This window comes from Octopus sinensis, linkage group LG23, assembly GCF_006345805.1.
Source record: "Octopus sinensis linkage group LG23, ASM634580v1, whole genome shotgun sequence".
Classification (NCBI taxonomy): domain Eukaryota; kingdom Metazoa; phylum Mollusca; class Cephalopoda; order Octopoda; family Octopodidae; genus Octopus; species Octopus sinensis.
In genome coordinates this window covers 10,130,633-10,202,721 of record NC_043019.1, presented here as the reverse complement: position 1 = coordinate 10,202,721, position 72,089 = coordinate 10,130,633, and the positions used below count along the sequence as shown (strand labels likewise).

The 72,089-nt window shown below is 37.5% G+C and overlaps 2 protein-coding genes across 4 annotated transcripts in view; both read right to left on the bottom strand.

The window, feature by feature from the left end:
* LOC115223469 (phospholipase ABHD3) overlaps positions 1-28,594 on the bottom strand; it is a 94,688-nt gene extending 66,094 nt beyond the window's left edge. For 2 of the 3 annotated variants that reach the window (XR_005003567.1, XM_029794060.2), the window contains exon 1: positions 27,582-28,594. Coding sequence is in view for 2 of the 3 variants with exons in the window: in XM_029794060.2 (XP_029649920.1) it covers positions 27,582-27,791 (210 nt within the window). In the remaining variant the exon portion in view is untranslated. The remainder of the gene's footprint in view (positions 1-27,581) is intronic. The other variant, XM_036512547.1, reaches the window with a different exon arrangement.
* Positions 28,595-41,326: 12,732 nt separating this feature from the next.
* LOC115223458 (transmembrane protein 18) lies at positions 41,327-63,231 on the bottom strand. The gene is made up of 5 exons (XM_029794042.2): positions 62,859-63,231; positions 55,783-55,900; positions 52,025-52,079; positions 44,374-44,467; positions 41,327-41,929 (listed from the first exon to the last, which is right to left on the bottom strand). Exons 1-5 carry the CDS (start codon positions 62,910-62,912, stop codon positions 41,786-41,788), a joined length of 465 nt encoding a protein of 154 aa, XP_029649902.1. The 5' UTR covers positions 62,913-63,231; the 3' UTR covers positions 41,327-41,785.
* Between the last annotated feature and the right edge of the window lie 8,858 nt (positions 63,232-72,089).

The following is a 72,089-nucleotide window of genomic DNA, read 5'->3' as shown; positions in this document are numbered from 1 at the left end:
GCCTTGTGCCTTTAGTAAAAAGGATTATCATTATTATTATTATTATTATTATTTTTATTATCAAAGGCAACAAGCTGGCAGAATCCTTAGCATGCTCTTCATGTTCTGCATTCAGCTTTGCCTTTCATCCTTCCAGGGTTAATAAAATAAAGTACCAATACAGCACTGGGGTCAATGTAATCAACATACCCGCTTTCCCAAAGTTTCTGGCCTTATGCCAAAATCTGAAACCCTTATCGTTATTATTATTATTATTATTTTATGTTTGACTTTTGCTTTACATTTGTACAAGTTGGCTCCAAGTCTAACCCAGAGATCTCAAAAGACAACAAGTTGGAAGTTCATGTTGGTGTTATGCCTAGGGTGCTAAAAAATGGTTTTGTACTTCGTGTTGTACGAGTGAATGTTTAAGAAACCATAAGAAAATTATGTTTGTTTTAAAACTTGAAGTTACATAGAAAGTATTTTGTGTAGGATATGAGCAGTTCCCATGAGCACTATCTTTTGAATTTCTGCCATTTTGGGGTTTCCTGGTATCTGAGTTAGGTAGCAATTAGCCCCTTTTGCTATCATTCCCAGGGCACCTATGACAACAGGTATTGTTTTAGTCTTCAGGTTCCACATTTTGCTGATTTCTTTTTCAAGATCTTTATATTTGCTCAGTTTTTGGTAGGTCTTGACAGATACGTTTATATCGATTGGGACAGTCAAAACCCTTTTTGTAACTTTTGTCCTGTATTTTGTCCTTACATGTTTTATTTGATTTTTGTTAGCCCTTGTGGCCAATAAACAAATTTATTATTATTATTATTGTTATTGTTGTTGTTGTTGTTGTTGTTGTTATTATTATTGTTATTATTACAGGAAGTGAGCTGGCAGAATCGTTAGCACACTGGACAAAATGCTTAGTGGCATTTTGTCCATCTTTACCTTCTGAGTTCAAATTCCATTAAGTTCAACTTCACCTTTCATCCTTTCATGATCAATGAAATAAGCACTAGTTGATCACTGGGAAGGGGGTGGGGGTCAACGAAATTTACTAGCCCCATTCCCTAAAATTTCAGGCCTTATGCCTATAATAGAAAATATTATTAATATTATTATTATTGAGTGAGAGAACAATTCATACCATGAAAGTGACTCAGGGGTACAAATATTTGAAGCCCAATATACCCATCATGACTAACTGTCTTATAAGGGTACACCAGGCACATGCATCACAACTATATGTGCGTGACATGGTGATCCCATATCAAGATAAACAGTGCATGACCTTGCAGGTGGGGCCAGTGAGGATTTTCTTCAGGTCGAGTAGTGCACCTCACTCAAAAGATCCCTGAATAAGGTTTATTTAAGGATGATGAATGAAACATCCATGTTTCCAGAGGTGAATTATTCAAGCCCAACAGAACTCCTCTCAACACATGGCTATGATGCCCCTCCCCAACTGCTCCTGCTTGTAATCAGACATGCACATATTGTCAGCCACCAAGGGACATGCTCAACTGGTTAAGGTCAAGCAACTGATAAGCATATTTGTGGTATTGAGCAGAATATTTGCTGTAGCCCATCTTTTATTCCATTATCATTATTATTACCATCCTCGTTATCCTTATTACTATGAAATCCAGCTGAATTCAACTTTGCCTTTCATATTTCAACAAAATAAAGAACCAGGCAAATTCTAGGTCAATGGTACCAACTAATGGTACCAACTAACTCTTTCCCTTCAAAATCGCTTGCCTTGCAATTAAATCATCATCATCATCATCATCTATCTATTATTCCCACTACAGAATATCATTAAGTTTTTAGTAGGACAAGCCTGAATTTTAAATATGGCCATTTAATTATATCATACATCACATAACAATGTCTATAGCATTTGCAAACCAATACAGTCCTTCACAAATCGCAACAACTTAGGCTGAACCATCATTAACCTAAGATTCTTCCCTATTCACACACTCACACACAAACATACTAGTGTGGAATGGCAGAATACAGCAACACACCAAGAAGTGCCTTGTAGTAGTTTCATGTCTCAGTTGTCTCCTATTACACCCAGTTTTTTTGTTTTTTGTTTTTTTACTTTCTGTCACTTCTTCAACACCAAGGAAATAAATACCAAACAAAGCATTGAGAATGAAGGATGATATAATCAATTAAAATCCAGGATCCACTTCCCTAGCATGGCTGCAGTTGATGTTCTGTAAGTCATAATCTTTTAGGAAAATAAATAAGTGCTCACAAGATAACAAAGTAAATACAGCAGCCAAATGTCTCTCCAATCCCACAGCTTATCATCTTAAAAAAGAAATAACATTTTGGACAATGTAGTCACAAATAAACAAAAAGGGTGGTCACTGTTGGATTGCTTTTGATCATCGGTTTGGTCAATGAAGTCCGACTTGGGACTGGGACTAAACAGCAAGAACAATGATGTGTGGGGGTAAGAAATTCAAGTGGGCTGCTATTCCGAGGAGGAAACATTGAAAAAAATGTTTAAATGTGATGCTAAGACATATAATACAATAAGGAGACACAGAAAACAAGTGGACTGGTATGGAAAGGGTATAGAACTATCTGGTTCGGATTAGTAGAGGGTATTGTAATATCAATAGAAGAGATAGATAGATGAAGAGGACAACAGTAATTTACAGCTTGAAGTGTGTTGCCGATTGATTCTTTGCCAATTAGACAAATGGACGGCCTTCTTTTGGATTTCATCCATGATGTTTGTGTATTTATAGCGTCAGCAGCATTGCACCATCTTTCAGAGCAATGATAACCACCAAAAGAGGTGCTAGAAAGTCATTCAACCTGCAAGAAATAACATACAAATTTCCTTCAAATCATTCCTGCTGTCTGCAGAAAATATAAAAGACACATTAGATAATATAGTCCTGTATACTCCTAGACGAGAAAAACTTTTGATCATAGATCTGCTCAATACTGAGAAATCTGGTGGTCAACCCCAATGACATGGTTTGAGCAGTACTTATAACATGAGGGCTCTTTTTTTTTTTGGTTTTGAAACCTATCAATGAAACTTAAGAAAAGATGTCAGAGACTGCACATTGTTAACAATAATAATCATGTTTAATATGGGTATATTATTGCTGGACAAAATGCTTCATAGTATTTTATCCAGCTTTAACATTCCAAGTTCAAATTCCACTAGGGTAGGCTTTGCTTTTCATCTTTTTGGGGGCGATAAAATAAGTACCAGTTGAGTACTGGGGGTCAGAGAAATTACCTTACTATCTCCCCTGAACTTGGTGGTCTTGTGCCAAAATTTGAAACCAGTACAGGTATATTATCAGTATCAATATTTGACTAGTACTTTATTTTATCAACCCCTGAAGGATGAAAAGCAAGTTTACCTCAATAGGATATGAACACCTTAAATCCATATACCCAGATCCTCTACATATCTTATGAGGCCATGGATTTGCACCTATAAATTTTCCCTCTAAGGAGCATACCAAGGCAAGGTTCTTATGGAAGATCAGTGGCTTCACATGCATGCAACTCTTCCCTCTTTACCACACCAACGTTGTTCAAAGAAGAGACTCATAATTGCTCAGTATCTGAGTTACTGCAGACATTGCCTTCAAAACATAAGAAATCAGAACAGATAACTGCAAGGTGTCACATCCCAATGCTCAGACAATTCTACAAATCTTCTGCCTTGGATTGAGACTTTTTTGAACCAGAAAGAATGAATGACAAAATAACTTCTGTGGGATTTCAGCTCAGAACGCAGAAAGCCAGAACAAATACAGGTTATCTATCTGATACTATAAGGGGTCTATTAATTCACTGCCTTATCACCTTAAATGGATATTATTAAATACATGAAACTATTTTGTCCAGAGCTCTACCAAATTCCACCCTTCACCCCGCTCCATGACTTCTGTCATCAACACAAAATTGTAAATTCTGTTTTTGTAGAATCATCATCACCATCACCAGCAGCAGCAGCATGGGTTTAACATCCTCTTTTCCATGATCACATGGGTCAAATGGAATTTGTTGAGGCAAACTTTCAACAGCTGGACACCCTCACCTGTATCACCAACCCACGCCTGTTTCCAAGTAACGTAATATTGCCCCTTGGCCAGACATGTTTACACAGAAGATTGCAAATGAAGGACACAGTTTACATGGTGACACCAAGGCAAGGAGACAGCAACACACACGGACACACCCACATATGTACATAAATACATACACACACACATACATGCACACATACACATATGTATATAAATGTGTGTGTGTGTGTGTGTACACAATGGACTTCTTTCAGTTTCACTTTACCAAATCTGCTCATAAGGCTTTGACGAATGCAAGGCTATAGAAGAAGAAGACACTTTGGGAGTGAATCTGTGCTTGGGAAGCAAACTTCTTACCACACAGCTACACCTGCACCTACAAAATTTACAGATAAATATTTATGATAATAAATATATTTGATTATATTGACCTTCCTTACCCCACTATACTTAATTGTCTCTACTTATATTTTCTATCCAACAAAAGGATAATTTGTGAATTCTACTCTGTCTACAGAATTTGCTTATTATCTGGAATCCCATTTTACGATGGTTAGGGAATGCTGAGAAAATTTAGACATTTGTATATTGTTGGAAACCATTCTATTCCATTACAGGTGAATGACATTCATGAAACAAAAAACAACATTCGGCTATATTCACCAGAAGCAAGCAAAGTAATGTTTGTATCGCTTAACAGCAGCAGCAGTAGTAGTAGTAGTAGTAGTAGTAGTAGTAGTAGTAGACCAACAATGTAACCTTGGCTATTGTAGTACTTACATCCTTATAATGTTATATTATATCTATGACGAAAGAGAGTTGATTACATACATACATGGCCTGCCTGCCCACCTGTCTATCTACCTATTTATCTATCCATCTCTATACACTGGCATCTTCTGAGTTACCATAATACTGAATTTCATAATGCAAAATTTATCATAACATGAAATCCTGTCTTAGCGTGGAATTCTTTAACATGAAACTTCCTTTTGCATTCACTTCCATGTTATGTAATATGGAAGTCAGTGGGGGAAATTGTTTTCCATGCAATTCCTTCAAAACTAGGGATTGGTTTACATCCATTTTCCCATGTGTGCTTGGTCTGAAAGATTCATTATATGAATTATATGACTCCTGACTAATATTCAATAATGTATATATATATATATATATATATATATATATATATATATATATATAAATTTAGCTAAATCCAATATAAGCGTGTATCATTTTAATTCTCCCTCTAATGAAATCCTAATAGGAGATATCTTATATGTTTTTCTATTTGTATATTTTATGTAATGTCTGTTGGTAAAGCAACAGATGTAATATGGAAAAAAATGAAACCAAAATTCTCCAGTTTTCTGTTTTAATACGTAATTATTCTGCAATGAATATTTTCTGGACTCACTAACATTCTGCAGTGTTTTCAACTCTCATATAATAATAATAATAATAATGAAATTATTGTATACAGTGCTCAGGTGCACCACAACTTGTCAGAAAGTGCATATAATGTATATGCAGTAATGTACAAATGTCTGGAAAGCAAACAATGTATGAGTCAGACACATGCTTGTGTGTGTATGGAGGGGAGGAAATCAGGTGTAGTGTTGGTGAATCTCAGAAAGCATGGAAGTTTTGAAGGATGCAGATATGGATCATAACATGTCAGTGTGCCACCTGATGTATTGCATCAGGTCCAAATTGCTGGTGTTAATTGCTGCAAACATTGTGGGGCCACTTGACGATTATGTGTTTGTAGTGTCGTTGTTTGTATTGTTGTGTGTGGCAGTTCTGTTACTGGGAGTGGCTTTTCTCCCTGCTTTGTTTGACAGGGTGGTTGTTCTCCCCGCCCCCTTTTTTCTTCTCCCCACTGTGGCCATTTGCCATTCTCCTGTGTCACCTTCATCAGCAGACATGTCAGAGGAATCAGAAAATGGGAGAGGAAGGGTACTGAGGTTGATTTGTGTGTAAATGTTGATGTTGTTGCTGTTGTTAGTGCTGGTTGGTGGCTGTTGGGATGTGGTGTATGGGTTATTGGGGTGAGGGGTTAGTGTTTTCCTGGTTTTGGTGCTTCCTCTATAATTGTTGCTGTTGTTATTGTTGGTGATGGTGATGGTGTTGCTTCTGTTGCTGATGGTTGGTTGGTGGAGTTGTTTCATCTGTTGGTAGAGCTGTTTTATTTGTTGTGCTGATGGCAGAGGGAGTAATAATGCTGGTTTGCTGTTGGGTTTTTGGTTTTATTGTTATTGTTGTTCTTGCTCTTGTGCTAATTTGCAGTCTATTTTAAGGTGGTTTTTGCTACCACAAAGGTAACAACGTGGTCTTCTGCCTTCAATGGCCACATGTAGAGTCATGTCATCTGGAAGTTTTATTAAATCGGGGAGAATTTCAGTCGTCTCTTGATTTGCCTGGATTAATAGCTCTAACCCTTGTCCAACCCAGTTTTGCTGCTCCAGGATGGCAATTTCTAATATATTTATTTCATCTTCAAAATCATAATAGATGGCTGACACCAGCCATCTTATTTCTATCTCAGGGGGAACATCTTTCATTCTTATCTTCGTCACCAGACAACCAAGGTAAGTGGGAATCATTAGAAATTCCTCACATTCCAAACGTTTTATTGAGAGTTCTTTTGTGTACTCTTCTGTGTCAACTCTTCGATTGTGGCAAATCATTTGCCCTTGCAATATATTTTTTTGTAAGCCCATATGGGCAGTAGACACTTCTCAACTGTTTGTTGAATGGCCTGTTCTAGTCTTTTAGTTTTTATGTTCAGGGTTTTATAAATTATGATTTTTTTTTTAATGACCTGCAAAATGTTTCGTGGGGTGTTTTTAGTTTTATTGTTCTGTTTCTTTGTTTAATAACTGTTTGCATTGCAGTAGTTCTTCTGTTGAGGAGGAAACTAAATGTCATTTTTGCCTTAAAATGGAAGGAAAGCTACTTGGTTTGTCAATGGCATTGTTGCTGGTGGTAGTAGTCTTCCTAACAGTGGTAGTAGCAAGAGAGGTAATAGTGGCAGTGACAGGAGAGGTGATAGTGGTGGTTGCACCGTTCATTGTTTAATGAATGTATTCATTTGCCACATGGATCCTACCTTTCCTTCCCACTTGTTTGGAAAGCAAGCTTGCATCAGTATGCAGGGATGCTGGCAGTCTTTGAAGGACTGTCCATTTTTCCAGACAGATGAAAATATTTTATCATAAAATAAAATCTGAAAATCTGAAAATTCACCGTTAAAGGGTGAATTTTCAAGTGAAAACCTCGCTCAAGGACAAGCAGATGTTGTTAGGCCCCTTTTTGACAAAGATAAATACAGATACACATAAACTCGAGAAATTATTTGAACTTACAGGAGACAGACAGACAGACAAATATGTAAGTGGATGTATATTGCAGAGACACACATATACCCTTAACATAATTCTCAGGCAAGATCAATGTGACAAGATTGTCACTTGTAATTATAATCCATCTGATGATGAGCTTCCATGCACTTTCAATCCACCTAATTTCATTCACAATGTTTGCACTAAAACTGGAGGCAATGTTAAAGAGCACTTCTTAATCAAAGCAAACTTCTTAACTACTTGGTCATAGCAGCACTATATAAATACTGTATTTACAATATAGAGACACAGATTTCCAAATGCACACGACAGTCAACTTGTCTTCTGACACTGGTTTGATAAAATCCTAGAAGTCCAAACTAGGAAATGGCAGTTGGTATCTGTTTGTAAAAACTATGCTAAATAGAAAGGAAACATTATGGGATGCAGCATCAGTTGTGTCAATAAAGGAGACACCCTGCAAACAACAGTGCTGACAACTTGCCAAAGGGGACAGTAACTACAAAGAGAAGTGGGGAGAGAAGAAGGAGAGAGTGTTCACTAAGTTTCCTCTTTTTACATTAAATGCCATTTAATAGACAGATGGTATGATCAACTGAGACACTGAAAGGTGGAGCCACAGTATGGCCACAGTCCAATGACTGAAACTAATACAAGAATGAAAATGTTTGAGAACAAATTATTGATTTCAAATTTTGGCACAAGGCCAGCAATTTTAGAGAAGGGGATAAGTTGATTACATCAATCCCAGTAATCAACTGGTACTTATTTTACTGACCCAAAAGGATGAAAGACAAAGTTCAACGTCAACAGAATTTGAACTCAGAACATAAAAATAGATGAAATGTTGCTAAACATATTACCTAGCAGGATAACAATTCCGCCAGCTCACTGCCTTTGTCTGAGAACCAACATTACCAGCTGGACATTTTAAAAAGGCTAACAATATAATTCAAAGATAACTAATGGGTTTTTGAAATATTCATAAAATTTATTTGAACAATAAAAGGGACTTTTAGCCTCATTAATGCACTCAAAAGTTCATTGATCTTAGCACTACTGTATCAGCGGTTAATTAATTATTGAGTACAGTTCTCTCTGAATAAAATTAAATACACAGAAAGATAGTCTATACAAATGCCTTTGTACAATGTAGACAATAGCTACATTAGTAAGAAAGAGGCAGAGAATAGGAAATATATGGAAATTTCATACCTCATAAAAGTGTTGCATTCTTGAAAATCTTGCTGCAAAATGAAATTCTGCAATGCAAAACCTATTTTCCCACGGATTTCCAAATGCAAAATTCCTTAATGAGAAACCTATTTTGCTTTGATTTTCATGCTATATTAACAGGAAAGATAATAGGAAAATAGGTTTGTTATGAAATTCCATATTACAACATCAGCAAGATTTTTCAGGAATCCAACACTTTCATGACATGGGAAACGCCTGTATTTCATTTCCATTTTTACCATTCTTGAATCCTAAGAAACAAGCTAACAAAAAGAAATAGAACAAATAAAAACAAAAAAGCCATAAACACTTTAAAAAATCAGAAATCAATATCCTAAAAAGAAACATTGTCCTGAAAACATGATGCTGAGCAAAGGAATGGGAGCTCCAATACTTGCCATGCCTTACTCAACCCCCTAAAATGTGAACTCTTTTCATACTAAGAACAAAACAAACAAATTAATAAGAATAATAATAATAATAATAATAATAATAATAATAATGATGATGATGATGAGTCATTGCTAATCCATACATCACAATTTGTTTCCTTTCAGCCACAAAAATGCATTTCAACAACAAAAGTCTGAAATCAATAAAACATATTTTGGTTATTTGATCTGGTTTTTTTTTTTTAATGATTTCTTCAGCTGAAATTCTTGTTTTCTTATAATATTTCTATTTTGTTTAGTATTTGCTAATATCTGCTAATATCACTTCACTTAAACTTAATTGGTAACTTTTTAACAAACTAAATGACTATTCTTCATAAACATGCAAGTCAAAAGATGTTGGGGAACATTTGTGTTGGTTGAGGAAGATGTCCACCTGCTGATGAATATCCTGTGTGTGATAAATTTAATAAGGATCAGACATGTTGAAGCTGTTTTTTAGCCCCCAGATCAGCTCCATGATCAAAAGCATTTCATTTGTGAACATCCTGTCGTTTTATATGTCAAGAACCACATTATCCAATATTAATTGCTGACAAAGACAGTCTTTCGTTCTGCAACTATAATATATCACCAAGTATATTAAAAGTGTACAAGTCAATATTTTGTCTTATTTTTATGTTAGCAATGCAAATTTCTCACTTTTCAGTTTACCTCTGCAGATTTTCTATAGAATTCAGAGCCAGAAGAGCAAATTATGTTTTGTATATGAAAATGTTCTCTGTGAACAATGCAAAAATATAAAAAATGAGCAATAACTCTAGAAATATGCATATACACCTACCACTTATTTTTTCTCTCTTTGATTACATTGTTTAAATAGGTGTATTCATATACGAAACATCGTAACTTGCAATATTGGCTGTGAATTCTATAGAAAATCTATAGAAATAAACTTTAAAAATTATCTAATATATCTTTTAGTTAAGATGGTAGAATGTGGTTGCCTTTTCTAGCAAGTCAAGCAACTTTATAGCAGTTTCTTCATTGAAATAGGGTTTTTGTATACACAAGGTGTCACATTCAGTCTTTAATTTGAATCCCTTTCTAAATCAAATTGTAAGGTATCAGACCGAAACAACTGATAGAATAAGGTCTGAGACTATACTGCATTCATTTGTTATTTGTTAACAACAAATTTGTAAACTGATTAGTAGACTATAGTCCAAGACTGGCCCAGATTATTCTGTAGGAGATTAAACCAGAATGATTTGGTACTTAAGCAAATGCAGTCTAAGTGTTATGTCCAGAAATCCAATAAAGCACCAACAGTGGATTTGAACTTAAGAATTCAAGAGAAATGTCACTACTTCACTTGATAGAAACATGTTGATGTAAAATAGCAGTCCAAAATGGTTCTGTCCAAAAGTGCATAGTAAAGTTGAGGACTTTATAAGCCAGAGGAAAGCAACCCATCTAGGAGAGCTGTAATGCTGAATAACAGTTAACAGAGTAGAGATCCTTTTATTTTGGAAGACGAGCCTCTGGTGCTCAAAGCATGATAAAATACAGCCAATCTATACTATAAAATCATTGGAAAAAGGAAGAATATCCACTCATAAAAACATACCAAAGACCATGACAGATACAGCAGCAAGGATAGGCAGTTTTTTCTGTTGCATTATGTACCAAATGACAAATGACTGTGACAATTGTTGAGATGCTGCCCAAAAGCAGACTTGTGTAAGTAACCCATGCCAGTATCAAAATATGGACATAAAGTGTTGATGAGGAAAACTACACACACACACACACACGCACACACACACACACACACGCACGTGCACACACACATATATCATCATCCTCATCATTTAACGTTCATCTTCCATGCATAAGTAGGATGGTTTCTGAAGGCACTAAGACAAGTTGAATAGTCCCAGGTGAGATAGCTCAAGAGGTACTTCATAACCCTACATTTTCGCAGCTCATTTAACCAACCATGAAGTGTATGTATGCATGTGCACACATATGTGTGTGCATGAGTATATGTATGTATGTGAGTGTATGTATCTGTGTTTGCGTTTTTTGTGTATGTGTGTGTGTGTGTGACACAAAGGCATACTGACACACTTTCTTATAATTTGGAATATATGATTCGATTCATGAAATTATTGAAACAAAAGCAGAACCGAGAGAAAACAGGACTAAGTGCATGCCTTTGTTGACAGTGAAATAGCTATTATTGTCTCCACTATATTAGGGAAGATCATACGTGTGTGTGTGTGTATATATATATATATATATATATATAGGTTGACTGATAAGTGACCCAACTAAAGAATAAATTCCAGTTCAATAATGCAACAGTTCAATCTCTCTCTCTCTCTCTCTCTCTCTCGCTGAAAAGACTGGTCTGAAAAGGTTAGTCCATTAAACAACCAACAGAGGTGCATGCTAAAAGTAGACAGTTAAATATTGAACAAATAACAACTGTTGTCAATCATTCATAACACTAATAACCTATGATGCTGAATAACTACTCCTATATTTTAGTTTCCATATAAATAATAAACATATTAGATAATAATGGGGTGGCTGTCAGAGTTGTATTGCTGCTCATACGATTCACTTACCATAAATAATTTACTGTTAGTGATGAGGGTGTACATGGTGGCCTATACTTGATCATATTCAACTGCCAGTCCAAAGTGTGCAGTCAACCAACATAAACCTGCTCCATTTTGATCACTTAATCAGGGGAGGGAGAGCACTGCCCTATAATCATTTTTATGGCCTCCAAGTCTGGAGAGAGGAAAAGACAAAGTTATTCTCACTGATCAAACTGCTAAAGGCATCCATCAACCAAACGGGACATTAAACTAGGCGCCAGGCTAAGTCTGCTACTCAGCACTGGAACAGTCCTTCGAACAGGCTGCCAAACAAACCAACAGTATCACACTACACAAAATATTTTTACAACACCTACATGTATATCACACACACATGTGGCCAAGCACACGTAATTCATATATTCTATAATATATAATGTATTTTTTCAACTATTTATTGCTAAAATTGTTTTGATATTGACAGATGTCATTTAATATTTGACCACCATTTGCTTCGATGCCAAAGCTTGTAACATACAATCTACTTTATATAAGTATATATCCATAAACACATGAACACACACACACACACAAACTCATGTGTATACATCATCATCCTTTAAAGTCTGTTTCTCCATGCTGGCATGGATGGCTTGGATGGTTTGAGAGGAGCAGACCAGCCTGGGGACTGTGCCAAGCTCGACAGTCAGCTTCAGCATGGTTTCTATAGCTGGATGCTCTTCCTATCACCAACCAATTTACAGAGGGTACTGGGTACTTTATACATGGCATCAGCACTGGTGAGGTCACCAAGCAGCTAGACAAAGACCCCTCGACTGAGAGTGAGACTGATATTGAGGAAGGTGGCTTTGTGTCAGGTGATGAGCAGTTGAACTATGATAAAGGGGCTGAAACAGATGCCTTTCTGTAGCAGGGGATACATGGTTACCCCAGTTTGAGGGGGAGAGAGAGTGAGAGAGAAGACGGTATTGATATACCAGGGCATACCCTCAAGATACAAGGAGGTCAATATAAATGAAGTGGTAGAGGACTGGACAGAGTGAGTGAGCAGGGAGTTCACAAGAGTGCAAAGGGGGCAAAGTGAGGAGTAGCAGAATGCAGTGAGTGGTGAAACACAAGTGTATAGGGGAATGGCAAGATAGCAACGATGCAGTAAGCAGAGAAGTGGGGGGAGGACAGGAAGGAGAGATGACAAGGCAGCATTAGGCTGCAGGAATGGTGATGGGGAAATAAGAATAGTGCATGAATTAATGTTGTTTGGTTCATTAGGATGGGTATGTAAATTAATGCTATGTTCAGATGAATTATACCACACATCCAGAACTGAGTTTCACTGAGGTGGGTAGGTCTTTCAAGAATCGCATATCACTAGACATTTCAGTCCAGTGCCATCTCCTCTATGAGGCTCAACATCTTGAGATCAGCTCTCACTACTTCATCCCATGTCTTCCTGGGTCTCCCACTTCCAGAGGTGCCATCCACTTTAAGTAATTGGCGCTTCTTTATACAGCTTTCTTTATTCGTGTGCATCACATGTCCAAACTATCAGAGTCTTCTTGCATGGTACATCTGATTCCTGTTATGCCTATCTTTTCTCTTGACACATTTGCATTTTGCCGCACATACACACTGTTGTACATATATCAGAGCTAATTAGCTTAATTCCTCATCAGTCCTCGTACATACTCTGCATTCAAGGCCAACATTTCACTATCATCAAACATAATCATTCATACACAACCATCATACAATCTGCCTTTTACTCTGAAAGAGTGAGGCCCTTTGTTGCCAAAAGAGGAAATAGCTCTCTGGACATTCTCCAGCCTGTTCTTATTCTGAGAATTATACTTTCAGAACACCTTCCTTCACTGCTAAATTGGTCACCTAAGTAAAAAAAAAAACTATCTACAACCTCCAAGGAGCCTCCTGAGCATTTGAGAAAATCTAATTCTTGTCTGTCCTAAGAGATTATTGTTCATGAGTATCTGCCACATACACCTCTTGTGTGCCCTTAGCTTGCACTGGATACAATGAATGAAATTCCTTCCAATACCTTTCCTACATGGTGAGCAGGATAATTTACCTGACAGAAAGAAGGTCTTATTCACTCGCTAACTTTGGTCTTCAATGGTTTAACTTAACGACCCTTTGATTCCAGTTTTTATTAATTGACTTATAGCAAAATTTTTCCAATTTTGCTCTAAGAGTGAAGTCATCAGCATCTAATAGTTACCATGGGCAGCTAGCCTAAAATTCCTCTGTGTTGGCCTGGAGGACTATAATGAATAACAAGGACTGAGAACCAAGTTCTAGTGAATTCCTACTTGTACACTAGTTTCATTTCTATTCATAGCCAACTCTCACCCCACTAAAAACATCCTTATACATACCTTGTATGGCTCTAATAAGCCATTCATCTATTCTTAACTTCCTTAGAGACCACCAGATGACAGAGCAAGCAACTCTGTCAAAGGCTTCCTCCAGGCTGACAAAAGCCTAAGTACAATGGTTTACTTTTAGCTAGATACTTCTTCTTTTGTTGTTGCCTTACTAGGAACCTTGGCATCCATAGTCCTTCTCCCTGGCACAAAATCAAACTGCATCTCACCTAGTCTAATTCTATTCCTTATCAATTGGGTTATAATGCTTTCCAGAATGTTCATGACCAGGTCCAGCAGTTTGATACCTCTGTGAATGTTTCTGTCTAGGGCATCTCCTTTACCCTTGTAGCAACTAACAATAATGCTACTACATCAGTCATTGGCAATGAACTTTTCCTGGGTAACTTGATTTACTAAACAAGTGAACAAGTGACAAGGATGAATCCTAATGCACCAAATATTTTAAGCATCTCGGCAATGACTCCTGAGGGTCCAGGGACTTTCCCTGACTTCATATCCTTAATTAATTTATCTATCATCGTTATCATTGTCAACATTGATGGCTGGTCCCTCTTCGATGCATTCTCCAAATTTAGTACCCTTTAACAACGGCACTTCTATGCATTATTCTTCTCAGAATCACAAAGTGCAAGCATACCATTATCCAGTCACACATATTTCTCACTACAACCTCTCTCACATCTCTGGTGCACTGCTTTGCAATCCAGAACACCTCACACTTCTGATCCTCACACCATAAAATATTGGCAAATCTCCAGCTTTCTACTTCTCCTTTTACTATGTAAAGGTGTGTCACCTAGCTTCCCTTGTAGCTACCTGACATAATTCTCTGTTTTTATATATTTGCTTTTATATTCAACATAACTCTCTCCAATTTCCCTGTCTTCCCAGGCCCATTTCTTTGCTTTTGTAGCACTGTCTACCTCCTTGTTCAACTACCACCTCACCCTCAGCCTAGCCAGGACTTTGAACCAGCCACAGATTTGGTCTGTAGCCCTTGTAGGTATTGGTGTTATTTAGTTTAGGTCAGCATGCAGTGAGTGGACTTATGACCAAAGTCATTCGAATTGTAAGCAACTCATCTTTTATATTCAGAAGTATAACTAGGACTACAGTGTTCACTATATCCTTCTGATTTTAAGATGATAATGTAGGATTTAGGATTTGAGAGAAGTTTAGCTGCTATTTTCAGCTTCCCAGCCATTTTATTTTCCGGACATAGATTAGACACCTCTGTTGGATAATGTGGCCCTATATACACTGAAATTTCTTTTACGATGCTGGAATGTGATTTGCCAGAGACAGGGCTGCTTTTCTTAGTGGTTTGAGCAACTACACATCAGATCCATCATTGGCTTATCTTAACACCTGAGTCACAAGAGTAAACAATGGTGTGGAGATAAAACTGGAATTTTATTATCTTTTAATTAGATAACAGTTACTGTGTAAATTAGCTCTGAATCAAAACATGTGACCATTTCTATGGAAATCCTCTTAGATTAACCTACCAGTAGCTTGCCAGTGCTATGTTGCCAAGTGCCAGAGCAATGTAAGTCAAATGAATTGATAACTCATGCCTTTACTTCCCCAAAGTTATTCATTTTTCCACTCCCTGAAAAGTCATAGACAGCTAGAAATTATGAATAGCAATGAGATGAATCATCAGCTTCCATTGAATAAATACAAGATGTATTGAGTACTTTTGTGAGTGTGTGTGTGTGTATGCAGGAATGAGTGTGTGTATAAAGATGTGAGTATGCATATATGTGTGATGTGATGTGAATTTGTGAGTATGTGTACATCTATGTGTGCACGTGAGTATATGTATGCTCATTTGATAGTGAATGAATTTTGTATTTAGTGTGTGTGTGTGAAAGAGAGAGAGATCTTTGTTTGGCAATACTGGTAACAAATAAACTTCACCAAGGAAGTATGGCTGAAACATGTTTGGGGTTCTCATCACACATCAGACTCACTCCCTACTGCATTGTAACATTTTACTTTTAATTTAGAGGTTGTTTCCCTTGCCCTTCTTGACCAGAATTAATTATGAAGCTAAATGATTTTTATCTCCTCAACAATTTTAATGCTATTACCATTTAGCTTCCATGCTGAACATATCTCTAGATATTTTCTTCATGTCTTTATATATATATATATATATATATATATATATAGATGCTGATTGATACTTCTTGTCAAAAGGGTTCCATCTCTTCTTTGAACTTTTTGAACTTGCACAAAAAAGTTTTGGTTGGCCCGAGGCTACAGAAGAAGACACTTGCCCAAGGGTGCCATGTAGTGGGACTGAATCCAAAACCATGTGGTTTGGAAGCAAGCTTTTTTGAGTTAGCTGTCACTCACATGAGTAGCGTTCGAGATAAACACATTATATATATATATATATATATATATATATATATATATATATATATATATACACACACACACACACATACAATCTGACTGAGAAAAGTCATTTAGGATTCTAACCAACACTGAAGTTCATAAAGTTGTTAGAGATACATGTTCTTTTTCTTTCTCTTGGTGTTAAAAAATGGTTTAACACAAAATCAACTGGTCCAAAAATAAGATGAAGAGGGGAGAGAAAGCATCATTTGTAATGTAAGATTTACAAAATTTCCTTTAAAACACAACCAGTACTAGAAGAAATTGAGACAAATTCTAAAGAGACCAAAAACAGCATTGGGAATCTTAGTGCCAGCTAACAAAACTGGTAGCTTATATATTAGTATTGAATACTACAATAATTTACTTAAGAAATAACTATGCAGTTATTATAAGAATGTCCCTAATTTCATACTTACAAAAATCAATAAAAAGTCTAGACATAGAATCCAAACTAGAGTTAGATGATAGAACCAAGCCATATGCACCTAAAAAGAAACTAGAATTAACCTTAAGGATCACAATCATAATTTTGAATGTGAATCTAAAGTTAGATTCATATGCCCCTCCACATCTGATATAGGTAGGATTAATAAGAATATTATAAACAAAGTATTATCTAATCTGAAATATAAAATCAAACTTACATTATGGTCAGATAGAGTTGAGGCTATCAAATGGTTTCAAAACTTATAGAATAAAGAACATACAAAAATTTATACTGCTTGATATATCAAACTACTACTCTTCTATAAATCCTATACTGCTAAATAAGGTTCTGATATTTGCCATGAAGAAATCTACTTTATCTAAAAGTAATGCTGACATCATTCTAGGTGTACTTAAAACTTGAATAAACTATGAAGAAAATTTCTAGATTCATAAGGACAGAATAGATTATTTTGACATTACAATGGGGTCTAGTGACTCAGTGCAAGTCACAAACCTTGTCAGTATTTATATTCTTTTCCAGAATAGAGTCATGGTTTTCTAAGTTAGTGGAAGGTCTTTATAGAGGTAATGTTCTCTTCACTTTAGATAGGTGTGGTAGAGAAGGACCAGAAAGAAATAGGGAAAAAAGACTATTTAAGTTCTTTAAAACATTTAAACTATCCATAATGATAGAAAATGATTACTTATTAGCTAATTCCCTTGATATATGAATGGACTTGAATACTGGTTTATATGCATCATATCACAAACCCAATGGAAACTTGAGATATTTTAACAGATACTCACATCATCCATGTTCAAACATAGGTGCAATAGTTAGCAGTGTGTTTCATAAGATATCATGACTCTCAATGAATGAAAGCATTTTTAATTCACTTACAGAATACTCTATAATATCACACTAGCTAGAGCTGGATAGAGTGAAATAATTAGATATATGTTGATGAATGAGTGAGAGCATATTGTGAGAGTATGAATATGGAACCATATAAGAAGAAAAAGAATGTTACATAGGATAGTAAGAATGGATAGGAACAATGGAAAAAAACAGGAAATAAATAAGCATAGAAATGTGAAATACACAGATAAGAGGGACACAATGAGTAGGGAAGGTAAGAACAAAGTAATAGGAACTGTATGAATACAGGAAAGAAATCCTCCTTGAGCAATGATATAAATAGTGAAATTTATAAGATTAAAGGAAACATTAATGTAAATAAAGATATAACGCAATTGCATTGTGCAGAAAATTTAAGCAAACCAATACGGAAGAGGAAAAAATGTTAAAAATAATGGAAATTCCACAATATATAAATGTAAATGATGTAATAACAACAGTAAACATTCTAAAGGTAAGTCTGGTACCAGGGGTATTTTGTGGTATAACCCTGTATTTGGAATCCAGATATCATCCAAAATTGTTCAGGCCTTTTTTAACACATTGGATAAATATTTCTCCAAGTCTTGCACAGACACATGTTGAAATTATCGTATGTAGTCACACAACTAAACGTACAGTATTTTTAAACAGAATGATGGGAAACTTAGCCAGGAAATAGTATAAGAAATAACTTTACTAGTAGCAAGAATATAGAATTGGGTCAAACAAAAGTGCATGAGCTGAGTAATAACCATGGTATAAATACTGGTAATAACCTAATAAGTGACGTAAGAATAACCATTCTGACTCTATCTGGTATGAAAAATGTCTATCATAGAAACTGTGCAACAAATAGTACTGATTATGATAATATCTGTAGGAATGATTGAAAAAGTGAAAATCATAACATCAACATTAATAATATTAATTATATTAAGAATAAAAAGGACAATAACAAGGCTTAATATAATACCAAGGTTAATTATAGTAATATGAATTACACAGATAATTGCAACAATGACAATAGAAATGATGACGATGACGACAACAACAACAACAATAATAATAAATGCCCCGATGCAGTACCAGACAGTGGCTCTCATGCTTCAATCTTAACTGACAGGAAGTGTTATCATGTACATTGTTTTGTCTTGGTATAAAAGATGGCCTACAGCAAATATTCTGCTCAATACCACAGATTTGCTTGTCAGTTGTTTGACCTTAACCAGTTGACCATGTCCCTTTGTGGCTGACGATATGTGCATCTCTGATCATGAGCAGAAGCAGTGGGGGAGCATCATAGCCACGTGTTGAGAGGAATTCTTTGGGGTTTGGGTAATTCACCTTTGGAAACATGGGAGGTTCATTCAACATCCTTAAACAATCCTTAAACAGGGACCTTTTGAGCAGGATGGGTTACTCGACCAGAAGAAAATTCTAACTGGGCCCCACGTACAAGGTCAGGCACTGTTTATCTTGATATGAGATCACCATGTTGCACACATATGGTTGTGACGCATGTGCCTAGTGTACCCTTATCAGACGAGTAGTCCTGATGAGTATACTGGGCTTCGTATGTTTTACCCCAGTGTCACTTTGATGGCATGCACTGCTCTCTCACTCAATAACAATAATAAGAATAATAAATGCCCTGATGCAATACCAGGCATTGGCTCTCATGGCTTCTGATCTTAACTGATTGGAAGTGTTATCATGTACAGGCTTTTTCTTGGTGTAAAAGATGAGCTACAGCAAATATTCTGCTGAATATCAGTTTGCTCAATGCCACATATTTGTTTGTCAGTTGATTGACCGTAACCAGTTGAGCATATCCCTTGGTGTCTGACAATAATGCAGTAGGAGAGAATTATAAATCTGTTTTTTGCGTTTATTTTTACTTCTGTATTTCAGAATATTTAACTTGTAATTTTTGGATCATGCATATAATAATACAAGAATTACTATTCAAGTCCATATATATATATATATATAGAAACTCCTTCTACTTTTTTCATCTGCTTCCTCTCCTTAGTAAATAAGGCATGCTGTTTAAAACAACAACTTTATCTTTTTCTGCCTCATCTGTCTGTACATGCATACACATTGGAGAGTGTGACCCCTAGATTTAGCAATGGATGCTATTTATTTAGCCTTTATGTTGACATGCATTTTGGTGGATGCCACTATCTTGCACACACCCACATCACACTGTGATAATAATAGAGAACAAGCTCTACAGCTTCTTCTCTTAATGGCTGAGGGAATAGATTTTTTTTATTCTTTTTTTATTTATCTTTTACACTTGTTTCACTCATTAAACTGCAGCCATGCTGGAGCATTACTATTGTTAGAGCCTGATACTTATTCTATCAAACTCTTTTGCCAAATCACTGAATTACAGGAACATAACTACACCAACACCCAACCCTATTGTCAAGCAATTGTGGGGGATAAGCACAAACACACACACACACACACACACACACACACACACATATCTGAGAGAGTAGCAGCAAGAATAAGAATAGCCAAGGCAAAGTTCAGAGAATTCCTGCCTCTGCTGGTAGTAAAGGGCCTCTAGCTCAGAGTGAAAGGTAGACTGTATGATACATGTGTGCAAACAGCCATGCTACACAGCAGTGAAACATGGGCTGTGATTGCTGAGGACATGTGTAGGCTTGAAAGAAATGAAGCTAGCATGATCCACTGGATGTGTAATGTCAGTGTGCATACACGACAGAGTGTAAGCGCTCTGAGAGAAAAGTTGGTCGTAAGAAGCATCAGATGTGGTGCGCAAGAGAACAGCGCTAGTATGGTTATGTGTTGTGTATGGATGAAGCCAGCTGTTTAAAGAAGTGCCACATTCTAACAGTGGAGGGAACCTGTGGAAGAGGTAGACCTTAGAAGACATGAGATGAGGTGGTGAAGCATGACCTTCGAATGTTGGGCCTTAAAGAGACAGTGACAAGTGACCAAGACCTTCGGAGAATTATGCAGTGCTTGAAAAGACCCAACGAGCCAGGTAAGATTGTAGCTATGGCTGAAGCCAGTGTCGCATAACTGGCCCTTTTAAATGTACCCTTCAATCGTCAGGTAATATGCCATGCTTGTGAAGACTTGTTGAACCAAGTGCAATTGTAGTCATAACTGATGCTAGTACCACCTGACTAGCACCCGTACCAGAGGCATGTAAAATGCACCATTCAAGTGTGGCCAATGCCAGTGCTGCCTGACTGGCACCTGTGCTGGTGGCATGTAAAAACACCATTCAAGCATGATCGATGCCAGTGCTACCTGACTGGCTCCCATGCTGGTAGCACATAAAAAGCACCCACTACACTCTTGGAATGGCTGGCATTAGGAAGGGCATCCAGTTGTAGAAACCTTGCAAAATCGGATTGGAGTTTAGTGCATCCTCCCAGCTTGCCAGTCCTCAGCCAAACCATCCAACCCATGCCAGCATGGAAAGCGGATGTTAAACGACGATGATGATGATATGCATGCACACACACACACACACACACAACAGGTTTCTTTAAGTTTCTCTCCACCAAATCCACTCATGAAGCTTGGTTGGCCCAAGGTTATATCGTAGAAGACACTGGCTCAACCTTCACTCACTCTCCCTGAATCTTCTCTTTCTACACTCTCTTCTGTTCCCCTTCTTTGGTATGTTACTTTGAAAATATACCCTAGCAGTACTTCCTCCACTTTGTCCACTGCTACTCTCTACACCACCACTCCCTTACAACAATCAATCTATTCCTCCAATCATACTGTAGCGTCCCTCAACACTCTTTCTGGCTCTTCCATTTGCGCTATGCATTACAAAACATCCTCACTAATGTTGGTGGTTCAAAAAGTGTCCCTAGTCCATCCTCTAAAGAGATAACGCAGAAACGTTTCAGGGTTTGAGAAGGTTCTTTCGTCTTGTCAAAGGCAAGACAATTTCTCATGGTGCTACAAAAACATATGTCTAGTAAATTCTATAAAGTAGCTGGTGTTAGGGAGGAAATCCAGCCATAGAAACCAGGCTAAACCTTTGACCCATAAGATTCTATCAAACTATCCAGCTCATGCTAGCATTGAAATCAGATACAAAATGATGATGAAGATAACATCATCATCATGGAACATCTGTTTTCCATACTGGCATGGGTTGGATGGTTTGACAAGAGCTAGGAACGTTGCACCAGGCTCCAGCTGTCTATTTTGGCATAGTTTCGACAGCTGGATGCCCTTCCTAATGCCAATCACTTTACAGAGTATACTGGGTGCTTTATACGTGGCTCCATCACCAGTGATTTTAATGTGGCACCAGCACCTTGCATGATAAGAAGCCCTCAACTGGGAAGGAGGCATAGTATTCAGGAGGCATGCCTTGTGCCAGTTGAGGGATTTAAGGTATAGAGGGGACAGATAAAGGTGTCTTTCTATGGAGTAGATACAAAGGAAAGTGAGTTTGAAAGTAAGATAAAGGGAGTTACAGTGAGAGAAATGATGGCAGAGACGTGTTAAGACATGTCCTCAAGGGATATTGGAGAAGGGGTGAGAATAGGTGAAGTGATGTCGAGGCTTAGTCTGGGCAAGTGGGCAGGATAAGGTGACTGTAACAAATGATGAATGGAAATATAGGGAGAGGCTTAGGGGCAGTAGATGTTTGAGATCAATGAGGGAGATAGCAGGAAAGTGCGAAGTTGATGATGGAGAGCAGCACAGGGAGGGAAGAGAAAGTGCAAAAAGGAGGTGATTTATGGAGACAGTAGACAGGGGAAGAAGGTAACTGGGATGGGGTAAAGGTAACTGAGAAAGCCAGTATGGTGTGGTATGTATCTCTTCTGCTCTCAAGTGATAGAAGTGGTAGGTGTTAGGGGGTAAAATGTGGGAGTTGCTAAGCGGATAAATACTAAAGGTAAAAACATTCACAGAAATTCACAAGTGCATAAGAGTATTAGTATGTGACAAGGGAGAACAAGTCTCTGATTTCAGAGAGGATCACTGTGTAGGATCTCTAAGGATGGTGACCGAGAGAGACTAGAAGTGGATGAGGTAGTTGTTTACAATTGTCTCAGGAGAAGGGAAGAGAACCAGTAACAGTTGACAGGATGAGAAATGGTATCATTTCTTTTTTTACTCGAGGTATTTTGTATTTGTTTATCCCCATGTCAGTCCTTGATAAGTAATTCTATGATTAGAGACATTCCAGATATCCATTTTTTTTACTCAGGTATGGTGAAGCTTTGTTCCTTTCTTTTCTTCTTTGTTTCAGTCATTGGACAGAGGCCAGGTGATAATCGATTTGCTTTAAACAAATCAAACCAAGAACAAATTTCTTAAAGACTAATTCTTATCCTATTATCTCTTTTGCCAACCCACAAAGTTACAGGGAAGTAAATAAAACACTGGTTATCAAGTGATGGAGGTGAAAAATGCAAACACACACACAGACTTCCATAGTTTCCAGCTACCAGATTCACTCACAAGGTATTGGTCAGTCCAAGGCCATAGTAAGAAACACTTGCTCAAGGTGCACACAATGGGACTGAAATCAGAACCACATGGTTGCAAAGTGAGTTTTTTTACCCATAGCTTGAATATCTCGAACTATATTACAAAAAGTGACTTCATTTATAGTAGAAGATAATTTTGCAGGATTTAAGAGCTATTTCTAGCAAGTCAAGTGATCATACAGTAGTTCTCTTTATGACTCATTATCGGGAAGATTTTTCACATAGGTGAGATGGATGAAGTGGAGAAGGACCAGCTGGTGGTTGTTTAATCTCAGATCAGCTCTAATTAAACATTGCTATGACATGTGCAGGTAGTCAGACAAACAATGAGGCAAGGCTCCATCTTCCACTCATACCATTTCTCCATCCAAGGAATCAGTAAAATATTGAAGTACTAATAATATACTAAGCTAATATTTAAAGGATTTTACTCATCCCAAGAATTTATGGCCTTGTAACTATGTAAGAAATAAAAAGAGTATTGTTTGAACATCAGAAAAAATGTCTAATGGCATCTGATTTGACTGTCTATGTTCTCAGTTCAAAACCCTTTGAGGTTAATTTGCCATTCACTTCTCCAAGGTCAATAAAATAAAGTATCCATCAAGTACTGGGATCAATATATCAACAGCCCACACCCCACAATATTGCTGGCCTTGTGCCCTAAGTTAAAAACTATTATTATCATTGTTTACTTCTTTATTCTTTTGGGTGTGAGTCTGACATCCTCACCTTGGACACTGGGTTTGGATCAGTCTTAATTTTCTATCTTTCCTTCTGTTGGTCCAGCATGACTGAATATCATTGCAGAGTTTGCCTGGAGAGATAGAGGTATCACTCTCCTAGCAATGGGACTTGGTTGGGGCTCCCACTGAATGACTGCCCAGTGCTGACATCTAACTAGTAAACAGAAGACATATGCAAACAGGCTGAGGTCAGATCACGGCAGAAAGAGAAACTAACCCGCAACAGTGGGATAGCATAAAACCTCCCCATTATATGTTCAGAGACTCCCTACTCCACAGACCTTATGTTGCCACTTCAGTACCAAGTAAATGTCCAACTACTTCAATCCCAAAGGGACAGGAGACATTTCATGAAGCTGTTGAATTTCATTAATTGAATTTCAAGCAAACTGGGAGCAAGAAAGAAATGCCATAGGGAATAATTGTAGTGTATAGGAGTATCAACGAGTTTTGTGCCCTCCCGTGACCTGTTAATTGATGTCAAGAGGAGAGGCCTATCGAAAGCTTACATGAGTGTCATCAAACAATTAAGACCCCATAACCAAATAATCAGAGAATACAAAATGGAGTAATAATGGCTTTAAATTTTGGCACAAGGCAAGTAATTTCAGGGGTGGAGAAAGTTGATTACATCAACCCTAGTACTTGACTGGTATTTAATTTATCGACCCTGAAAGGATGAAAGGCAAAGTCAATCTTGGCAGAATTTGAACTCACAGTGTAGCAACAGGCAAAATACTGCTAAGCATTTCATCCAGTGTACTAACGAGTCTGCCAGCTCACCACCTTAATAATAATAATAATAATAATAATAAGTTTCTAACGTAGAGACATAAGTCCAGCAATTGTCAAGGGAGGAGGTTGGTTGATGCCATCGATCCAACAACTTGACTAATCCTTTTTTTATCAATCCTAGAGAGATGAAAGGCAAACTTGACTTTGGCAAGGTGTGAACTGGAACAAATATTGCAAGGTATTTATTCTCCCCAACACTCTAACATCATCATCATTGTCATCGTCATTTTAACATCCATTTTTCTATACCTCTATCGGCTGGACACAATGAAGTGAGGCTAATTTTCTCTGCTCAGATGCCCTTCTTGTTGCCACAGATTATTTCCAAGCATAATAATATTTCCTCTTGACCAGACATTTTCTTAAAACATCGGAAATGGATGACATTGTTCATATAATGGTGACATTCATTTACAACTGCTGTGTGATATGAAGACAAGGAGATACAGATATATATACACACAAACACACATACATGTACATATATAAGGTTCAGGCATGGTCGTGTGGTAAAGAAGATTGCTTCTCAACCACATGGTTTTGGGTTCAGTCTCCCTGTGCAGCACCTGGGGCAAGTGTCTTCTTGGATAGCCCCAAGTTAACCAATGCCTTGTGAGGGAATTTGGTAGACAGAAACTGTGTGGAATCCTCTGTATATTTGTGTTTGTCTCCCCACCACTACCACCACTTGACAAACAGTGTTGCTTTGTTTACACCCCTGTAACTTAGCCTATTGACAAAAAAGACTGATAGAATAGATGTCAGTGTTTCTAAAATAAATACTGAGATTGCTTTGTTTGGCTAAACCCTGTAAGGTGGAGCCCTAGTGCGACTGAAATGTGATGACCAAAATGAAATTATACATGTGTATGGACATATACATACACACAACAGACTTCTTTCAATTTCTATCTACCATATTCACTGACAAGGTTTTGGTTGAGCAGAGAAGGAGTTGAGGAGAAGAGAGTTGCCCAAAGAGTCACACATTGGGACTGAACCTAAAACCAAGTGGTTGGGAAGCAAACGTTTTAACCACACAGCTATGCCTGTATCTCAAACAATTCCACTAATCCACCACCCTTAGAATAAATATTTCTAATGTAGGTACGATGCCTCAAGTTTGGAGAGAGAAATTAATTAATTAACTCAGTTCTTTGATTGGTTCCTTATTTTATAAACATTAGAAAGATGAAAGACAAAGTTAACTTCAGCAGAATGTAAATTCAGAATGTTAAGGGGTGCAACTTAATACCACAAGGTATTTTATTAACTATTCTGCTGAATCTTTCAATAGCCTGCCTTCATAATAGTCGGTACACCCGCTTAGTTTAGAGAAGAAATGACCATTGCCAAATACTTCATTTTGTATGAACACACAATTTGGCATTAAAACTATTGCCAAACATATACCACAATCACAGACACACATACTTTTCACACACCACATGCATACACACAACACATACATTTATATACATACACACAACACATACACAAAACACACACACAGAAATACATACACACAACACATATACATACATATGTATTCCGTTACATATAACTACACACATTCATATACACATATATGCAAACACACACACACACATATATATATATATATATATATATTCACACACAAAATCATTTATACACGTAAGCATGCATAAGGGTATAAATGATTTTATCACACCAGAACATGACCGGTACTTCCTCAACTGGATTTTTTTTTTTTTTAATGAAAGATTCTGTTGATACAAGTAAAATTTGAAGGAAGAAGTAACAATAGTTTTCCATGAGAGCATTTTGTCCGGTTCGCGACCACTTCTGGCAACCTCCTGCACACAAGGGAAACTTCTAGGTGGTCGCTCAATCTGTCTAAAATTGGTGTTGAATTTCCTTCAAATAATACACTCACTTTTGAATGAAAGGAGAAAATAGATATAAGATAATGTAGTTACTGATATACCAAGACTGGTTGGACAGTCACGGTTGAAACGTCTTTATAATCATAAGGTTTATCTGCTGGATTAGGGATGATCTTAACAAAACAACCACCTTCCGTTAACCTCATCATAATGATTCCTAATGTTAGTATAAAGGAGAGAGCAAAGGTAATTATATCAACTTCAATACTTGATGGATATTTTATTTAAATCAACTCGAAAGGGTAAAAGTTAAAGCTGATCCCGTCAGTATTTGAACCCACAACGTTTGGGCCGTAAACTAAATCCGTCGTACAAATGAGTCGTCTGTCAACCGAGCTGAATGGTGATGAGGATGAGAGAGGAACTCCCGGCACAAGGGCGGCGGCGAATGATGGAGACACCACAAGGACAAATTAGAAAAACGATGACTGAAACAGAATAAAACGAATAAGGATGATAATCTGTAATTTCCGTAAAGGAGACGAGTTGTGGGATGTTTTCTTACAGCCTCGGATTTTGGGAAAACTGGGAACAAATAATTGACAATATCAACTGACAGGTGCTTTATGTTTTCCGAAGCCCCGGCTGGATTCGAACTCAGAAGGTAAAGATATGCAATTAAGATGCCGCAAGGTACTTATTTAGGGCATCGTTCCACTAGATTTTCCAATAATAATAAAGATTTCTTCATCTTACCATAAGGACGATGGATGAGGAGGAAAATCACAAATTATGATAATAATAATAATAATAATAATAGTAGTGACTCACCTTTCCGACATAGAGCAGGTAGTAGGCGAGGTATGTGGCTCCGAATACACAGAGAATAGGCAGAGATGGATACTCCTGGAAATACTCTATTGCCTGCCAAAGATAGTCTGCCAAGGCAGAAATGTCGAGACCGGTTGCGAAGAATTGGGCAGAAATGTTTCCATCGCGACTCCCCATTATTTTCTCTTTCCCTTTTGACGCAAACTTCATACACACACACACACGCGCGCGCGCTTCTCTCCCCTCTCTCTGCCTCTGTCTCTCTCGTCCTCCCCTTTCTCTCTCTCTCGTCCTCCTCTCTTTCTTTCTCTCTCTCTCTTTCTTTCTTTCTCTCTCTCTCTCTCTCTCTTTATAATCTTCTTAATGGAAGACTATAGTAATTGTCGGTCGTCACTTCGGGTGGCTTTCGTAGGATTTTTGATTGAATTTTCGTCAGATTACGATGATTTGCTTTGATTTGGTTTGATTAAATTCCGTTGATTTCTGTCAATGGAAACAATTCTGTTCGTCAAGCTGAATGACTAACCGCAAAACACACACACACACACACACATATATATATATACTGTGTGTGTGTGTGTGTGTATGTATACGCGCGTGTATGTGTGTATAAATATATACACCTGGCTAGTGAGACTGCATAATAGAAATTCCCAATTCACGGCGAAAGTGTTGTTGATTTTCTGGGGTTTTTTGCTCCTGTTTTTCTCTTCTCTTTTCCTTCTTCCCTGGGACCAGCCGGACTTTTATTGAAAGGCTTGACAGGACCTTTTCCAGTGAACACAGCAGCAGACGTACCAGACGAATGTTATTTGCCAGTCCGATCTCTTACTAATAATGTTTACGTCTGTACCTACGCCAAGTATAAATATATATATCTACATTTATCTTTATATAGAGTGAGGAGGTGAGGATTATCCGGCGGCGCCTCTCATCTCTCACCCAATGCGTCGGTTCTGTCGGCAACAGACGACATATCGACCTTTGACAGAGGAAAAGACCGAATGTGGGAGTGGGAGTGGGAGTAACAGTGAGAGTAGGTGATAGTGTTGGAGTGGGAGTAACAGTGAGAGTAACAGTGAGAGTAGGTGATAATGTTGGAGTGGGAGTGAGAGAAGCGGCGAAGTGGGGAATGATAGCGGAAGAGGAAAAGGAGAACGTAGTAAGAGGAGAGAATGAAGTGTGGTAGCAAGAAGGGGAGGAGGGAAGAAAGAGTGTGGACGAGCAGACGGTTTTCCCTTCGATTTCAGTTGGTCTGGTTTGGTGGCCGCTAAAAGCTGTCCTTCTATCGAGCTCTGATCATTTCTGATGGATGGATGTGACCAGCTAGCCATCTGGGTCCTTTGGTTTCTCATGAATGAATGGCTGTTAACGCTGACTGGTGTGGGTAGCCGGCGATCGTTGCAGTTGGGTGTGGCTGGTCGCATGGCTGCTTGGTTGGTTGGTTGGTGGGAGAAGACACAAGTTGGAGTTGTTGGTTGTTCAGGGCCAAACCACCGATTGTATTGTGTGTTTGCGCATGCGTGTGTTGATGTATAGACACAAGGTAAAGCGTACACTGACATACGAACCATTTCCACAAATGGTTGCTAAACTAATTCTTGACTACAGTCACGAGGAAAAGGAGGCCAAACCACCAACAGCCTCAATTATCTTCACCCGGATTGCTTTAATGAAAACCTTTGTCGATTAACTGCTGACACCAGTTTTCATTATAGTTAGTTCAGAGTTGTACACCTGGCAAGGGCACAGACTTGCACTACCTGCCATACACGACCTTCGCCATGACAGTCGATGTGAGTGTCACTACCGCCGAGATGTCGGTAACAGTAGCATCCCAACGAGTGACCTGAGGCAGAACGAAAACATATCTTTTCTAAGAGTTTGCCATCACCACAAACCGGTCCAGTAAGCTCCAAGATCACTCGACAAGGAGAGGAATTGTTTGATCACAACTGCTTATTTTTTATATGTCTAAATCATCTCTCAGCATTGAAACATCAGAACAGATCTTTTGACCACATCTACATCTTAACATTCAACACATGCCTGATCCTATACCAACTCAAAAAGCACTCGTGTCCAACTTTGTAGCAACCCGAGACATCAGGAAGTATTTGGATCAGACACCGCTCCGTGGTTCACATACATCGTGCAATGCCTTGATTTCTCGTGTGTCTTCACTCAACATATCTCTAAACTTGTGTCTTATCTTTATTTCATAGCTTCTTTTTCGACGTTGAAATAGTTTCAACACACAAACCAATCGTCAGTACCTCCAAAACAGACGGCATACAGTCCACATGAGGAGGATCCTGTGAGACTGAAAATGATCCCAGATTGTAGGAGGGTTAGACGGCCATGCGCTTCTTGCAGTCTTTCGATCTTTCATGTTATCTCTATTTCTTTTTCAGAAAAATGACAACTCATGCCACTGACCGGGATAAGAAACCGACGATTTCAAGGTCATCGTCTGATGTTATGTGGATATTTAGCAGTAACTCATTGAGATGACTTTTGATTTCATTTCTCTGTTATGCTTGGTACGAAGCCTAGCTCAGATTTGTGTGGATTTCTTAGTCCTACTTCTGACATGGTTTCTAATTCCCATATCTATGGTATATTAACAACTGAGAGACGAATATCACAACTTTGGACAGAATGCCAGTCCATCACAGAGTAAAAACTCTAGCAGTTGCTAGTACACTCTTTTCAGCTGAGTGGACTGGATCAATGTAAAATGAAATGTTTTGCTGAAAACTCAGTGCACCACCTGGTCTGAGAATCAAAATTACGACCTTACTATCAAGAGTCCAACGCGCTGACCCAGTGGTTCTCAACTATCTTTTATCTAAGGCCCCTTTGATTACTATTTTATTCTGGTGTCCTCACACTGCTTTGGCTTTGTTGTCTCATTTTATTTAACATATACATGCTCACACACAACCCGCATTAGACTCCTCACTCAAACTATTAATGAACCAGGCATCTAACTACGGTCCTCCCGTGGCACTTACATAGCGTTACCCTCCATTTTGGGTCTTCTGGATACCAAAATAATGATAGAGGGAGAGAAGAGCAAGTGTCTTGCTGAAGAAGTGAATACATGGCTTGCCCACTTGGAAAGTGAAAATATATATACATATATATATATACACATGCGTGTATGTATATGTGTGTATATCTATCTATCTATCTATATAAATATATATATATATATATATATATATATATATATATACACACACACACACAAACACACAGATGTTTATACAAAGAGGTGTTGAAAAGTTCCTGGCTTTAAGGGTATCGCAAAATGCCTGATTGGAAGCCCAACTTTCTGAGTTCTTTTACTGAGCTTAGAAAAACTAAAGGACCACTGCAATAAGTGTGTGAATCTGAGAGGAGAATATGATGAATAAACTCATCATTAACTGATACTCGTGTCTTTTCTTTTACCCAAAGCCAGGAACTTCTTAGCACACTCTTGTATACATATATGTCTTGTGTGTGTGTGTGTGTGTGTGTGTGAGAGTGGTTGGGAAGTAAAAGTGTAGAAGTGTTTATATTTTCTTTTTTTTTTCGTATTGTTTTTAATTTTCGTTCCATGCTGTAAGGCTCATCAGTTCACCTGTCCTTAGATGGTCCTAGTCCCATATCAATTTCTTTCTATGAGAAAAGATTTTTACCCCCATGCTCAAGCCTTTTCCACTTCTGGAAACAGACTGCTGTCAATGGTCTCACAGAAATTTTATTACAGAGCAATATAACTGATTCAGAGAAAGAAAAAAAAAAAGAGAGAGAAGAATTGATTCCAGTACTTGACAGATACTTTTATTTATCAACTCCAGAAGAATAAAAAGGGGAAATCAATCTTGGAAGGATTAGAACTCAGAGAGCAAGAAAGAGTACTGCAAGGCCCTCAATCTGTCTCTGCAACTTCATCAGCTTTGATGATGTTGAAGATTTTAAATGAAGAGTTTCAAAAAACAGTGTCTTTCATATGAACTTCTTTGAAATATATTGTTCTGCATTGAGTTACATACACTCCCTTATCATTGTCAAAGTCAAAAATACAGTAAAACAGTGATTAACTTGTAACCAACAACAGGATTGTTTTTGAAATGTGATACAAAACAAATAAATAAAACTGAATTGAGACGATGTGACAAGACAAACTTGAAAGGATCATATTTTAAGCCTTTATTGTCCATACTTCTAATGAAGTGGGGGTGCCTAAGTCACTGAAAGATCTATGTGGTGGTTTGATACACTAGAAACAGCAGCCAATGCTTCCTCAAATTATGTTCTGCTGTCTTGAAAAATAGAAAGGATACATTGGATAATGTAGTCCTTGATATATTGTTTGAATAAAAGCCAGAATGATTGTGAATGAAACAACTGTGATTAGAAGTCAGCCCAAATGGAGATAATCTAGGTCTGAACAATAAGAACAGTGGCAATTAATTTTGAAAAGAATTGAGGTAAAATTTGTACTTTTTTCCCTTCTGAACACTGTTAAAATATGAGAAGTGTCTGCAATCCAGTACAGCCTGGTGTCTCTCACCAGTAAGCATGGCTCTGTAACAGATACTGTGCTAAAACTAATTGCTTTGATAGTCTATGAAGTCAAAAGCAGGCATAGACACCTTCCTGTCATCCCCTCTACCTTTGACCCAGCCATGATGTGAGGGCTGGAGGAAAAACTGTAGCACCAGCATCTGACTGATTCTCATTACAGCTGAGCAGAATGGTCAAACACAAAATGAAGACCCTTATTCAAAGAGGTACAATGTGTCACTCTGTTCAGGAACCAAACACCCCAACCATGAAGCCATGTACCTCTACTGCTGTACCATAAATGTTTTAAGTCTTCTATTATAATTCCATTCATATTTAGGATGTAGTTGTTCTCCCTTTGTTTTTGTTTTTTCACTTCATGGTGCTTGGGAGATCAAACAAAAATATTACTTATGACAAAAACAAATTTATGAATAACATGTTTTTCAAGTTGCTCAAGCATTAGTAAGAATTTTCTTAAATCTTTATTAAACTTTTAATTTTAAACATCCTGCCCCTGCAACTTCAAATTTTTCAGGCACAGGTCTGGCTGTGTAGTTAAGAAATTTGCTTCCCAACCACATGACTTTCAGTTTCAATATCTTTGAATGGTATATTTAACTTCCAGAGACTGATTTATTGAAAGTCTTTATACAGTATGTGTGTTTTGTTTTGTTTTTATTTTGGTTTACATTGCTTTTGTAGCCAGCAGACATATAGACACCCTCCTGCCATCTCCTCTACCTTTGACCCAGCAGAAGGTTTGAGGTAGTTGACTTGTCCATGCCTCCCACCCCATCAAAATCTGTTGTTTTGAACCCTGTCACGGACCAGCATCCCATTCAGTGCCACAGAAGTGAACAGATAGGTCTAGAAAGAATGGAAAAGAGTGGGTGGCTAAGAATTATATTAGAGAACTAAAAGAGAAGCTAGACATCAGGTTTATTTAGGTAGAGTAAAAACAGAAATGAAGAGGTTTGCCAATGTTCTACAGCACGAAGATTGAAGTGTTTTGGATTGATAGATAGTATATGAGAGAGAATCAAGATATTGAGGGAGAGAAGTGTGTGCAGTTGGATAATGGTATGCTTGCACTTAGTGATGTAGACAAGAAAAAAGTATGGAAAAGTTACTATGCAAGACAGTTGAATGTGGAGAATGAATGGGATAAAAGGAGTCTCCCTCATGTGAACCTAACAGAGGAGCCAACTTTTCTAATAGACAGTAGTATGGTAGATAAGGCAATTAAGGACATAAAGACCAGGAAAACCCCTGGTCCATCCAGAATCACGGCTGAAATATTCAAAATATTCAGTAAGGTAGGATAAGGGCTAATTACCTGCATAGTTAATCACGGCATTCATTTCCAATATTCTGCAATCAGATGTACAGCCATGAGTGAAATATTACCTTGTTTGGAAACAGATGAAGGTTGACAATAGGAATGGCTGTTGTAGAAAGTTTGTATCAATAAAATGCTTCCATCTATGCAAGCAGGAGAAAGTGGATATTAATGTGTTGTTGTTGATGATGATGATGACAGCGATGACGTCGACAACAATGACAATGATGATGATGATGTTTTAAAAAATTAGTTGCATACCAGTGCAACATGGTGCACCATTTGAGAACTACAACATTATAGAAAACTACAATAATAACCCCGTTATTTAGCCTTTGCTTTATTTTATGAATGCTACAAAGAGGAAAGGTAAAGTTGGTGGTATTTGAATTCAGAAAGTAAAAGATTACAAGGTGGTTTGTATGGAAAGAGTTGAATGAGTTGAATGAAGAGTTGAATTAAGATTGAATTAATTGACGTGTGAGCTGAGTTTAATGCTCACCACAGTGTGAACATAAGAACCAATGTAAATAGGTTAATCTTATTAGCAACTAAAATATTACAGCTTATCAACATCTTGATTATGAATGTAGTGTATTTGGTGAATTCAATATATTCCCAGGTGAACAGGGTGGTGTTATGACCTCGATATCTTGAGTTTGAATGAAGTGGCTTTGGTGAATGTAACATGTTGGCTGAATAGAGGGACGTGGTAGCAGAATTGCTGGGCCTACAGACAAAATACTCTCAAGTATTTAGATAGTTTCCTTTAGATTTTTGAATTAATGTTAGAGTGAGTTGTAAAGAACCACTGAAGAACCAACTGGGTTCCCTCATCTTAAATTTATGATCTGGTGCTGAGCTTTAAAATTTATAGTATTATTCTGCTTGGCACAGCATGTATTAAAGTGTTAAGTCTTTAACAAGCTCAACTGTGAAACCCAAAACTTATTCATAATGACATAATGTTACAAGGATCTATAAATAAGAATATTTAAAATATGTGGAATTTTCATATACTCTGCAAGTTATTATTATTAGTATTATTATTATTATCATTATCATTATCATTATTATTATTGTGCTGTCTGATGAGCTTGTCCAAGGTGCCCGCAGAGTGACGAAACAGTTCTGCACACACTTGTTCAGTGTCCAGACATTGTTGACTTGTGGGGTCAAGTCAAACAGCTGCTGTCACGTGTGGGATGGATCCATCTGTCAGCCAAGTCTCTGGTGATGATTGCCCCACCACTTTCCATCAATTAGGCAGGCAAGGCGGTTTTTCTTTGCCTGGTGGCTGTGATGAAAGAGGTTGTATGGTGGACAAGGCAGAAAGGCATAAGGACAGCTCTCATTGACCTCTTCAAGATTCACTTGAAAAAGAGACTGGGAGTGGAGAAGAAAGTTCTGTCCTTGAGTACCATCACCATCATTAAGGCAGTGAACTCACAGAATCATTTGTGTGCTGGGCAAAATGCTTAACTCTATTTCATTAGCCTCTATGTTCTGCATTCAAATTTTGCCAAGGTCGACTTTGCCTTTCATCCTTTCAGGATCAATAAAAAAAATAGCAGTTGAGAAACTGGGGTCGATGTAATCAACAAATACACTCCCCTAAAATTTCAGGTCTTTTGCATACAGCAGAGCACACAGAACTTATGTCTCCACACTATCCACTCATAATAACAAACTATGAACTCCTATCGGAATCTACATAACTATGGGCAAGAAGCCTCTCCACCCATTCTACACAGAACTTTCCTCAGATAATGCAATTGCAACTGTAACATCCTACATTTATTTTTATTCTCTTATTTCCCTTTATACTTCTTTCTTCCAAAATAACTCCTTATATTGAACTCTACTATTTCCCTCTAGTTAACTCTCTCACGTCGTCTCTGAAGAAGGAATATCTCTAATATCCCAGAAACAGCTGTAAGACTATCTTTCACTTCATAAATGTCCGATAAATTCCACACACCCTTGGTTTTGTTGTTTCATTTTATTTAATATATATATATATATAAATACACACACACACACACAACTATATCTGCATGTGTGTGTGTGTACAGCTGGATGCATGTTGTGTGGTGAAATGCTGTGAACTTTTGATCAAACTGTTAGAAACCAGGAACCAATGACACTATTTTCACAAATTGTCATAAAATACACAGAAAAATAACTTTGATTGCTCCACACCCACAAACATTTTTTTTTTTCTGATGGGGTGGAATTCTTAACAATCATTTTATGTTTACAATGGATTTCCTGATCTTTCAGTCGGGTGGAGGAGGCATTGATTGACTGCAAAATATTGGTCGATCTCAGCAGCACTGTGTACTACGTTGCTGATCATCCACCTAAACTTTACTTTCACTTTTATTTACTGGGGGGGGGGGGAATGGAGGTAGATCAGTAGGTGTGGTGTGCATAGGTAGGTGTAAGTTGGCAAGGCGTCTGGTGCATTTGTACGCCTGCTTCTCTTTGTATACGTAAGCAGGCAAACAAATTATTTTTGGTAATTAAGAGATTTACTTAGTCAACCGGATAAAGATATCTGGAGGCTGCTGTTGCTGCTGTTGGTGCTGCTGTTATCCTTGTTACTGTTGTTTAACTCAGGATCAGCTTTGATTATGCAGATGTATGATAAAAGTTATTCCAGCCATGACCACCACCTTTTATCATATCAACAACCAAATTGTTAAATAGTTCTTACTTTTTTATGACAATAAGGCAGATTTTGCTATTATTTCTAGCATTCAGCTTAACCACATAGAGATTCCTTCATTAGCTTGAAGTAAAAGTCACATGACCAAACAAGTAATTTACTGAACAGCCAATTCATGGTGTACAGGTTCAAATCTCATGTAAGTATTTTGTTATCGCTAGGAATTGTGAATGCATTCTGAAGTATTGATCACATATTGAGTTGCTATAGGAATATTCTGAAGAATCATAGAAGTGTTCTAGGGTATTGAGATGTGTTCTGGGGAGTTTGATTAAAAAGAAAAGTATCTGTTTTTAATATTTTCAGTCTTATCTACCATAAAATCGCCTTCATTTTTGGCAACCAGACAGAGGAAAAAAAAACCATCGACCATTTCTAATGAAAGGAAGGCAGACGATGGAGTGATTCTCACGGTTGACTTTGTTGATATTTGGATTTGTTCTACACAACAACAACAACAACAGCTATTTCATGTAATTCAGCAAAACTCAGACACTGAACAAATACATTTAGAATGGTTTTATTGCTTTGCATGGATTTTGATCCACGTTCGCTATTGACACTTCATGCCTGTAGACTTATTCAAAACCCCCTATTAGCAGGGCCAAGTCAGGAGTTTCTAGTAGCTGTCTGTAGTTCCAGGCATCTATTTTGGTCTTTGCTTCACCAAAATGGGTGCCTGACATTTGGAATGCTGTTCAATCAGTCAGAAGAAACGAACTGTAGAAATACATCTGTGACAAAAGACAACTCAACCCACTCACGATCCAGGAATCTCTGCAGAGACTGCAATCTTAGAATATGTCTGTGCCTTGTCATTCATAACACACTGAGCTTTCCATGCAGAAGGTGTTCGCCTCAGATGAATGTTCTGACCATGGAAAACATCCTTTCTACAAAAGTTGACAGAACAGACACTTCAGTCTGATCAAATGAAAACTATTGACAAAGCGTGATGCTCAGATGGCTGTAAATAATAAAAATGATGAATACACTTGCACCTCTTCCTGGTCTTTTAGGACATCTTCCTCTCAGCCCATTTCCAGGTGAGACTAGTTTCACACATCTAACTTTAATTCAATTCCTGCCTGCCAAAAGTCAGGCATGAACTTACCTGTCAATAATAATAATAATAATGACGATGGTGGTGGTGGTGTGGAGGCAGTGATGGTGGTGGTGATGATGGTATACAGGGATTTTAGATAAAAAAAAGTTCAGTAGGTACCAATTATTGATTGCAGAGAAATTGATGCATTGATGGAGCAGACAAAATTCCATGATGGGTGACCAAAGAATAAACAGCGTTGTGTCTGAAGGATGTCTCAAAAGGAAAAGCTGCCAACAATTATGGACCATTTTCTTGCCTTCCATTAATATAGAAGTTAATGTAGAAGTAAGAGGGATAAAACAGCAGAGCACATTGTTAGTAAAACCCCAAATTTGGCACAACATGGATATGAAAGACAGCATGACAATGTGGTAAGCATGATCCATTGGGAGATCTGTGGAAATTATGGCCTAGAAAGATCAAAGATGTGGTAAGACTAAATCTGAGAATGAAGAAAGCAAAATCCTGTGGGATGCAATGATTTGGTGTAACCATCAGATTAGACACCAGAAACCTGACATTGTTGTGGTGAATAGAAAAGAAGAAAATGTGCGTGATAATCCATATAGCATGTCTATGAATTTCTGTCTTTAAAAGATATTTTGGAAGATAAAGTGAAACATGATGGCAGAGAGGCAGACTGATAGATACATAAGTAGGTAGGTGGATAGGTAGGGTAGGTGGATAGGTAGGTAATACGTAGGTGAGTCAAAGAGGTATCAATAGTTTTGCAAATAACTGGGGATCTTTTCCTTTTGAACAGCACTTTGTAACATAATTTCTAGGTAACTAAAAAGTTTTAAACTTCGTATACTGGTAGAATGTGTTTATAAAGCATCATTTCCTCTTGGTTTTATTGAGAAAATTCTATAGTTTGTAAGATATTTCGTCTGAAATTTCGAGCATTTCAGCAATTTTAACCAATCGATTACCGCCATTGAGCTAAAATCATTTGCTGCGTCTAAAACTGAGACAACATCCTGTCACTAACCCTACACCTCATCCTAACCCTAAAATTTAGGGTTAGGGTTAGGGTTAGTGACAGGATGTTGTCTCAGTTTTAGACGCAGCAAATGATTTTAGCTCAATTAGAGGCGATTCATTGGTTAAAATTCGAAAAATTAAACTACGTTAAACAAACGAATTACAATTTTATCAAGAAAGCCAAGAGAAAAAAAATGTTTTATTTTGACACATTCTATCAGTATACGAAGTTTTAAAGTGTTTAGTTAACTAGAAATTGTGTGCCGTTCAAAAGGAAACGATCCATAATTGGATAGCAAAAAGTGTAGTTTGTTTATATATTTTTGAAATTCCCTCAATGCATGCACTTTTATGCCATTAATGAGAGTGAGTGAAAGAGAGAGAGAGAGAGAGAGAGTGTGTGTGTGTTGATTGAAAGGAACCCAGGTGTAGAAAGCAGTTACACGATTTTGAATGTCATATAATAGAATATTGTGACAGACAATGAAATAAAAGTTAAAGGCTTTGGTGTTGAACCATTTCTAAATCTTCAATCTGCTGGTGTAGCTTGTTTGTTTGTTGAGCGAAGCGGTCTTCGTCCCAGCTGTAGCGGGAGAAGTCCGAAACGTGGTCCTTTCCTATTCGTAAGACCCGCAGAAGAGAAAGCGGGTCAACCCCGACACCGAGAGCATCGATGGATGGATGAATGCGCATCCAGGCTCAGCGGTTGCGTAGGAAGTCGGGGACAAAACAAGAAGAAAGAGTGAGAGAAAGTTGGAGCGAAAGAGTACAACAGGGGTCGACACTACCCCCTGCCGGAGCCTCGTGAAGCTTTAAGTGTTTTCGCTCAATAAACACACACAACGCCTGGTCTGGGAATCGAAAACGCGATTCTCCGAACCACTGGGCCATTGCGCCTCCACCGCTAGTGTAGCTGTACGGATAGAAGATAGGAAGACATCGGGTTAGACATAGCAACACACAGGGTAAATCAAAGTGAAATCATTTTAGTAAATAGTTGTGAATGTTATTTTTACCGTTTTATGTGTAGTAGCCCAAAGGCTGAGGCCATGCTGGGGCATCACAATTATTTAGGGTTTGTTTCTTTTCAGCAATTAGGTTTAAACGTTTGAACGTCGGGGGCATTTCTATTCAAAATGACAATTACCAGGGGAAATAACTCTGACATTCTTTATTTCTGACAGTGGATTTTTCAAAATAGTTTTACGTATTTTCTGAGTTATTCCAGAATCAAAATTTCTTGGTTTCAAACTCATTGCATGACACTCTGGGCCAGTGTATTCTCCCTCTTAAATCGATCCAATGTTTTTGAGTGAAATGAGGAAGACAGAAATTGCTTTGAAGCTCACCAGATGCAATGACCCGGAAATTCAGAAGGCATTGCATTGATCCTCATTGAATAATGCTTAGGCTAAAAGTGTCTGTCAAATCCTCAGCCTCTTTCACAATAATTACAAGATGGATTGTGCCTGTAATTCAATGGGATACTCTTGTCACACTGTTTTTGAAGGAAGATTACTTTAAAGATTGGAAACTCGGCTGTTCTTGTAGAGGGAATATACATGAAATTCAAACCTTCCCATCTTACTATAGGGCAAGGGTCTCCAAAGTGGTCAATATCGACCCCTGAGGGTCGACAGATGCCTAAAATGCACATCTACTCAATTATCACTAATACATATTTATTTTCTAATACATGCCTAGGGGTCATTAAAGGGTTAAGGATTCCATGAAGGGGGCTGATAATCTAAAAAGTTTGGAGACCCCCTGCTATAGAGTCTATAGACTTCACCATCCAGCCTTGGTTTCAAATAAGTGCAATGATCCAGTTGGTTCTTCCTTTTAAATGGTAGACTGTGATGGGAAGGAGGTTTAGCTGCTATTTCTTGCAGGTTAAACAACTTGAGGGTTTTATCTTAATGTTATTTCAGCTTCTTTATTTTAAAGTCTTTTTCTTTCTTCTTTTGAATGGTTCGCTCGTCTCGTCTATTCTGAAAGGTATGACAGTACAACTTGACTGGTGACCTGTCTTTGGAATGGTAGAAAGGTGTAACTTGACCAATTCCATATCTTCTAATAGCTACAAAGACTCAGCAAATATTTCTTTCCATCACCAACTATTTGGTCTTGAAGTAGAAATGGCTTCCATTTTTTAATGCCCAAACAACAATGACAGTTTTGTCCCCGAGATTTAATCTAGACACTGCCTCTGAGCCAACAAGGAGTCAATATCTTGTTGCTCATCCTACCAGAAATGCAGTCAACACTCCCTCAAATCACATCCTTATTTAACAGATCTTCCATGCTGGAATGGGTTAGAGACTTTGACAGGAGCTGACAAACCCGAGGCCTATAACAAGCTACATTGTCTACTTTAGCATGGTTTCTACAGTTGAATGCAACTTCTTAACACCAACCACTTTACAGCTTATGAAATTTAAAGAAGGAAGAACATATTTGATAATGTGGACTGAAAAAATAACATGATGTTCATAGGTGGAATGTCTTTTAGCATAGGTCTGCTCAATTAAGACTGTTCTAGGCTTAAAAACAACATTGCCAACTGTGGCCCACCAATTCGACCTGCAATAATTTTATATTCGCTATTATACTATTACACACACACACATGTGAATATATATATATATATATATATATATATATATATATATATGAGAAAGCTCAAACTAATACAATCTTCATTCTCCAAAGAAAATAATGTTTTTGAACCAATAGAAGTTCTATGCAATTGCCTGACCTGCTACAAACATCAGCCAAATTGTTCTCTTTTACATTCTAATTTCTAAAAAAGAAAAGAAGACACATGTATTCATTATAATGTAATCTTAGATACCATTATATGCTAAGCACAGACAAGATGGTCACTGATCAAACAACTTTGGTCACATAGGCTGAATCCAGCTTGGCCTAGGGTTAAACAATAACCAAGCATTGTTTTAAAACAAAAAACAAATACAAAAGATTTGCTATAAAAATATTACATTTTATTCCATTTTTTAAAAATTTCTACTACATAAGCATAAAACCAAAATTTTGTCTTCTGAAGAGTAAGATAAAATCTAAGTTTTTAGTTGATAATAAAACGATTTTTTCTTTTCTCTCTTTTTTGTTTTGGCTTGAAATTCCTCAAAATGAATGTCATTTTGTAGAAAATACAAATAGGTTTTGCAATGATACAATTAATTTTTTCATTTTCTTTTCTTACTCCCAAAACTAAATAAGTTACAAAATTTCTTTATGAAAATCCTAAATATATTCAGTCATTTTCCAAAAGGGTAGATGACTTTTTTCATTGATTAAGGTTGATTAAAAGAGAAAAGATCATAAAATGGTAAATTTAAAATACAATTCTGAAAGTGGTAATCACTATCATTCGTTGAAAACAGACATTGAAAAAATGTGCATTTTCACACTAAACAGCAATATTTTGTAAGAAAAACTAATTCCCTTTTCTAAATTCATTTCTCTTTTTGGCTTTCTTCTGTCTGTTGTTCAGGGTTTTTTTCTGATTTATCAACTTTGCTTTGGTATTTGGCTTTCACTTTGTATTTCAGCCTTTTCACATCAGCAATCAAGTGTCCGACATTCCACAGCCAGAGAATCTAAATAAATAAACAGACAGACAAGTAAACAAACTAGTATAAAGAAAAATTAGACAAATTGGCGATAGTCATTAATGGCTGGACATGGCTGGACGACAGGCAAATAATATAAGGACAGAGACTGAGAAGCAGGTGTGTGTGTGGTAGGAAGTTTGCTTCCCAACCACGTGGTTCCAGGTTCAGTCTCACTGTGTGGACTGAGCAAAGCCTTGTGAGTGGATTTGGTAGAAGGAAACTGAAAGAAGCCCAACGTGTATGTATATATGTGTATGTGTCCCCACCACTTCTTGACAAGAGACCAATAGAATAGGGACCAGGCTTATCAAAATTAAGTACTGGGGTCAATTCATTTGACTATAAATTCAAGGTGGTGCCCCAGCATGGCCAAGTCTAATGACTGAAACAAGTAAAAAGATATATATATATATATAAAATATAACTCGTTTTTGGATTTGGTTTGCAAGATTCTTTATATGGGTTCGTGTGTTGAAGCATATTCTGTTGTGTCTGGGGAGGGTCATTTTCCTTTTGTGCCTTATAATGTAACACACTCACTGGTAAAATTTCCACTTATTTCTTATTTTTATTTTCCTAAAATTTTCGTTGCGTCTTGCAACCTTTTCAATAGTCAAAATAACTATAGTCAGAGAGTCAAAAAATGTTTTTTGTATCGTCTATTTGAATGTTTTGCGTTCTTGTCCCATTTTGTATTTTTATATATATATATATATATATAGCAGCGTACATACACCTTGTTTTATATATATATATATATATATATATATATATATAACGGGCTTCTTTCAGTTTCTGCTGTTGAGGCAAGTGAGAATCAGGATCGAAATCGATCAATGGAAATTGCAGCTGTGATACCAGTGCCGGTGGCATGTGAGAGAACCATCCAAACGTGGCCGTTGCCAGCGCCGCCCCGTCTGGCCTTGTGCCTGTGGCACGTAAAAAGCACCATCCGTTCGTGGCCGTTGCCAGCCCCGCCTGGCCCCCGTGCCGGTGGCACATAAAAAGCACCATCCGATCGTGGCCGTTTGCCAGACTCGTCTGGCACGTAAAAAGCACCCACTACACTCATGGAGTGGTTGGCGTTAGGAAGGGCATCAAGCTGTAGAAACACCGCCAGATCTGACTGGCCTGGTGCAGCCTTCTGGCTTCCCAGACCCCAGTTGAATCGTCCAACCCATGCTAGCATGGAAAGTGGATGCTAAACGATGATGATGATGATGATGAAATCCACTCACAAGGCTTTGGTCTAAGGCTATAGTAGAAGACACTTGCCCATTGGCTGCCACAAGCTGGTTTCTGTTTTTTAAGAATTCATGTATCTACTCTCCTTGTTTTCAGACTATCCCAAGTCTCTGTAGCTTGTGACATATCCCATGATCAAGTTTATCAAAGGCCTTTACAAAAGCAAGATATATCACATCCACATTTGAGCAATTCATAGATTGTTTCAACATAAAACAGCAGAAGCTGTTAAGGCAGCTCCTTCCAGGGTGGAAGCAATGCTGGCATAAATATATATTTCTCATCATTTTAACACTTTTCCATACTCATATCAGTCAGGCAGAATTTGTTGAAGCAGATTTTCTACAGCTAGATGCCTTTCCTGTCACCAACCTTTACTTCATTCCAATTAAGGTCATATTTCCCCATAACCATATGTGTTTTTACAGAAAACTGAAAACAAATAGCAATGCTTGTGTAATGGTGATACTTGTTTTCAACTACTATGCAATGTCAAGGTAAAGAGGCAGTTAAAGCTCTCTCTCTCTCTCTCTCTCTCTCTCTCTCTCTCTCACACACACACACATTATATTACTCAAAGTAGCTGCCCTCACTTTCCCCCAGGGCCTCAAGACAGCTCTGGAATCTGACACATGCATTCCTCACTGTGACCCTGGGAATATCTTAGTGCACCTCTTTGATCTTGGTGTTTCCGGTGGAGCAGTTGCTGTCTTTCTCTCCTGCAACCCATACATAGTAATCCATGGGATTACAAGACCAGAAGTTGGCTGCTGAAGTCATAGAAATTCTCTGACAACCATTTCTGACTGTGTCCAGAGGTATGGCAAGGAACCAAATCCTGCTGCCACACATATAACCTTCCAGCAGCAACCCTATCCAGCCTGGATTTGACCACAGCCTCACATAGCTGTCTGAATTGAGCCTATAGTCCTCTTCAAAGGAGTTCGGTTTGCATGACATCACTCTCACTAGAGACACACCCAAAGACCATCACAGATTGAGGGAACTTGGTTTTCAAGGTATGTGAGACATCACGAGTCGATGTTAAAGCACTGATCACATATCAAGAGAACACTTTGTAGTGAAATAATTACTGGAATATTAAGATAGAAGAAATGATAACAGCTAATTAAATGATGGCAGTATTATGGAATATTAAGGTAGCAAAAAGCAATAATACATACAACTATAACCAAACAATTCAAAAGTATTGGTACTGAGAACACAAGCGAGATAAATAGACCATTGCTGTCAAAGTACTGTTGCTCAGCAAATAATCTGGAAAATAACATATAAATAAATATTAAATAATATAGAGAAGAATACAATAACAGTTTGTGTGTGTGTGTGTGTGTGTGTGTATGTGCTTAGAATGAACAATGAATTTAACAACACTGAAAGCAAAGAGAAAATAAATGTAACTCTTCATTTAAGACTCAATGAAAGATTAAGAAGTGGAAGAGTCTTTGGCATTTCAGGATTAAGCTGTTCTTCAGAAAATTCTAAAGAAGATGTGTTGAGAAAGGAAAATGAAAAATGAAAAACTGTCACTTGCAAATAAGTATGACTTGGTGGTATGTGCCAAGCGTTTGCCAGTTGTTTTAGGTGTTCTGCGTAAGAAGCAGGCACAAACCTCTTTCCAACCGTTGATTCAGTGAGACATCTGGGATGTTACAAAAACAAAGAAAGAAAGCTCCTTCAGCAGAGGACTGCTGCTCATTTCTTCAGCTGAGTTCACTGGAATCGTGTGAACGTGAAGTGCCTGGCTAATTGCTCCAAGAATCAATCAACAAACTTATAATCACATTGTTAATTTAAAAAAGATTATAGTTTTCTGGAATATTAACCTCAACAGATGAAAATTTCTAATCTTTCCGTACATATCATATATCTTACATTTGGTTGTGAGCACAGTACAAGTGATCTGGAAGTTAAATATTGCTCAAACTCCCTATTTGTGCAGTTTACACATTGAACACCCTCCAGCCCCCCCCCCTCTCTCTCTCTGGGACACAACACAGGGAGATGGCTGGAGAAGGTATGTGTGTGTGGAAGTCTGTGTGAAAAGAGATGATGGCTTAATGAGGACCAGGATGCAAAAAAGATTTTTAGAAGTTAATGAAGACAGACCAATATTTTAATCAACTCATTTCAAAATTGTATTTTATTTTTACTGTTTTACAGCCATCTTCCCTCTTATCACAAGTGAAATGGTTATTTGCAGAATAAGATTATTTTCACTCCTTCCTTCCACTAAAAAACACTCAACTCTCATTTGCAAAGTGGAAACTGTTATTTGTCGTGGTTTAGCACAAGTTCAGCCCTGATCAAACAAACCTGAGACCAAATACATTCCAGCCAATTTTTTATTCAAATTTATCTACTTAGGATTATATTATCCAGCGTAATCCTTTCTTAAGATACTGGTGATTTGCAAGAGATTTGACAGCTTCGTTAGTTTATTGGACCAATAATTTCCACAAGCTGAATGTCTCTTCCTACCATTAACCACTCAACAATGATAACTGGTATTTATTCAATCAGGTAGCTCTAAGTAACTTGCTCAATTCTCTACAATGTTGGCCAAAGTAAGATCTGAAGTTGTGATCCAATTGGTAATTATACCATCTCAACCTCACGGCCATTGTGCCATTTTACTCTCAGAGAAATGTTTGAGTTCAATAAATGACATTCCATTAGATGTGAATTTGACTCGTCCCTATTTCAAACACAATTATTTGAGGTGGTTGAGTGGGGGCAGAGGCGGTCTGTGTATTTGCCCATCTGGTCCCTGAAACAGTTTCTTCTGATTTGCTTCAAACAATCTGTTTTGCCTGAACTGTCTTTTCCTATTGTCATATCTTTCCAGTTTTGCTTTGATTGCCTCTACACTTTCCTTCAATTCTTCCAATATCACATCATAACCTTTCATCTCTTATTCTCTATGTTCTTTCCAGCATTATTCTTATGCTTTCGTTCTGCAATTCCCCACCCCTCTTCTCAATCTATCAACTTGTCCTAAATGTCTTTTCAACCTCGTTTCTCACAAATTCCTCTCTGCCAGTTCGGTTCTCTCCATTCTGTTTCTTCTTTTCTTTTCTATCCAACTCTGTCTGCTGCAGCCCAAATAATCTTGTTAGTTTCAGTTATATCTCTCATCTGAAATAGCCCAAGAACCGAATCTATATTTTCAGCTTCAACCATGAGCTTGCATCGGTCAGTGTACCTCAGGTTGAAGGGTACTTGATCCTGGTCATCTCTAATATATCGGCACAGCATCCTCATTATATCTTGTTGATCATCATCTTATTCTTGTGCTATAGCTCTTCCTATTACTTCTGCTTCATTGGCTGAGAATGCATTTACGTTTACACTTTGCTCTACTTCTTCACTGCCACTTTTCATTTTTCTCTTCTCACAAGGCACGTTATCTGTTGGTGAAGCTTTATTTTTATTTTCTACTTTCCTTTTTATCTCTTTTATTCCCATGTCTGTTAACCACCCTTTTGTTCTCATTGCTCTTGCCTGGTTGGCTAACCATTGCTCTCTTATTCCGAAGAGTCGTATTTCATTCCATTTTGCTTTCATTCGTTGTTGGGTTCACCACTGATCCAGCATTCAATTATTGTCCGGTTTGCCTCCTTATTCCCACCTTCTTCTCTGCCTCTGGCTTTGTTTACAAGCAGTCTCTGGATGACAACCAGGCCTATACTGCTCAACTATAGGGCACCTGCTAGGCGAAAGACTTTCACCTTTGGTTCCAGCCACATTAACACCATTAATTGTACATTTGTACCAAAATTAGAATTATTATTATTATTATTATTATTATTATTATTATTATTATTATTATTCCTACTACAATATGAGCAATAACTGCATCAACTTTAGTGAGCAGAAACAATAGGATTTTGCTTCTATAATATTTAGTTTGGTAAATAACAAATTGAACTACTGCAAAGGTTGATTTCACCGTTCATTTCTTCAGGAACAATAAAATACATCATCATCCCTTGATGTCTGTTAGATGATGATGATGATGATGATGATGGCAATGAAACTTCTATCAATAGCAATACTCCTGCACAACATTTAGATTCCTCTACAAGCTTTACAAGAAGGGTGTTAAAAAGAAGGAAAGATAGTGCCTGAATTGAGTATGACTGTTCACTGCTGAACATCTTTTCCATACATTAACAGAATCAGCACTGTCTTAGTGAAACAACAACAGCACCTATAACAACAACACTTATATATAAATGTAGTCTTAGATAGAAAATGTTTGAATAAGAGACAGGGTAATGATTACTAGAATAACTTGGATCATGGGTCTGTTGAATCAAGGCTGCCCTGACTGAATAACAATGGAAAGAAAGAACAAATTAGGGATCTTAGTGAAGGATACGCTAAGTGTGTGGGGAAAAGATACGGTGGGTCTGAGCGGAACAACAAAATCAAAACTGCAGTTTGTCACCAGAGGAACCGCTTTGTCGCAGTTACCTCCCTTCAACTGAACAATCTCTTCGCCAACATTTAATTCAGAAAGCTTTTCTTGACATTCATTCATTCAAAATAACTTATACAGTTGAAGCCGGTTATTGTCATCTTTCTGGGACGAAACCATTTTGATGGTGATGCTGATGACGATCAACCATCATAATATTAATTCTTTCTACTATAGGCACAAGGTCTGAAATTTTGGGAAAGAGGGTTAGTTGATGACACTCACCCTAGTACACAACTGGTACTTATCCTATTGACCCTGAAAAGGCACAGTCGACCTCAGAAGAATTTGAACTTAGAACGTAAATGAGTTCAAATTCCACCGTGGTCAACTGTGCATAATAAGTAACTGATAACAATAACCAGCTGATAATAAGCAAATAAATAGTTTTGGAACCAATCATTTTAATAACAATAACTGGTTGGTGTAAAATTTCTGTGATTATAATAAGCAGCTTCCACTGAATCAGCTTTATTTTACTATTTTATCAGATCAGTCATTAATTGGGTTACAGATTTATATGGCAACATCTGATCTAACATTATTTAACTATAATGTCACTGCTACTACTAACAACCAATTAGATTACTACAGCTACCATCCAATTAGTGACAGATTAAATCAAGATGATTACAACTACAAGTAAGATCTGATTCAGTTATTTTCTATTAATGCAACTATTAACAGTCATTAATTTCTTAGCAACATGTGTGCGCACGCGTGCATGTGTGTGTGTGTGCATGACGTTGGATGCAACTTCTTTGAAAGCAACAGTAAAGAAGAGGCTGACAGAAGCAGACATGAAAGGAGGTCGGCAACGGAGGACTTCGGAACCAGCTGTGCTCCACTTCTCCTGTTCTTAGTGTCAGCATTCATTTAGGTTAAAAACAGGCCTGTACAACCATCTTAGAACACAGATAAACCTAATGTCATCAAATTTTCAATACAGGGAGATACCAATGATAATGTGTGCGTGTGTGTGCGCGTGTGTGTGTGTGTGTGTGTGTGTGTGTGTGCGTGTGCGTGCGTGTGTGTGTGTGTGTGTGTGTGTGGGAGCAAGAATGACTGAGTGGTTTAGAAGCTTGCTTTGCATTCACATGGTCTTAGGTTCAATCTCACTGAGCCACACCTTCAACAAGTGTCTTCTAATACAGCCCCAGACAGACCAATAGCCCATAAATGGACCATCAGTTCTAAAAGCTATCACTGACTGCTTTTAAAGGTCATCACTGACCACCCAATTCTACATGCCATTGTGAGACAACTATTTCAACTAGAGGGGTTATCACCCCCACCTTTAAATAGCTCTTATGAACTGATTGACATGCAATGGGTTCTTTACCAAGTGTTGCAAGGCAGAGATGAGAATTGGTCTTGCAAAGACTGAGACCTTGGTCTTCTCAAGAAAGTCTTCGCAGTGTAGTCTGCATGTTAGAGGAACATCGCTGAGACAAGTGGAGAAGTTTAAGTATCTCAGGACCAAATTCAAGTAAGATGGAAGCAGACTGTTAAATTGGATGCTAGAACTGCAGGTGTTGGTACAATAAGGCACCAGCTGCAGCATGTGATTTTCAGAAGAGAAAAGGTTGGGGAAAAAAACCCAACTTGTTATCTTCCCTTTAGCTTTTGTACTTGTCCTTGCCTATGGCCATGGATGTTGGGCAATGATGAAAAGAATGCGATTGTGAATACGAGTGACCAAAATGAGGTTTCTTTGAAGGATCTCTGCAGAAACCTTACTCAATGGGGTTCATAGTTCAGAAAGCAGGGAGTCTCTTCAGGTCAAGTTACTACTTCTTTGCATAGAGAAGCCAGAGCTCTGATACTACAGACATGTGATTAGAATGTTGTACGAAAGAATCGCAAGGCAGATTCTTCAGGCCAAACCAACAAGAATGAGAAGTAGACTAGAAATGAAATCGTTGGATAACATCCATAGTTTCAGTTGGTTACACTTAGGAATTGAATAGGGAAGTGTAGTTGCTTCTGATATGAACTCATGGAAGAGGTGCGTGAGGATTCTACCACAATGACTCTCTCAGGAATAGTTGGGGAAGATGGATGGATGAGCCAACCTATTCAACAGACTGTCACAGAGTAACCGCTTCTACAGGCCATTGTTGCTCAAACAATGCTGCAAGCTATCACAAGTTGACTAATTCAACAAACTCATCATCAAGTGATCAATTCTAAGGACCGACCAATTCTTTCTTCTCTAAGAACTGACAAAACTAGTAGCTCATATACTGACAAACTGTTTCTCTTGTTTTTAATCCCTTCATTTATTCATTCATCTAACCCATATTACTAACCTGTACTTTTGTAACCTGTAATTATTTAAATTAATTCTTCAAGTAATTTTCAAATTGTAATTCCCTAAAACCCTAGTTTTCTCTCCCAGTTTCATAAGGTTTTTTGTCACTGTTCTTTAAAATTCATAAGCACTCTTGTTTTGCTTATGTTTCTTCCATTTGTAGGCACTTTTGTTTTAAACTGGCTACTGCTGTCCCCGATGTGCCCACCCATCCCTGCTTCCACCACCTATACTGGAAATCTATTCTCAATACCGAAAACCCCTACAGAGCTCTGTCTTGCTTCTCTACCAGAAGACTTGCATACCTTCATCCCACCCTATCTTCCTGCCATCAAAAATTGCACACAATTCTACTTCATGTACCAAAAGGTGAGATGTTATTTAGTATGGACGAGTACACCTGTGTAAAGAAGTGCCAATCCCTAACTGTGGAGGGAACCTGTTGTAGAGGTAGCCCCGAGACATAGGATGGGGTGGTGAAGCATGATCTCTGAACTTTGGACCTCACAAAGGCAATGACTAGTGACTGAGACCGTTGGCGACATGCTGTGCTTGAGAAGGCCTGTCAAGCCAAGTGAAATCCCAGACATGGCTGATGCTGGTGTCACGTAACTGGCACCCATGCAGGTGGCACATAAAAAGCACCTTTCAAGTGTTGAGCCTCATGAAGGCAAGCTGGTCGAGCTCCTTTCAAATGTTGGGCTTCACAGAGGCAATGTCTGAGACCTTTGGCATTATGTTGTGCTTGAGAAGAAGACCCATCAAGTCAAGTAAAATCGCAGTTGTGTAAGTTACTGGTGTCATGCAAATGGGACCTGTGCTGGTGGCATGTAAAAGCACTTTTTGAACACCGGGCCTCATGGGGGCAAGGACCAAGATCATCTGGCATTATACCATGCTTAAGAGGACCCATCAAGCTAAGTAAAACCACATTTGTGGCAGATACCAGTTTCACACAAATGGCACCTGTGCTGGTGGCATGTAAAAGCACCCATTACACTCTCAGAGTAGTTGACATTAGGAAGGACATCCAGCCATAGAAACCATGTCCAAACTGACTGGAGACTGGTGCAGCCTTCCAGCTTGCCAGCCCTAGTCAAACCGTCCGACCCATGCCAGCATGGACAAGAGACGTATGATGATGATGACAGGTAAAATAATATTGAGGATTGAAGAATGAGCAAGAAAGAGGAAAAAGAAAGTGCACGTGTGTGTATGTGTGTGTGTGTGTGTATACGTTTAATGTATGATTTTTGTTTGTTAGAGTTGACTCCTGTGCCACTGAGCTATTTGGTTGACGTTTCACACTGACCAGACATTGTTACACCATCTGAAAATCACCTGTTCAACATGAAACCTAACCCTTTGGCATTTAAACTGACCATATCAGGCCCAGATATTTTACCTGTTTTACCTACAGACCAGTCAGATCTAACCTCTCATACCTACACTACAATGCCATTCTAAAAATAAACAATAAAATCATTGAAAGCTCAAAGCTCCAAGGTGATGCAGGATCAATGCAAAACAATGTGAATAAATAAGCATTACATATGACGGATTAATCTGAAATCCGAATGGATAATCTTTTAGCTACAATACAACAATAGTCAACAAACAATAAACAGTCAAAATTTCTTAGCCCAAACTAGCACCTACTTTGCTATTTATGTTGTCATGTAGCAGGAATCCCTAGGAGTTTGGACACCACGGACTTCATTCACAAAAATCCTAAACACTTTTCTAAACAATCTCTGGTCTGAAGTTTTACTAATGAGGTCCTGTAAAACTGAAACATGTCTTTAGTTGTCCCCATACTACAAAAGATCAAACTCTCTCACCATACCATTTCATATTTAATTTTAATTAATTATAATTTCTTGGTTATTTCCCCACTTTTTCAACCAGAAAATGATGGCTTTCAAGTTTTGGGATTATATCATGTACACTAGCATTCACTTAATGAGATGTATAACTGTATGTACATATGCACGAATGTATGTATGCATGCAAATACCTGTAGTTTTTAGCAGCCCACTCGTTTATGTATTTTGCTGAATAGACCAGTAACACTGGAAAAAAAAAAAGAAATAAAAAGAATCATTATAACACAATAACATCTTATTAACTATTTAAAAGACATTTACGCCGCTAAATTCAGTTCTGTTTTGTTAATGATTTTACATTATACAGGGTCCAAGAGACATCTGATGGCATTTAGAAATTTAATAAAAACAACTCTAATCTAATGAAAAACAAATGTATTTTAATATAAAACTTGTGCACATGTTCCCGATAAGCTTTCTTATAAAATGATTCTATGAATCTCCCTTCAACTGACTGCTTCAATGTGAGACCAGAATCATTGACATGTCTGCACTAAAAGATCCCTTTTTCGTTTCAGACATCATCTGCATAATGGCAGCCTTCAGTGAAGCTATGGTATTATGAGAAGGTTGATTAGTCACTCTTTCAACAATACTGAAAACATACTGGTCCATTGGATTCAAAGCTGGTGAGTTTGGAGGCCACAAGTTCGATGTTATACGATCATAAAGGTTGTGACATTCATCACTGGGTTACATGAGCTTTGTGAGATGGTGCTGAACCTTATTGAAACAGATAAAGCCTTCCATGGCATATTTCATCCATCCATGGCTTAACAACTGTCTCCCGCACCTCAATGTATCCAGCAGCATTAATATTCTGTGGAAAGATGTAAAGTGACATGGCATGATCTTTGTTACTCACCACTCCTAAAACCATTGCAGTTGCTGGAAACTTAGTGTGCATCACTTTAGGGACTTCCCAAGGACCTGCACATAACCAGCTATCATTTCTCTTGCTAGGCTTTTGGTCATGGTCAAAGAATTTCTCATCAGAGAAGAACCAATGCATGCCATGTTCATGAGGGCTTTTAACCTTATTAAGCAACAGCTTAACATGAATCAAATGGTTTTCCAATATCTTTGCAGACATGACTTGGTCTCTCCTCTGTAGATGAGACTTCTATTGAATTTCCTTGTCTACTACAGTTCCGATAGTTCACTCCAGCATCTGGAGATCATTGGCAGCGATCCTCATTGATTTTCTAAGATGATTAGCGATAATGTTTTGAACCCGTTGGATGAACTGCAGTGTTAGCAAAGTGTCCAAACATTTAGAATGTTTTTCTTTGATGCAGTTGAAATATTCCCACCAGACGTTTGCAATTCCATCTGAACTTTATGTACAAAATATCTTGCAAGCAATTTCTAAATTGTTTTATTCCACACACATGACAACAATGACTGCATGTCTTTTCATTTTTTAACATTAGTATTTTATCAGAAGTAGAGTATTAGAAAGAAAGAAAAACCTTGTCATTGGTTTGAAGACAGTAATAATTTGACAACTGTCCTCAAATACTGCTTGTAGCCTATATCAGATATTAAGGTCTTCAGAGAGTAGAAAGGAGAGACAGAAGAATGGTTGGCTGAGTAAATAATAGAGGGAGAGAATTGGATGGTCAAATGACGACTAGCCAGCTGAGTAGTAATAAGGGGCTATGCTCACAGCCAAGAGATCTCTCAAATGCCCCAAGCCACTTAGTTGTAAATAGATAAAGTCAGTAGAAATAATTCTTTATTCCAAATAGCAGAGACAATCCTACAAAATTTGACACATGATTCAATAATTTGGAAAGAAGTGCAATCTACCATGCAGATTGACATTGTATTTATAAACTACATGAACGTAAAATCAAGATTTCTTCAGCAAACCAGTGGTTTAAAGTAAAAATACAAAAGCAGCAGAACAGCTGAAGGATCGTGTATGAATATTTGGATAGGTAAAGGAATGGCTGAATTGGTGAAAAGTTCACTTGGCAGCCATGAGGTTCTGGATTTGATCCCACAGCACATTATCTTGGATAAGATGTCTTCTAACATCAGGTAGACCTAAGCTTTGTGAGTAAAACTGGGCAGACAGAAATTATGTGGAATTTCATCAGATAGACAAAATATGTAATCCAAAGGGATACAAAGACTTCCACATAATCTCTGCTAACCAAATTTCACTGACAGGGCATTTGTCCACTCAAAGCCTATGACAGAAGGGACTTGGGCAAGGTACTGTGCAGTAAATAGAACCCACAACAACTTGACTGCAAAGCAAACTTCTTGACCACTTGACCAACAGCCAAATAGCAATTTTTCTTAATCTCTGAAAATGTCAAAGATGTGTTTGAAAACAAAGTTTGAAACTGAGACTGCAAATACACGGCTGAATGCATTGTAAGTAAAATACCAACTGATTTACCTGTGAAACTACGTTTCATATGTGTGAGTGTGTGTGTGCATGCATATGTGTGTGTGTGTGTGAATATGTGTATGTATAAACATGTATGTGTGTGTGTATAAGCACAGAGATGTAGAAATACTTGGGTTGGTGTCTGTAGGCACAGTAAACCCAGTAGAAATGTGAGACACCTGGTTTTTGTTAAGATGTCCCTCCAGGAAAAGGCTAACTCATATGAAACCAGCTGCTCTACTGAGCACATGTGTGTATAGATCCTAGCAGTAAGGGGAACTTGTGGAAGAGGTAGACCCAGGAAGACCTGGGATGAGGTGGTGAAGCATGAACTTCGAACACTGGGCCTCATGGAGGCGATGACAAGTGACTGAGACCTTTGGAGATATGCTGTGCTTGAGAAGACCAGGCAAGCCAAATGGGACTGTAACTGTGGTCTATGCCAGTGCAGCATTACTGGCCCATTTAAGAGTACCCCTTCAATTATTGGGCAATAAATTGCACTTGAGAAGACCTGTTGAGTCAAATGAAGTCATTGTTGTGGCCGATGACAGTATTGCCTGATTGGCATCTGTGCCAGTGGCACGTAAAAACCACCATTCGAGCATGGTCGATGCCAGTGCCACCTGACTGGCCCTCATGCCGGTGGCACATAAAAACCACCCACTACACTCTTGGAGTGGTTGGCATTAGGATGGGCATCTAACTGTAGAAACTTTGCCAGGTCAAATTGGAGCCTGGTGCAGCCTTCTGGCTTGCCAGCCCTCAGTCAAACCATTCAACCTGTGCCAGCATAGAAAGAAGACGTTAAACGACAATGATGATGATGACGTTAAGGTGGAGTGAAAAAGACACTTTTTACACAGATTTTCAAAATCTGTTTTCAAGAATATATCTTTTATTGTGAAATCCTTTAAAAACAACTGTATTAAAATCTGAAGTTCATAAATTTACATCTTCAGTCACAGCAGCCGACTTGAAATTATGAATAATGAGTGAAAAATCCATTTATAACATGTTTGCCTTTCTTCATTTTATTTCTTACATTCATTGGTATGAATCGATTTTCTTTTGCAAAATCCATTAAAAACAAGAGTGTTAAAATCTCAAGCTGGTTGCAGTAACATACAGACACCATCTTTAGAAGTTTAGGTAAATGGTATAACCTAGACAACAGAAATGAGTAATAGATAGTTGAGAAAATTGTCTTGGAGAGGAAAATGATGTGGGGTTTAGTATTAATAAGAAAAAAAGAGTGGAATCTAAGTTGGGAAAAAGTTGATGATGTCAGAGAAGAGGGAAAATTGTCAAGCAGATTTCATTCTAGCTTTCTGGCCTCTTCGAGAAGTATAGGTGACAGTGCATTAGGTGAGAGAAGAATTCAAAGAAAAAAAAAAAAAGAAATCAGGGCAAATGGCAAATTCAGAGAAAAATTAAACAAGAATGGTGAGACAAAATGATGAAATAAGAGAAACAAATACTTACACATGACAGCAAAATGCAGTGTTTGAGAAGTCCCATGTGATTTGGTAAATATAGTAAGGAGAGCACAAATAACATGGAAGGTACCAAGTCCAAGGAACCATCTTTCACTCCAATCCACCTGAAATCAAGACAAATATGATTTAGCTTACGAAATGGTTAATATTATAATTCCGATTTTTGATGGTGGGGATTCTTTATTTGCTTAATCTTTAAATTTATTTGCACAAACTATTTATAACAAATAGCACCTCACATTAAGCCAGTGAATTAACATCAATATAATCATTTCACATGTTCCAAATGGTTGCCACATCTCTTAACACGTGAAGAACTGTGTTTAAAGTACACTCCTCAATTCGTAATAATGATGAGATGACCACAGTAAGAAACTTCAAAGGAACATTGTGTGTGTGTGTGTTTGTATGGGTTCCATTGCTTATGTTTGAACTATTAGTCAAGCCAAGCTTACTTGATCAGGGATGTGTGCAACATATCTAATCAGAGCTTCTACATGATCAATAGGAAAAAAAACTGGAAAAAACAACCACATCTTCATCAAATCACAGTCTACTATCTTAAGAGTAGGGCACACTGGATGATGTAGTCCTGGATACCCTAAAGACACAAGAGGTCATAGCTTGAAAGCCTTTGCTCATGGATCTATTCACAATTAGCCTAGGGCTACAGAACATCAATTAGATTTGATGACCAAACACAAATTTATCTACATTATCACTGAACCTTCTTGAAGTAACAGCTTCATCAATTCACTTAGTTACAAAGAGATCCCAAAGAATAATGGAATTCACCTTTGTCATAAGATTGACTTGCTATCATAAGAGTCTAATTCCTCTAATAGGGAAATTATCTGCAAGGAACTGATAGGACACCATCCACTTGGCACTGGATGTTTTTTTTTATTCTAAGTGTTAAATTATATTCTATATTATATATACATCCCAAAATATAGAAAACTGGCAGAGTTACTAAGAGCATTGGATACAATGTCTTGTTTTTCACACAACTCAACATTTAATCATGTAACATAGTTTGTAAAAGTGGAAGTGGCTAACATACATTATAGGTGTCTGTTAGCCACTCCCACTTTTACAAAACTGTTCTGTTCTGTAAAAATGTTGAATCAATTACAATTACACTGCAGATAACCCAATAACAAGGTCACAACTGAAATGTTTTTTGACTATGAGTCTGTTGGATTAGAAATTGACCTAGGGTTAAACAACATCAATAAATCAAAGTTTGTCTAATGTTACTAAAAATATGACATGGTGTTCGACAGATTCAGAAGTCAATAAATGCAGAAAAATTTGGTAATTCAGACTGTTTTATTTGTGAAACAGTCTGAAGCAGATTAATATCTCTCAACTTTGTCTGACAAGAAAACGGGATGGTCACAGCTGGAGCAGATCTAATCACAGTTCAGTCTACTCAATCTTGAGGTGGAGGGAATTCAACAACAATGATATACTCACAAATGCATTGAAATTATTGTATTGATTAAGCATTTATTAAATGTTTGTATGTCAAGAAGTCTTTTGACTCTCACACCTCTGCCACTACTCCACACTTTATAACCAGCCAACACCAAATTAATGAAAGATCTCTTCCTACGCAATTGCTTGACCTGCAAGGAATAGCAACCAAGTTCCAGTGGAAACACATTGCCATATTTTTTTTTTTAGTGAGGCCCCTAGTATATATTAGGGACTACTCTGTTCAATATACTTTAACTTTTTTTTTTATTGTTTTACAGGTTCCAGACACTGAATTACAGCCAGGGTGGGACACCAACTTCAAGGGTTTCAGTTAATGATATCAATTCAAGTACATATCTTAAAAAATTAATACACCTCTGAGTTGTTAGACTATCAAACAAAATGCTTCCAGTATTTAATTATGTTTTGAATAATGATGGATGGAATATCTTTGATCATATTTCAACAAGAGAAAGCCAGGGACAAAACCCCAACAAACTATTTCTCTTTACTTTTGCATGTGTTCAGATATACACAGACACAACTAAGTAAGAGACTGGAAGAAGCAAAGGGAATAATTTCTCTGCTGGAAAATTTACCAAAACAATAGTGAACATATGCCAACTAAGCCAAACTTTGTTCCGATCACATCTGACTGTCCTAGACATATTTTCAAAGAAAATTGGGGACAAAGGACACCATGTTCATAATAATGACACTCTTTTACAACTATCTCATGACAGGAGACAACACACACATGCACGCATGTGCATGTAGAAATGATTCCATTGTGCGATACCTTGAGCAAGTGTCTTCTCCTACAACCCTGGGCCAAATATTGTTTTGTGAGTAAATTTAGGAGAAGGAAACAATGTGTATGTGTGTGTGTTTTGTGTATGTGCCCCCACCATCACTTGACCAGCAGTGTTGGTTTGTTTATATTCCTCTTACTTAACAATTTTGGCAAAAACAACCTACAGGACAAATACCAGACTTCAAATATAAGCGCTGGTTTTGATTTGTTCAACAAAACACTTCAATGGCAGTGTCCCAGTCAATGACTCAAAAACAATAAAAAGATGTGTGTATACAGACACAACAAAGACAAACACGGTATACGTACAAATAAATACAAATTAGTTCTATTTTCATATGCAAACTGTAAAATATGTCTGTTTATTATACATTAATTTCTTACAATTTAAATTACTCCAGAGGGAAAGTTGGCAGAAATATTAGAGTAGAAGTCAAAATGTCATGCAGTAATTCTTCTGGATCTTAATATTCAGAATTCAAATCCCAACAAGGTCAGTTTTTTCCTCTCATCTCTCTGGAATCAAGTTCTGGGATCAAGTTTGCTTGCCCTAAATTTCTTGGTCTGGTGCCTACATTAGAAACCATTATTTTATTACATCTTTTATTCATTCAGTATTGATCAAACACTACCACTAAAGTGCCGAAGTCAGTTTAAATACCTCTGCACCTTCCAAAAATTTACCATTTTGTGCCGTTTTTCAGAGCAGAAATAGATTAAGTCATGTTTTCTTTTATTTTTAATAAATTAGTGAATAGTTATTAACTTTTCTAAAACAAAATTCTAATCCAAGACATCATTCTAGAAAGAGTTTTGTTGAATGCTCCAGATGAAGAAATAGTGAGTGTGTAAGAGTGTGTGTGTGTACACACCACACGCACACACACACAGAGGTGGGGAGGGAGAGGGGGAAAGAGAGAAAACGAGCACTCAATATAGAATGAATTTCAAGGACATCTGGTAATGACAACCGGCTTAAGCATTTTCCTCAAGTGTTTTAAATAATGTAAACTATTAGGGCTTTTGAACATTTCTTCAGTGCAAAACACAAAGGCTGTATTGTTAGAGTCAAAGCTTGTGTGCTAAAACAAGAGGGAATGAAGGTCCTTTGTTGGGCTCTGATAGCAGAGGCAACAAAAGCACAATTCTGCTTTTGATGGATTGAGACAGGTGTGTGCTGCTCAGTTCCAAGCATGGATTGAGACAGGTGTGTGCTGCTCAGTTCCAAGCATGGATTGAGACAGGTGTGTGCTGCTCAGTTCCAAGCATGGATTGAGACAGGTGTGTGCTGCTCAGTTCCAAGCAGGTGTGCACAGCCTTCCAGCAGCACTTTGCTTCACTGGTAACAACTGTCAGCATAAAGTGTAAGATGCTGCAAAAGGCTAATCAGGAGGAAGTGGGTAGCGGCACAAGGAGTAAATCGTTTGGATAGTTGGCTCTGTAAGCTTTATGGTTATATGTCAGACATGTTTAGTGTCCTCTAAACAGACATCTACCATAAACAGGCAGAGAAAATTACCTTTCTGAGCTGGAGTGTAGTAATACTACTGAGAAAGGATGCCAAACAGGGAAAAGTTATAGATAATTTCCAGCCAATAACTCTGACAAGTGCAAAGTTTTAAGATTTTGGCCAAAGTGTTCCTAAAACAATTGGCATTCTTCTGGGCTAAGGACTATGCATAACTTCCAGAAATCCTTAGCTGGCAATGTTACTCAGGGACATGGTTCAAGACAAACTCTACAGCAGGGATCCTCAAACTAGGATGTGTGTACTCCAAGGGGAATACAGGAGAAATTGTAGGGGTATATAGAATTTGTAAAACAATGCAATTTTTATGTAATTACAACCAACTGAACAGAACTCCTTTATCTCAAAAATGTGTGGGAAGCCTTTGTTCACTTATTATTTTGACTAAAAACCAAATTTCATGCAAAACTGTCAATTCAAAATGACATGAAGGTAAGCCCCTCCGAAATTATGCCTAGACTTGAGTTACTCATCAGAAAGAGCCAAGCAAATTTATCTAATTATAAATTCAACATTAAATTAAATTAATTAAATAAATGTATGTATGTATGTCTTACACAGACAAGGCCAGAAATTTGGGTGAGAAACAGTCAATTATACTGACCTAGTGTATGGCTGATATTTTATTAACCCAGGAGGACAAAAGTTGATCTGAACTCTTTAAATTAATAACAGATATTATATGCCTTATTGTCTATTCTATGGATTCCAACAATTTGACAGTATATTCTTCAGATGAGGTATGCTAACACTGCCAGACATGAAGGGGTACACCAGAAAAAAAAGTTTGAGAAGCCCAGTTTTACAAGCAGGAGTGTTTGAGATGTGCACAAAGCAAGAAATCATTCTGCAGACATTTGTTCAGTGCTCAAACATTGCTGATTTAAGGGATCATATTGAACAGCTATTGCCACTTCCAAGACAGATTCAAAATCACACTGCCACCCTTCTTAGAGCATGGTAGGTAACTAACTTATGATGAAAGGACTAAGGAAATACCCTTTCCTATTTGGTCAATGATTGTTTAAAGTTCCATTTGGAATGAAGGGTGTGGGTGAAGAGGGAAGTGCTTACGCAGTGAATTCATCAAAAGGTGGATGACAGTGGTAAAAATGGAGTGGATAGGAACGATTCTAAGCATGCACCTGGAAATTGGAGACAACAGCTGGAGGAGAGCATTTGCACTTGATAGTCAAGGAGATCTCAACTCTGTCATTTCCCTGATAGGGCTTAGTTATAGGTGGTTCTACATCAGATGATTGTAACATCATATTTCATTCCATTTTTTCTCTTATTTTAAGTAAACTACTTACAAAGCATATAACCTGTTTTTTGTAGTATCTTCTTCATCCATGTCACTGTGACAAATAAATCATTATCTCAAGGCAAAGGATTAGCAGAATTGTTAAACATCGTAAAAAATGCCTTGCGATTTTACTTTTAGTTATTTCATTTCTGAGTTCAAATCCTGCCATGGTAAACTCGGCCCTTCATCCCTCCAGAGTCAATAAAATACAATACCAGTCGAGTACTATTGTTGATCTAAAAGGCTAATCCCCTCCCTTCAAAAATGCTGGTTTTGAGGCCAAAATAGAAACCATTCAGATAATTACTGTTGTTATAAACATTCACTTGTGAATCTGTCTATTGCGCTGTACAGCATTAATGCCATTGTGAAGAGGGAAAGCTGTGTACGATAAAGAAACATCTTTACCACCAATTATTCTAATCCCCTTTAATGTTGAGCCAATACTAGTGAAGTTTAGAATATATAGAAATTAGGAGTATACAAGGTCATAAAATGAATTAAAACGGTTTACATGAGAATGTGTATACGTGTGTGTTATATGACAAGAACGAAATATATTCTCATTGTTAATTTTAACCCGTTCATTCTGTTTAGCAAGGATAATGTACAACTGCCAACGATGCAGGTTTTATGTGGTTGCTCGACCTGCCAGAAATCGCAGCCACAAGTCAAATCTTACCGGCTTCAAAAAAGTAGGACAAGTTACTTAATGTAATCATGCATACATACATAAAAAATAAAATGCCCTTGACCATGGAAGCTGCTCTAACTTTTGAGAAAGCAAATCGATGATTAAATTTAGACCTCTATTCTCGAAGACTACCCATGTAATTAATCGTAAGAAAAGAAATTGGAGAAAGTGAGTGCATTGTGTACCTTGTACTTAATGTAAACGAAGTACAACAGACAACAATAGATGTTACACACAGACATGAGTACAATAAACATCACAACACACGATGGACAATATACATCATACAGACGAAGTACTACGGACATTTTAGACACGGAAAATTATATAAATGTAAAAACAAATAAAAACGATGTACAGCTGGCAAAAGTAGAGTAAATACATATACAAAGGATAAAGGCACCACAGACAAGGTCCAACACTTAACTGAAGAGAAGCTCAGGTAATGCAGGCACCCCATCATGAACGATCGACATGAAAGCTGTAAAATCTACTTCAAAATTACACCCTATAAAAAAACAGAATGTACTCAGGGGGACATTAAGCTCAGAAAGAAAAAAAAAAGGGAAAAAGCGTGCACAAACACACACAGTTGGAATGTCTGGCTTAGAGAATGACATTCCACCCATGACAATCTCTCTGACTTTTTATTTGCTCAATCAAGGCTGCCTGGGGACTGAACAAAATCACTATTTTAACCAACAAACTTTTTTTTTTTATACAACAATTAACAGTATTTAACTAATGGTGTTCTGTTCCATGAACACAAGGGAGAGAGATATTCTAAAGATATTCATAGATCAAGAAATTCAACGAAGTTGTTATAAATTACTTTCATTACTAATTAGAAAAATAAAGAAAAAGAAACAAATTTGTTCGTATTATGTTGCTGGTCACTTCTCGTTAAGTGGCCCACGATGATTAAAAAAAAACAAAACACGACGCGATCCCGCTTTTATTGTGGTATATCCAGGTCAACATTATCTGATGTGTCCTTAATTTTTATTTAAACACAAGAAGGAAATTTTGTAGCTATTTCCAGCAGAACGAGCAACCACATAAAGGCTTCCTTCATTTGCTCAGAGGTGAATGTGTGGTGCAGGGTTCGTCCCCCAAATCCGCCACCAGTTTCTCAAAAACAAGCGGATTGATGAAGTTCCACAAATCAAACACAAATTAAACCAAAACGATTTTACTCGTTCAAAATGAATTTATTATAAGAAAATCATGAATCTTACCGACTTCAGGTAGGACCCGAGTCCGGTGATCTCGTCCACTTCAACAGGGTTCATTATGCAGAAACAACGACGGTCGAATTGCCGAACATGTTTAACTGTTTATAAATATGAACAGGGGGTGTTTACTGGAGAGAAAACAGCAATAGAGTGCGTATGTATATATATGTGTGTGTGTATATATATATATATGTGTGTGTGTGTGTGTATAGGAGAGGTGGTGCTGCTAGTGTTATTGAACCAAACACCGAGTGTCCACCAGTCTGCGTGTTTTACCAACTGAAAAAGGACTCGGGTGGTGTATATATATGTATATATATATATGTATGTATATTGCTTGTGTGTTCTACGTGTAGAGAAACCGTGTAAATACGAAGATATTTTGTGGTCGATTCAAGGAAGATAACTCACGTTTCAACTTCCGTTTGTCATTCTCTCTATTTGACATTTTCACTCTGTATGGAAGAAGCGAGTTGGGGCCCTGAATGTCCCTTGTCTGTCCTTGTCGTGTCCCCTCTATGTAAACCTTTTATAGGTTAATAAAGAAATATATCTCTATTTGACATTACTCGTTAACGAATGACACATGTCTTCTTTGCTCCTTGTCTTTGGCTTTTCAACAATGCTAACGTCTAGTGTTTATATTTTTAAATACATATAAATTTACTCTCTCTATTAATCTTTACAAGATATATATTTAATTACTACCCACAAGGGGCTAAACACAGAGAGGACAGACAAACGGATAAGTCGATTACATCGATCCCAGTGCGTAACTGGTACTTAATTTATCGACCCCGAAAGGATGAAAGGTAAAGTCGACCTCTGCGGAATTTGAACCCAGAACGTAACGACAGACGAAATACAGCTACGCATTTCACCCGGCGTGCTAACGTTTCTGCCAGCTCGCCGCCTGTAACTTTACAAGATATGGCTTAACAAACTTCGAAATTTCGGCCACTGTTTTTATTTGTAAATAACATGACAAAAGTAGACATGCATGCAGGCATTCATACCTACATACATTGATAAATCTGCAGTTACTCTCTCCAGGTTACAATTTTATGTAATATTGGGGCCCTGGAATATGTAACACACTGCCTAAATACCAATTTTGAGAAATTAGACTTCTCAAAACCAGAAAGGAGAAAGCTGATTCAAAGATTACAGATCCAAACCATCACTGGAACTGTAAAAATCTGTAAAACTTTCCAGACGTTTATCATTTAAGTATATATGAACATGACTAGATATGCAAGTCTATGAGAAGACATTCATAAAACAAAACATACAAATCTGTACGCATACATACATATATTGTTGTTGGTATTGAAATTTCAATGAAGAAGCCTTGGATCAAGGTTAGAAACCAGCTCTTTCTCTATGGGCAAAGAATCTTGAAATAAAATTGAATTATAACATGCACGCATGCTTACTTACACACACACACAGAAGTGTGGATGTGGTAAGAAATTTGTTTCCCAAATATATAATTCTAGGTTCAGTCCTACTGTGTTGCATCTTAGGCAAGTGTCTTCTACTATATCTTCAGGCCAACCAAAGCCTTGTGAGTAGACTTAGTATATGGAAATGGAAAGGAGCCTGTCATCTATCTATCTTTCTATCTAAAAGAAAAGAAAATAGAGATTAGGAAGTTAACAATTGCTTATTATTAACAACAAACTGGGCATCTTCGCTTCTTACAGCCATTTCAATTAATACTCAATAATTTAATTATAAATTTGTACATTAAATTTATGTGGGCTGCCCACATATAACACAAATGTACATCTTTTTTACTCTGATGAAATTATACTCATGTCACATAAATGTAAATTTAATGTACAAATTTGTAATTAAATTATTGAGTATTAATTGAAATGGCTGTAAGAGAAGATGACTTATTTGTTGTTAATAATAAACAATTACTAACTTCCTAATCTCCATTTTCTTCTTTTAAATGGTTATAAACTATATGCTTTATATATACTTATTATGTTAAAGAAATTCATTCCCCAAAAATACTAGATATTGAACCAGTATTTCCTTGGATGAAGCCATCCCCTCATGAGGTTAACATATCCTCTAATTAAATACCTACCTACCTACCCATATTTCTTCTTTATGTTTCAGCCCAAAGGCTGTGACTATGCTGGAGCACCACCACCATTCTATGTTTAAATTGACCACCAGTGTTGGTTCATTTATGTTACCATAACTTAGTGGTTCAGCTGAAAGAGACCAATAGAGAAAGTATCATGCTTAAAAAAAAATACTGGAGTTGATTTGTCCATCTAAAACTCCTCACTGTGCTGCCACAATAAGGCCACAATCCAACATGATTGAAACAAAAGTTAGAAGTTTAGTGTTGACTCTTGGAAGAATATGTAAGACCATAGCTGCCTGATGACCCTCTAACTGCACAGAGACCATTGCAACCTAAATAAAAACTTTGTATGTGTGTAAGTTGTGTGCATAGATGCATGCATGTTCTCTTCTGTGAGGAAGTTGTTGTTTACTATCAAAAATACAAAACTCTATTGTTGAAACGTAGATAATAAAAACAAGTTCGTAATTTGATGCTTTTATATTTCCATTGACAAACTGTATTCGTAATATGCAAGTTGACTGGTTAATTACTTTCTTTCTGAAACCCCTAGCTTATCCAAATTGCCACTTAGGTTTATTACTCACAAAACCAAGTGTGCCAATTATTATTGGTATAAATTGGATTATAATCTGGGGAGGGAAGCTGGAGGTTTCAAAGCAGTTGTCTATAGTTATCCTCTTTCTGTTTGATTTTCAAAGAGATATTCACATCAGGAGGGCAGCTGACCTCAACGACGGTACATACTTTTGATTCTCTATCCCAAACAATGATATTCAGCCTGTAATGTTTGTACTTGGAAGAAGTTTTGATTGGCATATTCCACCAATATTGCTTGTGTAGATGCTTACGCATGTATTCAATAACAGGAGTATTCTTTGTATTTATCTCAGGGTAGATTTTGTTGTTGTTTTCAGAAGGCATTCTATATTGTTTTAGTGGCAGCATTGTATTACATTAAGCAATAGTACCTTGATAACATTTTTGGGCAGCTGCTAATCACACGTAATATCTTCCAGAGGAATGTGACATAATCAGCATTTTCAATGGCATCTTGGGGCACCAGAGGTTTCAATGTCTCTTTTCTTTATCAGGAATTTTGAAGTGTGATTGTGATGTAGCAGTCATGATCTCAAGAGAGGATGCAGTTCATGTCCATGTGTCATCAAGTCTTTGAGAAACATACCCATGCAGGAATTTTTGTTTTTATTATACTGAGCAGTACACATTTAGGTCATAATTGAAGTATGTTAGTCTAGCTGTCTTTGAGATGTATAGGAGGTTGTTAGGAAGAGAAAGCTTCTACCCCAATCTCTTTCATCTCTTCTTAGGTAGAGCTTGTTGATATCACTGTTTCTGTGGAAGTTTCCAGTTGATGTTAGGACCTTGTTAGTTTTAATGTCAGTGTAGTAGATTTCTTCTACAGATCAGTCAAGTATTTGAGATATTGGTATCAGTACTGGTGCTGAAAAGGCATTGTGAAATATTGTAAGAGGAGAGTTCTAACTGCTATATTTTTTTTAAAGTCTGATATAATATTCTTGGATCACTCTAACTTCCTTTATAGCATTTTTGTATATGTTTTCATCAATGCTAGGTATATGTAACATTGCATGTGTGGAACAGGAGAAATAGAGAGGCCATGGATGCACAGGTTCTGGGGTTGTGGACTGACAGTCCACATTCAGCCCTAAAATTCTACTCCAATGTCTGCTGAAAATTACTAATGAATTCCACCCATTTTGGGGCATTGTAAACGATTTAGTATAAATTTTCAGGAGGTCAACAAAGAAAGTACTGGTTACATAGGTATCTTGAAGTTGCAGACCCAAGCATGTAATCATTGGATTCTTGGAGCAGAAACAATAATGGAGTCAATGGCAAAAAAAAGGGGTGGGGGGCTCTGAGTATGAGGATTGTTGCTCAGGCCTTTGTGAGCCACTCAATGCCACCAAGTAAGGTTGTAGATACTTCTGTCAGGCGCAGAGACTTCAGCCCATAAGTGAGCAATAGAGTCAAATGCCTTCCTATAACCAAGCCACACTGTCACAAGTTTTCTGTAGTGTTTTCTTACTTTGGACAGCACATCTTTGTTATCCAAAGCTGTTTGACACACCCCTGCTCACCCTTCTTTCCACATGTCTTTCACTTGTTATTGCACTCCTTGACAAGTTGATTGAAATCGCTTGTGTAAAGCTTGTACATCATGCTTAGGCATATAGCTTTATGCTGGCTCAATTGTCATTTTTGGCTACAAGATTCATCTCTGCTATAGGAGGCCAATTTGCTATGTCAATCTGGCCTTCCGTGGTTCTTTTGAATGAACACTTTAATGCCTTTCTGTAGAAAGTCAGTCTCTTTCATGTGTCTTCTCATTTTGTAAATCACCCACGGCAATGGGGAAAGTTTCTGGATCAACTGTATGTTTTATTGTCAATGTTGGTTCAGTATTCTTTCCTAAGTTTAGCCATGATACATTCAGATTAAAACATCTCTTTTCATTCCAGATCTCAAACCAGAATGATTCAAGATCTTTGCTTTGCTCAAAATATCCGTGCTTTTTATGCAAGAAGACTTTTTGAAAAGAAGAAGAGTGCCATCTTGACGATTGCGTGTTATCTCCAGCAGTATCTGAAAAGGCGAGATCATGCAGCTCAACTCATTCAACGTGTAATGAGAGGCTGGATCGTCAGAAAGCATGCCAAGAAATTACATCATAATGCTACTCTTATACAAAGTTGCTGGAGAGGTTATAAAGTCTTCTGTCTAAACTTTCTATGGCAAAGTTTTTTCTCTCATCATCCTGAGTTCTTTAAAGTAATTAGCATTGCCCTGAAGAGCTTCATATGAAGAGTTGCTATAGAGTTTTCTGGATAAGATGTAATTGGTGAGATGTGAACTCCTTATTCTCCCTACATTTTATTATGATGGTTAACCATCCAATATTGAAGTAAAGATTGTTAACTCTTCAAGGTTTGTTTTCCATCTTGCTTACTTCCATTTAGTAATTTCATTAGAATACGTTTGGCAAGTTTATCTTGGGTGTTCTTCACTTAAAATGGAATGCACTGATCGTATGCCACATCGCCAGCAATTTCCTGGATTGTTTCATGACAAGCATGCACTACATGTCTGTACCCTACGTGTAACAGTCTGCAACTGACATGGCCTACCCACATGAAAAGTTTTGCGTATCTGCAGGAAGGGTGGAATCAGCTCCCACCCAAACAGTTTTGCCCACACAGCATAACTTTTGGTGGGGAAAAATAAAGTCAGATGCTTATTGAATGCACCTCTTGTGTGTGTGTGTGTGTGAGAGTGAAGGTGCATGGCTTAATGGTTAGGATATTTGGATCACGATTGTAAGGTCGTAAGTTTGAATTCTAGCAGCACAGTGTGTCCTTGAACAAGACACTTTAGTTCACTTAGCTACACTCAGCTGGCAAAAGTGAGTTGTACCTGTAATTTAAAGGGCCAATCTTGTCACATTCTGTGTCTTACTGAATCTCCTTGAAAACTATGGTAAGGGTACATGTGCTCGTGCAATGCTCAGTCACATGTTAATCTAATGAGCAGGTTGTTCCATTGACTGAATCAACTGGAACATTTGTCCTCATAACCCACAGAATGACAGTTTGTGTGTGTGTGTATGTATGTGTCTTTGAGATAATTTTAAGGTGTTTCTTTTGCAGAATTCAAGCCAGTCACTAACAGTGGCAATGCTCTCTTATTCAAATCGAGACAGCTCTTGGGGTTTGTGGTTACATGAACTGGTTGATGTATGTATTGTGCACATTCATGTACATATGAGTAAACTTGTACTCATATGTGTGCATGACTCAACAGAATACAATTGTGTATATTTCATTTCTGATTTTGTGTCTGTGTGTATATGTGGTTTTTGTGCATATGTTCACCCAGGAGCCTCAAATGGAGAATCATTGGAATGTTTTACATATTTTTACTATTTCTGTGATGGAATGAATCTGGAAAATGCAAATCAGTTTGCTCTCTTTTGGAGAACCCAAGCATTTCTAGTTTTATTTGTATGTCATTTGTTACATAATCCAGTGCACCAATAATAATAACAACTGGAAACCTGTAGCCTGAATATGAGAGTTCTCCATTCTCCAGTTTTTGAAGAGAAGTTCACATCTGTTGTGCTCCGTTCTCTACAATGGTGCATGATTTTTGCTCCGTGTCCCATACAACCCAAAGCTCTCCTGTTGTGCTGACACTGGATGGCTGTTTTTATGGGAATTTTCCAACTGTGTTTTTATCTTGAAATGTGTACATATTCTCTGGTTCTTGGCTGCAGCATTATGTCCCATGCGGAGGTAATGTCTTGTAGATATTTTTGAGCAGCCACTGATGGCAAGAGTGATATCTTCCAAACTGGAATCATATAATTTTGCTTTCAATCACAACATTGATGCTTAGGGACATCTCTCTTCTTGATCAGTAACTGTCTCCTGTTTTTGGATAGCAAAGACATAGACTTCGAGATGCATTGTGATGTAGTTATTGCATGTCAAGGAGAGGCTACAATTCCTCTCAATGTTTCTGGCATTCTCCAATCTGTGACATGTGTACCCATGCATAACTTTCTGCAGGTATGATGAGTATTTCTTTTCCATGTCTGTTAGAATAAGCCAGTTCAACCACCTTGGAACATCTGTGCCCTCAGAGAATTTGTATGTGTGTTGTGTGTGTATCTGTTATTATTTAATTTTATTTCTAGATTTCTTGCATATGGAGAAAGAGTCAGTTTCTAACCTAAATCCATGATTCCTTCATTGAAATTTCAAATGCACCAACAGGGTAGCTGTTCATGTAGGTGTGTATATGTGCAATTATTTGTGGTTAGTGCATGTGCAGATTTATATGTTTTGTTTTATGTATGTATACTTATGCATATAGTCGTATATATAAACCTGTGCATATGAACTTACATGCTAAACTTCTGGTAAGTTTTAAATATTTTGACAGTTCCATTGATGACTTGTATATGTAGTTTTCTAATTAGCTTTCTCCTTTCTGAATTTGAGAATGCTAATTTTTCAAAGTTGGTGTTGAGATAGTTTGTTACATGTCCCAGTGCCCCAGTAATTACAAGTATAAATCTGAACTAGTAATCTGGGTGGAGTCCCTATAAATCTCTCGGTAGCTCAGCACAGTTGTTCTCTGATTTGCTGATCTTTAGCTTCATATTGACACAAGTCGGGCAAATGATTTCTGCTGCTCTTTATAGTTTCTTTTTTCTCTCCCAAATCACTACATCTCTTCTATTATGTTTGTATTTAGTGAGGCTTTGACAGAATCATTCCCCCTCACCAATACTCTTTTACATTATGAGTAGTAATGGTGTTTACTGTACTGTGGGTTTGTATCTCTCTGGTCTCAGGTTTATCTTCCAACAGATCTCATTGTACAGTGTCCTGGTCACATCATCAAGTCTCATTGGTAGATAATAATGCAATGGCATTTTCAGACAACAGCTTGTAATGTTGATGTTGTCTTCACTGTTAACTTCACAAAGTCTCTAATGGCTATCGTATTTCAATGTTTTCTCTGTGTCTATGTTCCTTTTGTACACCAAGAATTTGATTGTTATTTCTTGCTCCTAGATTGCAAATGAAAACTCTTCAAAGTGAGACTTAGGGATCTGGTTGTTGGTCCACAATGGACTGTTTTCATTATCACTGTTGCTGTCATTTCTATTGACGTATCCATACATAGCCTTCTGCTGATGTGCACTCATCCTTCTGTCTGATATGTTGCAGTAAAGCTGTGCAATTTCTTTGGCATACATTCAAGGTCATCAGACAAGAAATACTTTTCAAGAAGCTGCTTTCCAAGTCTCATGATGTTACCTGCCTTGTATGTAGACTTGATCTAAGGATACACTTCAATGCTTGGTGGTTAAAAGATATTGCCGAAGAGATATGAACTGAAGTTAGACCTCTGCTTTCTTGTTTTCATTTTAGGTAGAGGTGGTCCATGTCACTATAGGTGTGAAGATTATTTGTGCTGGTTAATATGTTTTTGGTTTTATATCAATGCTATGGATCTCATCAGCTTTAAGATGGTAGTCCAGGATGAGGTTAGGTCATCTATGGTATACTCTGTGGAACATTAACAATTTGAAAAGCTTCTAACATCCACAATTGAGGGACAGAGTCAAAAGATTTCTTATAGTACACCCACATTGAAATTAGGTTCCTCCTATGTCACAGTACCCCTGACATTACAACTCTGTTGATTAGCAGTTGCTAATCCTATTCCCAAACTCCCTTCTTCTCAGCAGCTTGTTCAGAACATTAATCTGTCAATTATTATTATTTTTTTTAATCATTGTGTCCAAAACAACAAGTTTTAAACAATAAACAGATGTTGAATTGAAAACATATACTCTTTTACTTGTTTCAGTCATTTGATTGCGGCCATGCTGGAGCATCGCCTTTAGTCGAGCAAATCGACCCCGGGACTTATTCTTTGTAAGCCCAGTACTTATTCTATCGGTCTCTTTTGCCGAACCGCTACTTTTCTCATCCATCAAATTTACTGTTTATCCCCCTGGTGGCCACATTCCATTTATCATTTAAACTGCATACCACTACTCACTTCAGCCTCACCTGGATCTCATTGCTATGGTGAAATGGATGTGCCTTCTTGTCATCCCATCTTTTCTCATAAGATTCCAGGTGTAGATTATTTATGTGGACTGAATATCTTTATTTACTTCAAATCATTAATTCATAGCCTTGATGTTTCAAAAAAGTTTTTCTTGTTGTTTTTTTAGCAGTATATGTAGGATATAATAAGGAATTTCCTGTTCCCATTGATCATACTAAAGACAAATTTAGGTGGGACAAAATGAATAGGACAAAATAAGCTAAATTTATCTCTTCAATTCTCTAGAACTACATTTGAAAAACGACTCATGCACACCAATATCCATCCTTAGATATCAGAAAGATCAGAAATGTAACAAAGATTATAAACATTTAAGTCAAATGAAAGTTCATGGAAAAATAACGCCTATGAAATTAACAAAACTTCACTAAATCTAAAAACTCAACATAAAATATTCTCAACAACCTCTCGGCGATCTGCTATTCCGGTAC

Bases quoted from the DNA above. Each gene is read 5' to 3' on its own strand.
- LOC115223458 (XM_029794042.2), bottom strand. From the start codon at position 62,912: ATGAACCCTGTTGAAGTGGACGAGATCACCGGACTCGGGTCCTACCTG. The intron at 55,901-62,858 runs GTAAGATTCATG...TCTTGATTTCAG, and splicing joins TCGGGTCCTACCTGAAGTCG to GTGGATTGGAGTGAAAGATG. The intron at 41,930-44,373 runs GTATGTATTATT...TTATTTATTTAG, and splicing joins TGAATTGTTTGGTTATAGTT to ATTCTCTGGCTGTGGAATGT.